The sequence below is a fragment of the Saccostrea echinata genome, unplaced genomic scaffold (genome assembly GCF_033153115.1).
Source record: "Saccostrea echinata isolate AGI-Se365-2 ecotype Australia unplaced genomic scaffold, CSIRO_AGI_Sech_v1 ptg000025l, whole genome shotgun sequence".
Classification (NCBI taxonomy): domain Eukaryota; kingdom Metazoa; phylum Mollusca; class Bivalvia; order Ostreida; family Ostreidae; genus Saccostrea; species Saccostrea echinata.
The window spans coordinates 22,080,614-22,152,702 of NW_026889774.1; the positions used below are offsets into that span (position 1 = coordinate 22,080,614).

Below are 72,089 nucleotides of genomic sequence, written 5' to 3' on the forward strand. Positions count from 1 at the left end.
TATTAAAAATACCTAGCATCTTTGAAATATGTCTCATCACACTTAGGTACAAACAATTTCAAAAACGAGGCGAGCTTTTGACAAATACGTTGATGATATAAGGGTATCAGACAGTCTCATTTAAAGTCAATATTTCGCAAATTCTATGGTCGATACAGTTACGCGTTGGCACATAGAGGGTTTTTCTACAAACATGTCCCGACTTTGAATGTCTATATTTTTGCACAATTAAAAAAATATTTCTAAAACAATAACACTCGTTAACAGTACTTTTCCCCGAAAAAAAAATTATATGGAGACAATGTACTTTAATGTCATACTTCCTTTAAAATATTTTTATCACACAGGAAGTCGAGTTTTCTTCCATATGGATAAAATATGAAGATAAACGAACAGTAGTCAAGCTCAAAAGTCCATTGAAACAATACAAATCGGGAGCAGAGCAAACACGGACTTCTATGGAAAATCCGTATAAAATTCAGTGTGTAAATAATGGCCTAACAATAAAAATAAAAAAAAAAAACGTCAGTCAGCATTCGACTTTATAATAAGCTTAAGAGACTTTTCCTTCGTAGGTTGTATTTTCTGTAAATCATAATTCTATATATACTTCGTTTATTTTAATTTGAATTCACTTTTCGCTACAAAGATTACAATCTATTGTGCTTCGTTTTTTGAAACGTTATTTCAATTTGTACAAAATAATATATTTTGTAAAATACATTTTTGATACAAATTACAGATTTAAATCGGCATGCTTTCAACAACAATATGCCATGGGATTTTATTCAGCATTATTGAATTTCAATTCAATTTTCATAATGGTTTGTATACAATCTTTTAATTAGTGTGCTGCATAAAAGTCATATTTATGAAGAGAAAAAATTATATTTACCGGTACGTATGTTTATAATTAAACAACAATTTTACTACATAAAGTTTTGCACTCATTGTGTTTAATGATAATCAACATTACTGCCATCTTAAATTCATAACTCAACTCTTTTTTATTATAGCTGTACTGTTTTATGTTGTTTATATTGCTATTTTTAGGACTAAATCTTGTTTGGAGCATAACGATAACGAAGCCTGGTAAGATTTGATTTTTTTTAATTAACACGATGCAAGTATTATCTTTATAATTTGTGGAAATCTATAAAAAATATTCATGATCTTTACAGGTTGTACAGTTTAGTTTGTTCGTTTGTTTAATGTCCCTTCGAGATTTTTTCACTCGTATTTAGACACCACCACTTGCTGGTGGAGGGCTGTAAATTTAGACCTGTACTCGGCACTGAATAACCTTTGAGCAGTGAGGGATCTTTTTCGTGCCAGCACCTTTTGCGACACAGGGCCTCATCCGAATGACCGGTCTCCCACTGGATCCGAACCCGCGACGTAAGGATTAATTCCTTACTCAGCGACTCTAGAGCAAACGCTATAATCTCTGCGCCACTCGGGCGACGTTTAGTTTAGTATCCAATTACTTATCATTAAGCATAAACATGAGTATTTGTAGATCTTGCTTTTGATTTTGATTCGTTTGTTTGTTTTCCTTTTGTTTCTTTATTTTTTTTATTTATTTATTTCCTTTTTTTTTAATACTTTTTTAGCTTCTTTACTCAGTAAATGTTTTTGTTCTTTCTTTCCTGTTTTTTTTTTAATTATGTATGTAACATTAATTTTAATCAAACTGATTAAAAACTACTTTTTACATGAGAAAATTTATAAGAATACCTAACCTACACTCATAGTAATAAAAGATTTTATCGCTACACCCTTGAAGGTAACCGAACATGTTGTACAATCTATTCTAGTTTACATGGGTAACCAATATGCAAATGATTTTGTCCTGTTTTCGGAGCGTAAGACATGGCTGGAGGCAAGAGATGTTTGCGTGTCAATGGGAAACATTCTTCAGTTTAACAACTGGAACACTTTACATTGGTATATAAAGACCAAGGCTTTAAGGAACGGCTGGTAAAAAAGGAGAGCAAATTTAAACTTCAATTTTATCAAATTTAACAGTTTTAATCAACACAGTTTTATCACTCAATTACCGAATTTCAGAATTTAACGGGATCTTTAGTTTTTTTCATTCGTAGGCCAATAACCGACGACGTATGGGTGGGTATAATAAAACATGAAAACAGCAAGAAATGGCATGAAGTCAGAAGAACCGATTGCACTGAAAAATCGAAAGAAATTCCCGGACTGAATCAAATCGAAAGACAGTGTGCAGCTTTAAATATGTCAGCAGCCTTTGATGGCGATGAACCAATGATTTATTTTTCTTCTTGTGATGGTCAAAACTTGGGCTTCATATGTCAAATACGCTATGGAAAGCTACCGATAGGTAAATAAAGAATACGATATTAAGTCAAGATATAAATTTATTTCTCAAACAATAATTCTGATAAATGTCATCGAATATAAATGAGGACATATTGTCTCTATTTATACTAATAATTGTTTCACAATGCACCTGTACATGTATCTTACCTCAAATAAATAAATTCTGCATTTGAAAGTAAACACATCTTCCACAATTTTTGAAGAATTCATTTTTCGAAAGCTGTAAATTCTTTTAATAAAATGTCAATAAATGTTCCTTTTTTAAGATTTAAAAACAGTGCTTTTAATTATGGACAGATTCTGAGCAAACATATAATAAATAAAAACTGAACATTTATTTATTTCATTTGTGTAGAACATTGTTTGCAAGATTAAATATATAAATTACATTGAACCTTAATAAAGATTAAAATACAAAGTCATTTTTATTTTAAGGTATCCAGACTTATTCCATGTCAAAAGTGGTTGAAGAAGGCTCTGAAAGAAATTCTTTGGATACTTTATCAGAAATAGAGTGTGCAATCAATTCTTTTTCAAAATTTCACTGTTATGCTGCCACTTTTTTCCCGGAAGAAGAAAATTGTGTGGCTGAATGCGCTGAGATGACTAACATACCGGAAACAGTTTCTCTTGTCAATTCTACCTCCAACTCAACAGTTCTCCTGCGTTCGTACAATAAAGGTAATTATTTGAAACTTGGAATATATCTAGAGTATGTTTGTTGAATGATTTGGCCTCAAGATCGTAAACTGAGAACAGATTCATGCCAAATTTTCAAATTAATATGAGTTTTGAAATAATTTTGATAATTAAACAATATTTGAATGTTGGACAGGTATACAAGTTTTAAAATTCAAAAATGTTTGTAAAATATAAATCAAACTTTTGACTTATGTCGGTTCTATTTTATGGTCGTGAGGTGTGACGTAAGAAAAGTTCTTTCTGTCTATGCAGTCGCACATACTTTTGACAATTTCTGCTAAAACACAAAATTAAATGTTGCAAAATATTAACACAAATACTTTCAAGTTAAATATATATATATATATATATATATATATATATATATATATATATATATATATATATATATATATATATATATATATATATACATGTATATCATGTTTTACATATCAAGCAATATAGCAATTTTTTAAAAAGTAATTTTGTTAAGTTTTTATTCACATGAAAATTAATTTAATCGCCAAATCATAGACTTTGCTTTTCATGATATTTCGAAGCATTGTTGGTGTATCGTATACATTGATAATCTCGAAAAATTTAAATTTATGATTTGAATGCTGACTTGTACATTGAAATTTTATCATAAGAAGGATGAAAATTTTATTAGATAATGTTTATTTTCAATGTTTCTCTAACGATATCAATAAAAAAGCATTCGTTTAAATCCTTTTCAAAAATAATTAAGTTATTGAATAAGTGTTTAATATTTACTCTTCAAATCAGCAACGCATCAAAATTAGTGAATAAACTTACTGATGTTCGATAGTTTCTGGTATCTGCAGTAAAGTTATTTTTTTTTTAGTTTTTATAAATCACACTGTGTCGGCATTACCACCCAGCAATGGTCCGTATCCATGCCTTTGCGGAACCTCAACATCGACTAACGTCTCGGTTACATCTTCTCAAGAACTAAATGCTACATCAACCTTCGCACAATCGCTTGATGAAACCACAACTTCTAGCCAACTAATCGATGGTCTGACAACAATATATCAAACTTCAGAAGATACTACAGTAACCACTGTAAATGGGAGCAGAAGAACAGTTACGCAATTGAAAGCTGATGTTACAACGTTTCAGGATGACGTAACAATAACTCAAAAGGCAGATCACACAACAACACAGGCTCAGTCAGGATGTTTTTGCATTTGTACGAAATATCATTTTGATATCACACAAGAGATATTAAATCAGAAGGTTACTGATATCAAGAAAAATCTTATTGTCAATAAAACGCTTTTATCTTCGACACAAAGAAAGAAAACGTCAGCGTCGGATGATAGACATTCCTGTATCGCCATGGGAACTGTTGGAGTCTGCGTCATTATTGGTGTAATAATGACTTTTGTCGTCTGTGATTTAGTACACCTTGTGTCCTGTGTTAGAATTATACGCTTATGTTTTGTGCACTGAGACAGAAAGGAAACAAACTTCATTAATGATTGACGTTTTGTGCTTTTAGTGGTATTGGTGGACAACACTATATCTAAAAATGAGCGCTCTTAATCTTAATCAATCTTCCATAAATATGAATTGAAAGCATATTACCACGTTTTTAATAAATGTATCTCACAGCTATTCGGATCCAAAATTATTAAGACCTGAATCTAGATTTTCCTTATGAGCTTTAGAGTTTTTTTTTTTTATTAACTTCAACTTCATTTCATTCTTGATATACGAAGCTACTCCCCTCCTCAATTTTGAAATATTTTAAATATGTTTTAATGAATTAACAAAATCAGCTTTGCTGAAACTATATACATGTAGATTAATTTAGTAATGCAATCAATATTCAAAGCAGTTTTGCAACATATTTTGCTTTGGATGCATTTTAAAATATTTCTTTGTTCAGCCCAATCGTTGACTTGAATATCGTCTTTAGTTAAGCTCTTGTAAAAGATTCACTAAACGATCAATGTCTGCTGAAAATATTTCGTCACGGAATACATATAATATAAACCGGTATTTCTGTAAGTTTAAATAGGAAATCTCATTATATCCTTTCGGTTTTCAGTGTTGGTAGTCATTTCCACAGTTTGGCAGTTTCTTTCTTGAACCTACATTGAAGTACCAGTATCTCAGACAACAATGAGATAGTCGTCAGTTACGTTCTCTTAAAAGTTCCCAATGGAGAAAATTACCCATTTAAGAATGAAAAATAAAATAAACTAGAACTTACCAGTAGAAAAGTTTTTAATTCATTTGTAGTTTACATCAGCTTATTATATGAAAAAAGAACAAAACATTGACGTGTACTGTGTTTTCAGCTGAAGTACGAGGATTATACATAAGTACCTGCACAAGTGCAAAAAATCTTTGATAATAGGAATTCATCAACAAAACTTTCTATCCTAATACCTCAGTCTATTTGATTTTGCTTACAAATTTCATTTAAATATATATAATACTTTTTAAAATACAAAGACTATAACAAAGATTAACACAAACTTAGGCTACATCTAAAAACATCAAAACCTTTATCGACGTCTTCATGACGTTTTTTTTTAAAAACTCATTTTCAGTTCATCTGCCATCTATGAAATTTCTCAAATGAGTTTTAATTGCCATGCATTTAAATTAACCTCACTTCAAGTTGTTTTATTACCTGGTAATATTAATTAATTGTGCGGAGATTTTCTCATATAGTGTTGGATTTTAAAGTAAGTGAAGTTAAAGGCTAACTGATCGTCCACGCACTTCTTTTATCTCTGTTGAAATGTTAATAAAAGGTTGATACTTGATTAAATGTCCAGACGTAACTTCAAACACTTTTACTACAAATACGGGTAAAAATGAATTTTATGTAGATAAACACGTCTCTTGAATACCTTTATAAAGTTTTATTCAAAAGATTGACAGATGTAGGGAAGAAAGGTTTGGAGGATCAGACAACATTTAACATTACTTACTCTTGGATCCGACGATGCATGGGAAGATCTACACACAGCGGAATGAGTAAGAACTTTGGGACAGTTCAAATAGGTTTGACAAAACAACTCCCTGCAAGATGCCTTGGTGCAAATTGGCATTGAAGATAACTAAAATGCACAGAAATAAAACGTTCGTTAAACAAATTAAGATTTATGGTGAACTGAAAATAAGTTCAGAAAAGTATCGACATGAAGACGTAGGTAAAGTTACATTCGTGCTGTGATATAAGTAACCTTACTTCTTGTTTATCTTTATATCTTATATAGTGTTATTGATATCTGTTAAAAAAAAATTAGGCTACAGTCCAAACACCAAGTAATAAGAGGGGCTAGTGCATAAAATTTTGTTGGTGCTTTCTTATTATTAATTTTTTTATTAGTACTTGTGACGTTAATTTTGGATCAACCTAGAAATTCACGTTGTATATTGTAATTATTATTGTATAATTTTTCATACTTTGGAATTAAGTTATGGTAAGGGAGATGAATATTGCTATGGTTAGGGAGAGAAGGAAATTTAGGGAGGGAGAGAAATTTAATCTTAAGTTTACTCAGATTTTCTCCTGAGAATTTTTGTTTGTTTGGGTTTTTTTTTTGTTTGTTTTTTGCTTTTTATTGCATTCCATGTTGCTAGTTGTCGCAGGGATGTCTTGTCATGAATATTTGAAACTGATTTATGAAATCGCACACGACAGTGTCAATTTCTTGGACGTGCCTATTTACACAAGGACAAAGTTTTCGGATATCCAAAGATTGCAGCTCATATATCAAACATACAGCGCTTCCAGTACCCATTAATGAAACATACAAACCCCATCAGTCTTCAAAAGCCTTGTTAAAGGAGAATTTACTAAACAACTAAGAAATTCAAGCCATCAAGCTGTACTACGAATCATTTATTAAAATCTGAAAACCCATTTGGAAAAATACGATATAAACAATAAAACATTGAATTGAACCTATTTTACATTACACACAAAAAATTATAAAACAAAACCTGTTAAAAAAAAGAAGAAGAAGAAATGATTTTGAAGTCACAAAGCCTAACCTACATGTATGTATATGTATAAAGAGGTTGAGGAAACGACTTGAAATATTAGAATTACCTACATGTTCATGTAACAGCTTGGTTTTTTAAAAATGCATTCACGCTGGTTCGTATTAAACCATTATATATAATATCGACCAAGAGAGATAACGCTGCTTGGTATACTTTACTTTTCGTAAGTTCTACACAAGTATATCCCCTCAGAGCCCTGTAGATTTGAATGTTTCAGAAAAATCTCAAAATTCCCCAAATGTCAAACGTAAGAAGTGTCATGGAACAGAAGAGATTTTCACAATTACTGGATAATGGCCTTGGTCTCTTTGGGCTTTTCGAAAGACCGGTTGACAGGGGATGCTTACTCCTCCATGGCACCTGATTTCACCTCTGATGCTTTAAGAGGTCCAAGCTTTGAGCTTGATTAATATTCGTTAGCTTCTTATTTCATTAAAAGAATCTCTCTCTCTCTCTCTCTCTGTGTGTGTGTGTGTGTTTGTCTGTGTGTGTTGAATAAAAAGCAACTTGTGATTATATATAGATATTCATGTAGGTTATCAAAATATTACAATACCGATGTGCATATATGAATAATTTTAGGCGTCGAGTCTTTCCAAGTGACAAAATTTTATCAACGGAATGGAATGACTCTTTAGAAACGGAATGTACAATCACCTTATTTTTTTGTCTGTTAATCTGCACTTATTCTCTGGTTGTGGTTGACATTTATATTGTATAAGTGAGTACAAAACGTTTACAAAAATTCAAAAAACAATTATCCTGATAAGTTTGCTAGAAATTGCAGGACAGGTACTAATTTGAAAATAATTATGATCTGACAAGAGTACATATTTTTGCTGGTGATTCTGTCATGGGTTGCAAACAAAGTGCAGTTGAAGCAACAGTGTATCTTAGTAAGTCCCAATAAATGCATTGTCGTTTATACATATGTATCTGGTTTTATCGATTAAGTTTTTTTTCTCGAAAGATCAAACTCAGTTGAATTTTGAACATGACACTTTGAAGGAATGACTATGGCACGCCAAATTCACAAAAATTACATAAACATAGTTTAACAGTTGATAATCTAGGTTTATCGATTGTAAACTTTAGTTTACGAACTGTAAACTATAGTTTACGATTCGTTAACTGTAGTTTGCCTTTGTAAAACTATATTTAACGGTTGTATAGTGTAGTTTACGAATGTTAATCTATGTTTATCTGCCTGAAAATAAACGTTAACAATAGATTTTGCTGATAAATATAGATTCTCATATGTAAACTATAATTTGCATTCGTTAACCATAGTTAAGAGTTGTTAATCAAAGTTTTACAAATTGTGAAACTATATATATCAGATAAAATATGTTTTACATTCGTTAACCATAGATTTTGGTCGTAAACTATAGTTAACTGTCATTTATACTCACAAACTATATTTAACAGACGTAAACTATACTTATCGATCGTAAACTATAGTTTTGAGAGCTAAACTATGATTCACATTTATGGCACGCCAATTTCACAAAAATTAGCGAAACTTAGTTTCACAGTTGATAAACTAGGTTTATCGACGGTAAACTATAGTTTACAAACCGTGAACTATAGTTAACGATTCGTTAACTATAGTTTTCATCTGTAAAACTATATTTAACGGTTGTTAACTATAGTTTACGAATGCTAATCTAAGTTTATCTGTCTGTAATTAAACATTAACAATAGATTTTGTTGATAAACATAGATTCACATCTGTAAACTATAATTTACAATCGTGAACTATAGTTAAGAGTTGTTAATCATAGTTTCACAAATCGTGGAACTATATTTATCAGATAAACTATGTTTTACATTCGTTAACCATAGATTTCGGTTGTAAACTATAGTTAACTGTCATTTATACTCACAAACTATATTTAACAGACGTAAACTATATTTATCGATCGTAAACTATAGTTTTGAGAGCTAAACTATGATTCACATTTGCCAATCATAGTTTATCGTAATAAACTATAATTCACACTCGTAAACTATAGTTAAGAGTTGTTAAATATAGTTTATGAATCTAAACACCTGTTAACTGTTAACGATAGTTTTCAATTCGAAATTTCGCGGCACCAATCGCGAGAAGCAATAATGGGGTATAGGTTTTAATTAAGGACACCTGTTGGGCATTATCTAAAGCAAAGACCGAGTTATATATAATCAATATTACTTTCTCTATTTAAACAGGATTAATTGTATTTGTTTTAAAATGTCGTGTATATATACATTTCCTATGGGGAAATTTTTAGAAATATGATAAAATTTTAATTTTTTAAAAGACAGAATATTACGATATTTTTGCTCAAGCAGAGGAGGTAGAAGCGCGTTTTACAATGTGCCAAGCATTTTCCCGCCACATCTCATCACCAAAACAAAGAAACTGAAAGAGAGGAAATGCAGTGGCGGATATAGATAGGGTCGTGGGGGTTTCAACGTCCTCCTTTGAATTTAAGAGAGAGAGAGAATGAGAGAGAAGTCCCAAATATTTGTTGTGTTTGTTCCGTGAAAGGCCACTTTTATTTAAGTAAGAAGAAAATTCGGTTGTTGAAAAATAAATTCCGCGCCTGCAATGTTACATGTACTGTGTTATGTCTTTATTTACAGATGAATATAAGATATACACGTATTTTATTAATGACAGATCACGCATTTCGGTCTCTATTTTTCTCTTTTAAATTAAAAAAAAATAAAATGTTAATCAATAATTTTCCAGTCATTTTTCTTTTTATTTCCAACCAGATTTGCTTTAAAATAATAGAAAATTTACTTATAACGCCAACAAGAAATATACATGCATATATATTTAACAACAATTGTCGTTACATAGCAAAATCTTATAATGCTGTAACTAGGATTAGCCGATCTATAATTTACAAAAAAAAACTATTGTTAACTATAGTTTTGATCGTAAACTATGGTTTAGAGTCGTGAAATCTAGTTTCACAGAAAATTGTGCATCTCCGATACAAAATAAGAAATTCTGTTCCTAAACTGTGTTTCTCAAGTGTAAAACTATGTTTATCGCATTTTTGTGAATTTGGCGCTTTGTATGTCTGTAAAGTATACTTTACAAAGCCTAAACTATAATTTACATTTGTTAAGTATAGTTTAGAGTTGTAAATCATAGTTTACAAATCGTGAAACTATATTTATCAGATAAACTATATTTTGCAGTAGCAAATGATTGTTTTCCGTGTTAATTATAGTTTACGCTTGTGAAACATAGATTATCGTGTAAACTATAGTTTACATATGTGAAATATAGATTATCATCGTTAACTATAGTTTACGGTCTGTAAACTATAGTTTACAGTCGATAAACCTAGTTTATCAACTGTGAAACTATGATTAGCTCATTTTTGTGAATTTGGCGTGCCATACACATTTACCAATCATAGTTTATCGTCATAAACTATAATTCAAACTCGTAAACTATAGTTAAGAGTTGTTAAATATAGTTTATGAATCTAAACACCTGTTAACGATAGTTTTTCAATTCGAAATTTCGCGGTGCCAATCGCGAGAAGCAATAATGGGGAATAGGTTTTATCAGTGGGGAGAATATTAAGGACACGTGTTCGGCATTATCCAAAGCAAAGACCGAGTTATATTATAATCAATATTACTTTCTCTATTTAAACAGGATTAATTGTATTTGTTTTAAAATGTCGTGTATAAATACATTTCCTATGGGAAATTTTTAAAAATATGATAAAATTTTAATTTCTTAAAAGACAGAATATTACGATATTTTTGCTCAAGCAGAGGAGGGTGAAGCGCGTTTTACAATGTGTCAAGCATTTTCCCGCCACATCTCATCACCAAAACAAAGAAACTGAAAGAGAGGAAATGCAGTGGCGGATATAGATAGGGTTGTGGGGGTTTCAACGTCTTCCTTTGAATTTAAGAGAGAGAGAATGAGAGAGAAGTCCCAAATATTTGTTGTGTTTGTTCCGTAAAAGGCCACTTTTATTTATGTAAGAAGAAAATTCGGTTGTTGAAAAATAAATTCCGCGCCTGCAATGTTACATGCACTGTGTTATGTCTTTATTTACAGATTAATATAAGATATACATGTATTTTATTAATGACAGATCACGCATTCCGGTTTCTATTTTTCTCTTTTAAATTAAAAAAAAATGAAATTTTAATCAATAATTTTCCAGTCATTTTTCTTTTTATTTCCAAATTTGCTTTAAAATAATAGAACATTTACTTTTAATGCCAACAAGAAATATACATGCATATATATTTAACAACAATTGTCGTTACATAGCAAAATCTTATAATGCTGTAACTAGGATTAGCCGATCTATAATTTACAAAAAAAAACTATTGTTAACTATAGTTTTGATTGTAAACTATGGTTTAGAGTCGTGAAATCTAGTTTCACAGAAAATTGTGCATCTCCGATACAAAATAAGAAATTCTGTTCCTAAACTGTGTTTCTCAAGTGTAAAACTATGTTTATCGCATTTTTGTGAATTTGGCGCTTTGTATGTCTGTAAAGTATACTTTACAAAGCCTAAACTATAATTTACATTTGTTAAGTATAGTTTAGAGTTGTAAATCATAGTTTACAAATCGTGAAACTATATTTATCAGATAAACTATATTTTGCAGTAGCAAATGATTGTTTTCCGTGTTAATTATAGTTTACGCTTGTGAAACATAGATTGTCGTGTAAACTATAGTTTACAGGTGTGAAATATAGATTATCATCGTTAACTATAGTTTACGGTCCGTAAACTATAGTTTACAGTCGATAAACCTAGTTTATTAACTGTGAAACTATGATTAGCTCATTTATGTGAATTATGAATGACTGTCACACTCAATAGCTCAAAACAATCGGAATTGAAATTATCCTAGAGGAAGTATTATTATTGCATATCGGTTTAATGTGTTATGCTAAATAAGCCAAACTGGATTGTTGATGGCACTTGTGTCCAATTGCCTGGTTATCAAAAGCAATATGTTTAAACTCTTTTTTCCAATATCTTTAAAATAGTTTAATAATAGAACATAGATCCCTCATGCACCAGAGCATAAAATGGAGAATATTCTCACGAATTATCACCATATATATTTATGCTGAGCAAATTAATGCAATGTTCATTCGCAGAAACAATGACACTTTCAAACTATATCGATGTAATTACAATAAAAGAGAAAATATATTAATCCTACAGGAAGCACAAAAGATATTTGCATTACTTTCTTATACTTTCTTCGTCAATCCGGATGCCAATAATCCGGACGCTTCGCTTTCCGGAGGAAAGTTTTGGGGAACAATGTATAATTATTTATATATACCAAGTCTATTTAAGTAATCCGGACGATTTATTAATCCTGACAATTTGCTCGGGAACACAAGTATCCGGATTAATGACGCTCCACGTATGTTTTATCATGAATGAACCGTGTGACGGAAATAATCTTCTACTTCTGATGAAAAGCTCGCATTTCTAAATAACAGTTCAGAGAGATAATCTGGGAAAAAAGAAAATATCTACACTTTACGAGGGTCTGTTTTGAATGGAATTCTCTTTCACAGGTATACCTTTCATTCCATTATTACTGATACAAAAGTTTTATCAATTTCAGATATAATAGTATTTAAATGATTATTTTCTTTTGGTTTTGTTGTCAATAGTATTATTTTACTGAAGTATTCTTAACTATCTTTCATCGCTTTGATTGTGCACTTTGAATACAATAAAGAAGAAGGTATGGTTTTAGCTTTATTGTGCCCTAAAATTTAATGTTTTCAAAAAGTTTTGAAACTGGCTTAAATATTAGTTGAGTATATGACTGTAATAAATCAGGAAAGAATATAGCATGATGGAGTACCATTCTGGATATATGACGTCATTAATTTGATGCATTTCTCTATTTTAAACAGAAAAAACCTTGAGATGACCCATTTCAAGGGTTATTTTCCTTAAGAAAATAGTGTCCACAGCCGTCGCCCACGTTAATTTTTAGATATGTTGTGTAAAATTCTTTGAAAAATCACATATCTCAAAATCTTTGTGGGCGATGCCTGTGGACAATATTATCTGAAAGAAAATTCCATTGAAAATTGGTGTCTTCTGCAACTTTTTAAGAAAATACGGGAAAATGCACAAGTCTATGACGTCACAATTAGCATTTGGAAGGTCATGTGAGAAAAAAGATTTGTATGATCTTTCTACATGGAATTTCAACAATTCAAAAAGTATGAGTTTTAATTTTTTACATCACTTTTAATTTTAAGAAAAACACAGGGCAAGATTTGTATTGAAACTGTACCTTGTTCTTGTTTGGAACCTGCATCCTTTTTACATCATTAGATATATAAATAGGCCGTTTTGCTTCATTATCTCTGTCAATAAATTAAGATAAGGATTATGGCATCATCACAGTAAGTGCCAGGTATTTGTTGTTTATATCTGGCGTTTCGTCCAACAGTCATTTTCCTATTTTATTCCTTTCCAACCCCACAGTGTAGCATATTATCACGTCATTTCTTTTCAAGAACGAAGATTAGTGAAGAAATATTTTACTGTGTAAATTTTCAAATTAATGCAATTTTGTTGAAGATTTTTGGAGAACAAATCAACTGTTAGTTATATATATATATAGCAGAAAATATTGCTATTTTAAATTAATCCAAAACGAATAAATGAAAAATTAAAAAGGAGGGTATTGCCATTAACAACAATTATTATCTATTACTTAGCCAGAATGAAATACTTTCATAATATTGGTATACATGTACCTGATTATATGATAAGTCTTAATAAGAATCGATTTTAGAAGTATTTCTTGGGAAAATTTTGTAGAATTATCAATTCAGCGTACCATGATATTTACTTTTTAAAAATAACAAAGCAAAACAGAAAACAAAAGACTTACCTAGAAATGGTAAAGACTCTTCCATGTTCCGGATAATAACAACCTTATTCATTGTCCAATCAACTTTTGAAAATAATTCATTGATAAGATCAATGGCATTTTATGGTTTCATCTTGACACCACAAGGGACTTTTCCTATTCAGTAAAAAGTAATTAACATTGTAAAAAACAAACAAACAAACTATATATCTATCAATGTTCTTTTTTCTTTTGCTTATGGTGAAATATTTCAATAAAAATTCAAACGGAACAGGATAAGTATACTTTTTTGAAACGGTAAGTAAAATGGAGAATTTGAACAATTTCCATTCATAAAATAACATTTTTAAATATCATTCTTATTTAATGTTTCAATTAGAAATTTGAAAAATTCTAGTCGATGACCCGCACTTTATTAATAAAGTTCGGGTATATTTTTATTTTCCCGGCCCGGCTGTTCATCATTTCTTCTTCCTTAAACTCCTCTTAAATTTTACATAGAAGCCAATTCATTTTTTGAAATATGATTGATGATGTCCTGTAGATGTGCAATAAGGTTTCGGACTATTAATTTTCAACCTTAAGGCAAATTGAAAATTTTCTACAAAACCCTAGTTTCCAGAACTCTTCTTATACTTCACGCAGAAGCCATTTCATTTTTGGATTATGATTGGTCGTGTCTTGTTGATGTACAAAAAGGTTTCAAAACATTGAAGATCAACCAGTGGTTCGATTGCGGGTCGAAAAACTTTTTTTCTACAAGAAATCTGGTTCACCGAACTCCTCTTTATCTTACACGCGGTAGCCAGATCATTTTTGGAGTATGCTTGTTGGTAGATGAGCAATAAGGCTTTGGAATTTTCATTTTCATCCGAGAGGTCCCCAGGGAGAGGAGACAACATTTACCTACCAAAAACTCTTGTTCTTAGAACTCCTCTTACATTGAATGCACAGGAACTAAGCTATCTTTTGGGAAATAATTTGTGGTTTCCTTTAGATGTGCAATAAGGTTTTTCATTTTAAAAGAGCAAGGGCCACTTAGGGCTTTTTTGGCCCTGTGAATTTCTGAAAAAATAAAACTGCATAGTTTTAGTGGTGATGGCATTCCATATCACTTAAGGAGGAACAGGTCCTTGAGCTGAAAAAAATCTAGTTAATGAATTTTTTTCATATTTTTTGTATTTTTAATTTAGTATGTCCTACATATCTTAAAGCAATTCTGTCATCACTTTTCTTGACTTGTTTAAGAAATATCGCCATACTAATATCGCTCCGTACAGTGTCTGTATTAAATTTTGGTTCTTCGTGTTTACGGGTCCATTATTGAGTCTATAATGGGATTTTTAAACACAAACAAAAAATATGTATAAGGACATGCAGCTCTTCAAATATTCAGAATATAAAGTGTTAAGAATTCTTGCGGCATTTTTTCATATTTCACAATGTATATGGACTGGATAAATTACGCACTTTTCAAGACGGCTTCAACGACAAAAAACTCACTTGGATAAAAATCTGTCAATAAATATTTTAAAATTTACGATTGAACTGAGGTCCTTCTTCGTAGCAATTAATTGTAGCAATATTGTAAGGTGAAGTTTACCTCATTATTACACAGGACATAGTTGAACAAGACATAAGCGTGGTAAAAACGCTCCATGTTTACATTTTCCGAGTACGGGAAAACAACTGTGACGTCACACGAAAACTTACACAAGCGGAATGGAATATTAATTCAGATAATCTCTTCTTACAAACACGTAAAAATTATTATTGTAATTCCTGCTCCAAAAATTTATCACGATGCATTGACTGTAATCTGTTTTAAAACTGACCAGGTAATCAACGTATACTTGATCTCACTGCACTGAGAGATCATATATGACGTCACGGACATATTAGACTGAAGCATAAAGAAACAGAGGGGTGGATCAATCGATTTCACAATTTTTAAATATTTACATGGTCGTTTAAAATTCTTAAGCATTTTACATAAAATGTTTAATCTCATCAAGCTGAACAAAAATTATACAAATACAGGTGATTATTACAACGTTTAACACCAACATTAACGGTGACTATGACGTAGTCAATTGAGTCATGTGACATGTGTCCTGTCCCCCCTTAAACCCTTGGTGACTGAATTTCTACCGATAATGACGTAATTTTCCTGCTTGTCAATGCATTATGACGTCACAAATTGCGTCATTATTCACATATCCTGAATATTTCTCCAAAAACGGCCAAAATATGATGCTATTTTTCAATATTTCGTATACAGCACAACCTCCAATCCAAAGTGTGCAAACATATTAAGGAAAGACTGCTTACGAAGATTATAAAACAAATTTTAATTTTTGGATCGAGAGGTGTGCTCATATTTTAATTCTTTATTGAAGGTTCTCAAATACACATGTATTCTGCAAAATTCAACAACATTGCAATTTCACACCATCTGTTTTTCAGTATCTGGACTATTTAGATGAAACTTTCATATACAAACTAAAAGCGCTAAGTCTCTGCTTTATAATGATGTTGAGAACGGGACATAAAGTGTTCGTGAATAAATTGGTCTATCTACAGGGTCATTTTATGCATAAAGTGAACCTAGCTCTTTTCATGTTCATCCAGAAGGCTAATTGGAGGCCGAAAAAGAATGTTTTTCTACAAAAACCTGGTTCATAGAACTCACCTTAAGATGTTAAAGGGTAGCTTAATCATCTTTTGAAATACAATTGAATAGGTCCTGTAGATGTGCAATATGGTTTCAGTATTTCCTTTTTTTCCGATCCTGGGGACCAATTAGGGGCCAAAACTTTTAAATGCTCTTGTGTTTTAAATAACAACCTTTTTAAAACTCTTTCTAATATACAAAACTTATGTTTCATTAATTCTTTTATTTCAGACTGGTTTTGCATGCATTATAAAATAGTAACATAAAAGGACCATGGATCTCAAGCTGACTTTAGCAATTTTTTACTCAATTTGATATGTGTATATTTATGTAATCTATCTGTTGCTTGTTGCTTGTTGCTTTTTCGTTGGTTACCAAGGAACGAAGGAAAGTACATTTAGACGTAAACATTTATTTGTGCTTTTACTGTCTTGTGACAACATATAGTTTTAGCTGTTTTGATTTGTGTTGTTCAAAAATTCGACATTTTTTTCTATAGGACAGAAATTTTATTTTTTGATAAAAAAAAATGTAACAAGTTTAAATGTATCAGTATTTGGTGAACAAAATCGAAATGATATCAGTAGATTATTGCAGTATTCTGTGAATTTTTTTTAAAATGATAATAAAATAAATCATAGCGCTGTAAAGTAGCAACCCTTGGATATGATTAACGTATTATTTAAATAAATTAAAATATTAATTGTTTGGTATGCTCCAAATTGTTGGATTGCTTTATTGCTAGATGCTAAATTTCAAAGCGCCTTCCTTCCGTTTTATTAATGACTGTACTGTGTAAAAATTGAGTGTCCTTCATTAAAGAAAACATTTATGTCGCATGTTTACGACAATGACTCTATGAAAAATAAAACGTAAATACATTTTTATTGTCTTGAAAATTATGTAAAGTTCTTTGACAGTTTCTTTATCAGTTGTTAAAAATGCTTTCCAAGGAATTTAATTAAAATTATTCTTACAGAGGAATATCTAATTTGACAAAGAGAGAACTTTGTTTTAAGTAACGAGTATTTCTAATTTGACAAAGAGAGTTGTTTTAAGTAACGAGTATATCTGCGTCAAGATAAGGCTAATTTTATTAATGGAATGCCATTTAAAGCCAAGTCTTTTTAAGAACAATAAAAAAACGTGGGGGAAACGAAATATCCTTTCACATGACATCTTAATAATTTGATTTAATCTTACAGATTTCTGCTCTTCATAAAAAATAAGCCATGTTTTCAACAATAACCTCTGGAATTTTATTCAGCATGGTCTTTCTTTTACCTGATCTTCATAATAGTATGTATATGTTGACCGATTTGATTTGTATTAAAATAATAAAAAATATTGTTTATATGTTTGCAGTTAAAAGAAAAAAGAACATAACATTTTTTTTTACCGATTTTTAATGTTTATCTTTAAACCTGATGAGCTTTAACTAGACGCCGTTTACTTATATATCAACGTGTTTATGTTTTTGAAGAAAGCTATATAAATATTAAATGTATAATTGGAACGTTTTTCTTAATCTTCAGGATTTTATCTTGTTTGGGGCATTGAGATAACAAAACCTGGTGAGACTTTACGTTTTAGTTTATAACTGTAGCTATATATATATATATATATATATATATATATATATATATATATATATATATATATATATATATATATATATATATATATATATATATTACAATATACTTATTGAAATTTTAAGTTGTTTATCTTTTGAGGAACATTTCGTCCCATAAAAATATTCCTTTTTAAATACTGTATATTCTAAATACCTTTAGCACACAAAGGATATCTGGGGAAAATGTTTTCTCCATGTTACTGATATTGATAGATGGACTTTTGAGCTTAAATACTGTTCGTTATCTCCATATTCAATATATACGAGGGGTGATCAAAAAGTTCACGAACTAATTGAATTACCTCCTTAAAAGAAATAAAATGAGGTTTCAGGGTTCATTATTTTTTAAAGTAGTCCTCTCCGATTTTAATGTACATCAGCCATTGTTCTGCCCATGCGCGAATCATGTGATCCAGGCGATCACGTGACATGCTCCGTAGCGGTCTGTTCACAGAAGCTAAGAGATTTTTCCGAGTCTTATATTTCTTACCATGCAGGTTATTTTTTATACATGTAACAAGAACAGACCATCTGTCAGAAATGGCCAAATGGCCATCTTTCAAAACAAATTGCTCAACTAAGGACACATCCTTTTACCGGCTTGCTTTCGCTGGGCAACAGAACAAACATCATTGTTAACCATCTCTCTGCCTTCACTAAAACAATAAATCCAATTAATGATTGATCTTCTGGTAGGTCTTTTGTCTTCATAAACCTTGTACGAATTATCATATTCTACTGCAAAGGAATTTCCGAGATATACGTTAACCTTTACAGCCGTTCGTTGCTCTAGTACGACTGAGTTAACCATTTTTTGTCTCAAGTCTCCTATATATTGACCTCATTTTCACATTGTGATGTAACAAACACGGAGCAAAACATATAACATATGCTATTTATAGAACATGCATATGACTATATGTGTGCCAAATTTCATTCTAATCTGAATTGTGGTTTTGTAAATATAGAGATAGTTCGCGAACTTTTTGATCACCCCTGGTATAATTCAAATTGATTCTCTCTCTCTCTCTCTCTCTCTCTCTCTCTCTCTCTCTTCGGTAAAGAAACATTTTTTTTCCTTTTTAGCGTATCTTGGTTCACAATGGTCTTTTGATTATATCGTGTTCTCTGAGCACAAGACATGGTTGGAAGCCCTAGATGCTTGTAAATCATTAGGAGGTGACCTACAATATAAGAAATATTTGTATGCAAACTGGTATATAAAGATAAAGGCAGCGAAGAATGGATGGTAACGTGTTTTTTTTAACAACACGAAACTTTTCTTTCCTCTATCTTTGTTGAGGAGCATCATTTTGTCCATAAAAAAATCCATAATCATGCATTTTATTCAAAATCCTGAGTAGTCAGAATGAGCTACGAATTGCATATGCAAATATTTCTCATTATTCGTTTTATACTTTGATATTTGACTATCTAAACTTTATCCATTCTTTGTTTCAAATTCTTTTAATTTCTTTTCATCTTTTATAACAGGTCTGTCTCTGATGATGTATGGCTTGGAATGATAAAACAACAATACAGCGACACTTGGTACGAAGTCCGAAACAATTGTCCAGAAAGGAAAGGAATCTCTGGGGAGAAATATCATGAGAGACAGTGCGCCGTTTTAAACATGTCAGCAGTCTCAAGCTCTGATAAATCGTTAATCTATGCTTCTTCTTGTGATGAGCGTGACTTCGGATTTGTTTGTCTTCAATCATTTGGACAAACGCCACAAGGTATTCAAACGTTTTGGAATCCCCCTTCTATGATATAAAATGCTAGAAATGTCAGCAAATGATTACCATTCCTTACACAGTTTAATCAATAAAACATACATTTTTGTGACTCCCTATTCGTGTTAGGCCTATATTTTGAAGAACTTATACTTCTAATGAATCTCATGTATCATTGCAAGAAATTATCCAACAAGATAAGCTGAATGGCAGTTGATTGATATTTTTTTTTCATGAAAACAAAATCCAGACAAAAAATAAAGAAACAAAAGACCAGAAATCATATAGCCAGGAAACAAACAGTCATCATACTTAAATCGAACAAGCATGATATGTTGAACAGAAGCCCTTCCACTTTTAAATCCTTATCAATAATTTATATACGTACGTATGTATGAGGCGCCAAAAAATGCTTTCGAATTTTTGATATCAAAAAATCTATTTTTTGATATCAGAAAATATGAGTGAAATAAATAGAACTTACATTAATGAATGCTCCCTTATTCCGTATCAATGGTTAGTTTACTCGTATTAGTGTCATCCTGAATAGTTCAATACCGATCCTTCTGCAACATTGTATTTTCTGTTTACTGTGATTAGTGCTATCACTTCATAGTTGATTGTCTAGCCTAAAGCCTTGTGTTTTTTAAATGAAATTTTTGTATAGAATAATGTAGAGAAATAAATGAATATACATAAATTGATACATGCTGATAAGTTTGAAATGTCCGAATTCCAAATAAGTCTTGAAGCCTCCTTGAGTTGTAATGACAAGAGATTCGTAAGAAATGACAGTAGAAATGAATAGAGTAATTAACACTTTATGTATTCAGTAAGTTCTCTTTACATAATAAACACCGAAACTTGTAACTCTCATTTTGTAACATATACAAGTTCGCCTTTCCACTAATTCCATAGAAAATGGTACAAAACCCAAACACAGGGGAGCCCTACTCCTGTAAAACAATCTTGGGGAGAATAGATTATCTGTATAAGCTTAAACACTAATATATGTTGAATTTCTGATATCAGAAAATTGATTTTTTGATATCAAAAAATCCAGTTGAATTTCTGATATCACAAAATGATTTTTTGATATCAGAAATTCGAATTTTTGATATCAAAAAATGATTTTCTGATATCAGAAATTCGAATTTTCGATATAAAAAAATTCCGCTTATTTTTGATATCAAAAAATATACTTTCTGATATCAGAAAATGATTTTTGATATCAAAACTTCGAAGTTCTGATATCAAAAAATCATTTTTTGATATCAGAAAATACCTTAAGAATATTAAAACGGCGCCTCATACGTATGTATGTGTATTGTTTCCTATGTGATGCTGAAAGGATTAATAAGCACTGCTCATTCTTTTACTGCACATGAACACTTTTTTAATGAAAGAAAAAAAAGAAGATTACAGGCCTGTAATATAATTATGTTTTTACATAAACTCCCAAATATACACTGGATACATTAAAAAAAAAAAGGTAATAAATCTTAAGTGGATAGATGATGATAATTACTCCAAATCTTTTCAGATGTGGAGTCATATCCAAAGACAGAAATGGTAGAAAAGGGATTTACAAGTTTCCAATGGAATATCTCTTCAGAATCAGAATGTGCCAAAAAAGCCTTCAACAATTTTCTATGCTATGCCGCCACTTTTTTTCCAGAGGATAAATACTGCGTAGCTGAATGCACACAGTTGACCAATATTCTAGATACCGTCTCCCTAGTTAATTCTTCAAAAAATTCCACTGTTCTTCTGCGTGCCCATAGCAAAGGTAGCGAGACATACATCTGATATATATATATATATATATATATATATATATATATATATATATATATATATATATATATATATATATATATATATATATATATATATATATACATTGTATATAGCTCCGCGTACTTTTTAAGCTCATGTGGTTTTTCGCACAAATTAAGGCCACATTATATTTACAAATTGATTTAATCAAGCTTTCTTTGATACTGTTTAGTTGACATTTTTTAATTGACTTCTTTAAAATGAGTATTTTTTCTAAGTACTTTGCTTATTTACCATACTCGTCTTGATTTCTTGGAAATGTAACGCCGAAAAGGGACAACACTGCAGATAGAAACAATGTCAAAAGGTAGGATAATGTAGTTTACTGTAGTGCTTATCTTTTAAAATGTTAAATTGTCACTATTTAAAAGAACATCTCTTTACATTGAAACTTTGTAATTTTCAGTGGGACGGATCTCTCATTATGCTAGATTTCAGAAAGTAACTCTGAAAAATGCAAGCTTTTTAATTAACGTAGAAAGCAAAAAATACTGTTATTATCTTACGCTATGAAGTCATGTAAATGTACAGAAAACGAAAGTACAGAAGCTGTACTGTGCTCGTGTCTAGGTGAGGGGAAAAAAGTCGCTCATAGTCAAGAGAGAATCTTCAAGAATTTGGCATTGCAGTAAAGGCGATTTATTGTGAGTGTTGAAGAAAAGGATCGTAAAATGAAGTATGCTATCCTTAATTAAGTGAAACAGCAATTTCATAAAAGTTATTAGAGTGTAAAATATAGGAAATAAGATAACTAATCACTTACAAAATGTATTTTGTTGTCTCGTTACACACTATCACATTGTACCAAAGTGACTTATTTGTGCGAAAATCCATGTGAGTTTTAAAAAGTGCGCGAAGCTATATATATATTATGTAATAACGTATTTTAGCAAGGTATTTTTTTTAAATAAAGAAGCACTTTTTAACACAAGGCGTATATGTGCATTGAACTCTCTCTCTCTCTGAAAAATATAAATGTACGTAAACATTTAAGCATTAGGACTAATTAATACATTTACGTATAGGTTAATAACAGCATTTGTTAAATGTTCAAAAAAAAAAAATATGTGTAGCATTGCATGCCATATAGACATCGCTATTAATTAAGCACTTAACCTGACAATGTGTTCAATTCTTCAATAATTGTGGGGTTATGTAATATCAAATATGTACACAGAAACATGAATAAATACATGTACTTAATATAGCAAATTATTATTTATTAAAATTTTCCACTTTAAATTTCTTATAATTTGATATTTTGTTACACCTGGAAATCTAATTTTATCTTATTCTCTCTACACGTGTACAAAAACGCAGTCGCCAAAAAAATCACTTCCGTGTTTTCAATACCGCGACTTTGACGTCGTTTTCTGCGCATTGTGACGTCAAAAGATAAGGGCCCTTTTCTCATGACGGCAGTCATATATATATATATATATATATATATATATATATATATATATATATATATATATATATATATATATATAATCTTTTACAGCTTCTACAGCATTTGAGATTGTTCATTATTTAATCATTATATTTTAATATTATTCTATTGAAATTTCAATTTGTAGTTTTCATAAATCACACCAAGTCAGCATTAGCGTCCAACACGAGCCAGTATCCTTGTCTTTCCGAAACTTTCGAATTAACCGAACCATCGAAAGTATCGACCGACTCTACACCCGCTACACAAACTTCTGAAGGCTCATCAACTTTGCAATCTTTAGAAAGCACAACAATCTCTATCTCACCTACTTATGAAACGACAACATTTCGTCAAACTCAAGAAGACACAGCAATGGTTACCGTAACTTCAGAAGTTGACACAAGAACGGTTACCGAAATACAGTCTACATCCAATACATATTCACTAACACAAACTGGCACAACCGTTTCGCAAATTTCAAATTCCAAAACAACGGAGGTTTATTCTGAATGTTGTTATATCTGCTCTAGTAATCAAGATAATATCACAACACAAGTTCTGAAGCAGAAAGTGATAAACATTAAAAGAATACTTACTGTAAACATAACTTTCCTGTCGTCAACAGTAAGGAAGAAAACTTCTGCACCCGACGATAGACGGTCCTCGTTAGCTATGGGAACTCTTGGTATATGTGTCATTATTGGTATAATTCTTGCAATAATCAGTGGTGACCTGGTTTATGTCGTGTCGTTTGTTAAATTTATATGTCCATGTCTACTGCATAACAAGAAAAGGATGACAATTGTTCATGATTGATACCCTATCTTGAAATTGCAAGGAAAAATGTATTAATGTTATCATTTGTTTCGATAATTCAAGTTTGTTGTAAAATCCGAATATCAAGTGGTAAGGCTCAACTGGTTTCGTATCAATAGATGTCATAAACAGCTGGTTTATCTGTTTGTTGTTGTGGTTTTATTTACGTTTATACTTGCTTACCTGTATAAATTTTATTAAAGTATATAGTTTTATTAAGCTTTGTTTTGTTCTCATTGTTCATTTGTCTATTGAACTGCATCACTTAATATATATACGTATATAATCATAATTCTCAGTATTTTATCTTAATCTTTCTAGTTGTTAATTTTGTCATTTCAAAGTGATTTTGGCATAATTATTCATTATATATGAAGCAGAATTTGTCCAAAATCTTATACGTGATAAGAAGAAAACACTTGCGTATTGTCAATTAACAATTGTTATTTCCATTCTTATGTCGATACGATATATCCCGGTGAGCTTGAGATAAAAGATACTACAGAGTCTGACACATCTGTTTCATATTTGGATATTTTACTTGAAAAAGACGTTAATGGTAATCTAACAACCAAGCTTTATGATAAACGTGATGACTTTAACTTTTCAATCGTCAACTTCCCTTACTTATGCAGCAATATACCTTCATCACCTGCATACGAGGTTTATAACTCTCAGTTGATTCGATACACAAGAGCATTGCTCTATGTATGTACAATTTCTAAAACGAGGTAAATTATTGACAAACAAGTTATGAAACAAGAACATCAGCAGTCTCGTTTAAAGTCATCATTTCGTAAGTTCTATGGTCGATACAATGACCTTGTCAGCAATTACAATTTATCATTGAGTCAAATGCTGACTGACGTTTTTCATACTAATTGTTAGGCCATTATTTACACACTGAATTGTGGACGGATTTTTCCGTTATTTCCCGATCATGACAAGGAGCACACGGCGGTTGTGACCGGTCGGCAGGGGATGCTCGCTCCTCCATGGCACCTGATCCCACCTCTGATATTTTGGAGGTCCGTGTTTGCTCTGCACCTATTTTGTAATGTTTAATGGACTTTTGAGCTTGAATACTGTTCGTTATCTCCATTTATTTCATGTACACAAGTACTAACGAACATTAGCATAAACTTCGAATAATACTAGTAAACATTGACTACTTCAGTTAGCTGTTATTTAAAAAGAGGGATTTCAGTGACATTTTACCGTAGAACTCCAAACAAAAAGCTTGTAAAACCCTCAATGACCCCCTTAACGCGAGTGTCTACTTACATGCAATTAAAGGATTTGACAAGGTTCTTTTGCTTTATTTTTCACACTGAAATGAAGTTTTGACATGCTTAAGATGAAACGTCCATTAACGAAAATAGAGAAATTCTATATTTTCTTTATCTAGAAATGATCCTCATATTTGCAAGTTTTCTTTTTCACCATGGATTTTTGTTTCAGTGTGTACAAGTATCACAATTTTTTACTGAGAATGCATTGTTCTGTCCATTGAATAGATATTGTGAATGTATTTGCCAGGTTAGAAAAGGGAATTTGAAACAATTTTTATGAATAGGAGAAATAAAATGTATATAAATTCACATGATTATAAATACTTCTTTTATTTCATAATCGATCTTTTTGTTTGTTCATTTAAACTGGACTGCCTTCTTTAAAAATTTACTAACTTATTATGAAGGGGAAAAAATTAATAGCTATGTCTTCATGAAGACTTCATTCATTGATTAAAGCGAGTAGGTAGGATTCTATTATTATAATTCATTTTTAAAAATTATTTTCAGTTACTTATATCCAAAGATTTTCATTAATTCCAATACTTTCTTTTCAGTTTCGATTCTAAATGGATTTTAATTTGATGTTGTTTTTTTTTAAACTATGCTACGTTTTATTGAAAATAAATCAAAACTGCTGTAAGAGTAGGGTTTCAAAGATTTATTCTTTTTTAGTAGCCATCAACAAATCTTAAACTAAAAAGTATTAGCTCTGGTATGATTGTTGAAAGCAGACCAACACTGTACGAGGTGTAGAGTTTTGAAAAAAAATCAATGAATATTCTACTTTAGTAATCATGAAGAAACTGTTCATCAAAGTAAAAAAAGAGATATTGGGAATTGCGAATATTGGTGTAACATACTTCTGTGCCAAGATTTATTGAAAAAAGAACGAATGACCGAAAACCTTACCATCGTGTACGCTCTTCCAGCCTTCTACATGTAAGCAAAAATAAAAGTTATGTATCAATTAAGTTGGGCATAAAGTGTACTCATTTTCAAGAAAATTCCTCGACCAAAATTCTTTTCAATTTTATAGAAATTCCATATCATCGAATTTCGGTGTAAATTAGCCTGCACGAAATTTATTCAAGATGTATAAAATACTGATTGTGATTTTTCCCCTACCGGATATTAACCATTCAATACAATATCGATTCATATCGTTTTCTTATATTTCATACTAGGCTCAGCACCATAATACCTTCATTTTGAGCACATATCATTACATTATAACACTGAATAAATTTAAATAAAAAAACAGCATCATATTGTATCACATCGTGTTTTATTAAATTTAATTATCTGTAAGGATGCATGCTGAAAATGTTATTTTCCATAATCCATGCAGTGACTTAAATAAAATGAAAATATATATCAGTTTCAGACCGTAGTCGAGTTAAAGGCAGAATTCTTTCACTAACAAAAAATCTGAGGTTATTCGACAGACACTGAAGGTATGTTAAATGAGAAATATTTAGAATTTAATTCACTAAAGAAACTAAAAGTAGAATATGATATTTGTGTGCATCTGAAAGACAATGACAATTTGTGATTATGAATTAAATAATCATGATTATTTTTAAAAATTTTATTTGTATTTTTGCTTCCTAAAAGGCGCTGTTAAATGAGTTTTCCATATAATGTTATTGTATTCTTGCTTTCCCTATATTTTATTATTATTATTGTATCATTTTGGCGATCAATTAAGGAAACTACCTGTCTAGAAAGGGAAAAAACTATCAAATTATGATTTAAAACACGTTTTATAAAAACTCAAAATCTCCTGTGTTGAAATTGTTTAAACAAATTCGAGAATTTATTATCAAGCCTAGATCCTATTCAAAGTTTTAATTGGAAAGTGCAAAGAGAAAATTTTACACATCGAATGTCTATTTCATTTAGATGGCGAACAGTTTTACATATAGTCTTTTTAAATATGCACTGAAAAGAAAAAAGGTTGATTCTTTGTTGAAATTAAAATCTGAAAAAGGTAAGAAAGGCCTGAAAATTAACATAACGAACTTGCAAAAATATTTCCATAATAAAAACTTTTTTGTTTGTTGTAGAAACCCAAAACTTACTGATGGGCAGTACGCAATGACTTCGACGATAATCTTTGAAACATATTTTATTCCCATCTTTGTTTTACCCAATCTACATAATGGTCTGTATATATTCGTAAGCTAATTAATACAGAAGGTTATCATATGTAACAAAGTCTATGACAGGCTCTTCTGATGCAAAATAATCTAACTCTTGATATGTTTTTGTCGCTTTAGAATTAAAAACTAAATCAAACATTCCTCCTCGATATTTGGGATTATTATTTCATCCAGACTCAAACATTCATCGCAGAGAGTATTGTTATTTTTTCAGGACTTCAATTTGTTGGGGGCTACAGAATAACCAAACCAGGTAATATTTTATAACCCTTTGATAAATAATTCATTGAAAAATAATTTGGCTTAAAGATTTATTGAATTTAGCGGGTTTCAGAGTATAGCAAATTTTATTTATAAATAAAAAAAAAAAGAATTGAGGATTTGCAGTATATTTATAATTTTTATTATATATCAGATTTCAGATACTATCATATTACCTCATGATATATCAGGAAATCAGAGTATGGTTAATTTTCTTTTTAAATAAAACAATGACGATTTTAAGTATATTTTATAATAATATGTGTACATGTAATATTAATTATAATATATTATATAATATGCCCCTGGGGATTGGTTGGGGAAACAGTAGAGGTTCAATCTTTTATGTAGTAATATAAGAAGAAAAAAATTCAATATTTTCAAGAATAGCTGGACCAAACTTCTCAATGTAAATGACGGAACCCTGTAATGAAGGTTCAAGGTTGTTCAAAGCATGACCTCAGGGACAAGCTTGGGTCACAATTAGAAACAAGTTTTAAATAGAAATAGATATCCTGAAGAATAAGAAGGCTAGATTTTTTATGTTAATATCAAGCCCTGTGATATACTGTAAATCAGAAATTCTGAAATTATAGATTTTAGTTTGGAGACAACTTATTTGTGATTGTTATGTCTTTCTTTCAACACCCACAGAAACAGTATTTCTTTGCTATATTGATATTATTAAGTAAGAATTATTGTTTCATTTTAGTGAGACAAAAGGATCTATCAATTCAAAGTCGCCAAAACTTCATTAAGGTTGAAGGTTTACATTTTTATCAAAGAAACTTTCATTTTAGTTTACTTGAGTGCTCAGTGGACAAATGATTTTGTTGTGTTTTCTGAACGCAAGACGTGGCTGGACGCGAGAGATGTCTGCAAGTCAATAGATAGCGTACCTCAGTACAACAAATGGAACCTTCTGAACTGGTATATAAAGACAAAGGCCATTAGGAATGGATGGTAAAAGCGCATCTTTACTACAGTAAAATAGTCTGTATTCAATTCGCTGGGTAGTGGTTTCTTTATCTAAAAGATAAACTCCTACGCCAATGGGTTTTTTCCCAAAAACATTCGAGAGAAAAATGTTCAAGAATTATTTTTTGAGTTCTTTGATGTATGAAGCACGACTTCGTTCAAAAAATAATGATATCATAAATTGTTTTCTTATCATTATTTACAGCGAAGTTTATGAGATATTACTAATTTTGGAAAAGGTGATATCTCTTCTGCACTTTTTATTAATTATATGATTTTTTTTTAAAAAAAAAAAAGCATACGTCAAACAATAGTACAAAAAGTTGAAAAATCATGTGTACGTGTATAATGTTAACAAAAAATGAAACAAAAGGTCCGTAAGCCTTGACGGTCACTTGAGTATCAAGAGTTTCTCCTGATGCGACGTTCTCAGCATCTTCTTGAACTGAAACTCTGGATAAATGCAACATGAGATTTGCAAATTGGTGAGGACTCTATAATTGTATTTTAAACTAAATTTGACGATTTCATTATTCCGTCTGCCTGTTCAATACATAGGGTTCGTAGTGGTAGTGACCGGTCAAAAGGGGATGCTTACTCCTCCTTTCACGAGGTCATGAATTTTACAATTTAAGAAAAGGGTTAAATGCTCATTGAAAGTATGAAAACGGATTTCCTTTCTCTAAAACTCTTTTAGAAGAGAGAACTTTGGAAGATATGATATATTTTCCATATAAATCCAATTTAGTCCCAACATTAGGGCCTGAATCATGTAAATAGTTTTCCTGCTAGGGGTCTATGAGAAAGGAAGATTTTCAAAGATTTGTAGTTTCAATACGCATCTCACTGTGGGGCTTGAACCTAAGATCAAGATGTTACGACTCTAATCATTTTGGTAGAGGTCTAATATTTCATATTACATGTGTTACATAATCATGTACACGGTTTTCTGCTAAAGTTCCATGTCATCAGAAGATTTTCAAAGATTTCAATGTATGTTCAAATTCGTTCCTTCCTAGGGTCTGAATCTTGGAGCTTGGGGACACGAATCCACAATATCGGTTAAGGGCTATTTGCTTATTGTAATTATGCCATAAATCTGCTTGGAATTCAGCAGTAAAGAAGTTTTTTTTAATATTTCAATGTACCTGTATGGTCAAGTTGACCCCACCCTTGGGTAATACCCTGGGGTAATGAATTTCAAAATTCTGGTAAAAGGTTAAGTACTCGCTCTAACCAGGCAAGCTGTTTTGACTGCCTAATGTCAACCAGTAATTTTTTTTCTTAGTCATAACCATGCAAAAAGTTTGATTGCTTGTTATCTAGAAGTAAAGATTGATTGATTGTATGTTGTTTTACGTCCATTAGAGAATTTTTCACTCATATAGAGAAGTCACCAGATACCGGTGAAGGTCTTCAAATTTAGACCTTTACTCGGCACTCAGGGCCATTGAGCAGTGAGGGTTCTTTATCGTGCCAACGCCCACGGTGACTACCGGGCCTCAGTTTTTAAGGTCTCAACCTGCACCTTTCACTTCTAAGTGCCGAGCGCTTGGCGAAGGAACAGTTGCTACCTATTTTTATCGATTTAGGTCAGTCGCAGCCGTGATTCGAACACACGACTTTCCGATCACGGAGCGAGCGCTCTACCGACTGAGCTACCTTGACGGCTCAAGTAGTAATGAAGAAGATTTTTAAAGACTGAATTTTGATGGTCTTGGCTAAACTAATCAGGAGTCATGAACTTCAAGTATTTTGTTTTCCTTCACCTTTTTATTCTATATTCCAAAATTGATTGAAACCGGTACAGCAGTTTCAGGAAGGAAGCTGAAAATTGCTTCCAGTTCAACGACCGACTGACGACGTACACAATTACGACGTACAACAACGGACTAAAACGCATAGAAATAGATCATCTGAGTCATTCAGATGACCTTATAGAACTACATTATATTTTAACACTTTACTGGTTCTTTTTTACGATATAGAATACCCACATGAAATTAAAATGGATCTCGATAATTTAATGAATAAAATATACACGTATATGTTCTAAAGTCCTTATACATTTTTTATTGTATAGTTATGACGAATGATTCAAGATAATATATGATTCTAAAATAAGAGGCAGTTTCTATCTTTTTTTTTAAAAAAAAAATGTTGCTTTCAAACCAAAAATGTAGCTTTGATATCTTAATTCAAAACAGAAAGATGATATGGGGAATGAATTAATGGGAGTCAGCTTATTACTTCAAATTCTGGTATTTTCTCTCAAAATTATAATTCTGCTAGTTTTTTTTTTCATTTTTGTGCCTATATAGGTTGCTAGAGTTTTATTGTACAGGTCAGGTACTGATGATGTGTGGTTAGGAATGATAAAACATCAGAACAGCGACGTATGGAATGAAGAAAGAAAATATATCTGCCAAGAAGTCACAATGAAAATTTCCGGACAAAATCAGCTTGAAAGACAGTGCGCTGTTTTGAACATGTCGTCTGTTTCCCCAAATGATAATCTTATGATATATGCCTCATCTTGTGATAAAAGTATCTTTGGTTTTGTATGTCTTGTGGCACAGGGAGAACTTCCAAAAGGTATTTGCTTTAATTGGTGTAGAATGATAGATTCAAAGAACATTATCCAGAAAAGCTTATTTACTTGACTGTATAAAGTGATGTTATTTATATTCAATGAAAATAATGAAGATTCAAGTCACCTTTTATGAAATACAATCTATACCCCTCTTTTGGAGAATTAACATTAAATATCTTATAATATGACTGCAATACCAATGATACAATATAAATTTCCATTGCAGGCGTGGAGTATTACCCCTTCTCAGAGGTAGAGGAGAAAGGCGATAGAAGACTTAAGTTGAATACCTCGTCAGATACAGAATGTGCAATCAGTTCTTTTTCCATTATCTACTGTTTTGCTGCCACGTATTTTCCGGAGGATAAATACTGTGTGGCTGAATGCACACCGATGGTCAATATTCCAGAGACAGTAACCCTTGTCAATTCTTCGACCAACTCCACGGTTCTTCTCCGTACTTTCAATAAAGGTAAACTACTTGACACTAAGGAATTGTAAACAAGTATATGTTTGTGTGACGTTTAACGTCCCTCTCGAGAATTTTTCATTCATATGGAGACGCCACCACTTGCTGGTGGAGAGCTGCAAATTTTGACCCATACTCGGCACTCAGGGCCATTGAGCAGTGAGGGATCTTTTTCGTGCCAGCACCTACTGCGACATGGGACCACGGTTTATAGGGTCTCATCCGAAGGACCGATCTCCACGTCCCACAGTGGGATTCGAACCCGCGACGTAAGGATCAACTCCTTACTCCGCAACTCTAGAGCAGACGCTCTAACCACTGCGCCACATGGGCGATGTACACAAGTATAATGTACGGTGTTAAATTATCTTTTCATGAAATATGAAGATAACGAATAATAATCAAGCTTAAAAGTCCAGTGAAACAATACAAATTTAGAGTAGAGCAAACACGAACCTATAAACAAAAGAGGTGGGATCAGGTGCCATGGAGGAGTATGCATCCCCTGCCGACCCGTCACACCCGCCGTGTGCCCCTTGTCATGATCGTGTGCTTCTTGTAATATCTGATGAAAATGTTCTTCAATGATAAGTAATATAGGGATTGCTATGCTAAAATTTCTATCGATCCTTTGTGCCAATCACTGAATATAAATTACTGATGGAACAATACAGTAAAACACGGTTATAGCGAAAACGCTTAATAACGAACTCACGCTTACAGAGAAAAGATTTCCAATCCCCATGGTTTAACAAATCACGTTTATAACGAACCAAAATTTAACGTCCCTGACCTTTCGCTATAAGCGTGTTTTACTGTAACAATATGTCGTTCGAGTTGACGTAATTATATTGCATATATTTTAGTTCTGATAAATTATACCGAGTCGACATTACCGCCCAGCACGGACCAGTTTCCATGTCCTTTAGAATCAACTGCAGAAACGTCTACAGTGGAAATACCCACGGGCGGTTCGACGACATCTTTGCAAAAACTAGACAGTACCTCATCATTGCCAGAACTTCCAGATGACACGACAACCTCCATGGGTCAGACGACAACTTCTGATGACGGTACGAAAACAGTTACACAAATACAAGATGAAACAACATTTACAGATCTCTCCAAGGGCACAATTACACAAATGTCACATTGTTCAACAATGGAAGTTTATTCTGGATGTCTTTGTACAAGTCAAACGGGTAATATTGAAACAAATGAGCTAAATCAGAAGGTCCTTGAGATTAAGAAAATACTTACTGTTAACATATCGTCCCTGTCATCGACAATGAGAAAGAAGATATCGGCACCAGACGACAGACAATCCTCGCTAGCCATGGGAACTCTGGGTATTTGTGTGATTGTTGGTGTTATCTTGGCCTTGGTCGTCGGTGATATGGTTTATATTGTCTCATGTGTAAAATATTTGTTCTGCTGCAAACGAAAGCATATTCATGTTCAGCATTTATAATTTGCAGGCTTTTTTTATTTAAAAAAAAAACTTTCTATAAGAAAATTCTGAAAGTATGATTTTCATGTACTATATTATAAATTAGTTTTCAAAAATATACATGATCTTTATTTTAGCACCAACGTAATAAATTCTTTAAAAAGTTAGAGGATGTTTTGATCCAATTAATAAAAGAGGGCATTAACATTAATGTCTTCTAAAAAAAATCATAATAGATTTGTACTTGAAAAAGTGATTTGTCAAGAAAACGTTCCATCTCAAACTTCAAATCCAAGGAAACCACGGAGGAGGCGTATTCCAGTGGACAATAAATTCTACATTAGCTGAAAAGAAAGTAAAAAGGAACAAAGCAAAACCAAGAAGGAAAAAAGCCAAGTTCCTATACACCTAAATGGAAATATCTCGTTAAGAATACATCAAGTACATAACTTCTGCTGGGGACTTAACTTTACAGTGTCGGTTCTTGGTTCTCATGTGGTTCAATATGCAAACATTCCAATATTTGCATATTTTTGAAAGTATTGCATATTAAGCAATGCAAAATTCTGCCAGTCATTTTGAGGCAAGCATAGTTTTCTACATATAATACGTCATCAAAGTAAATCATATTCTTCTTGCCCGCCCTCAACTAAGGATATTGTTCATCGACTCAATAATATTTAATATATGAATACAATGTAGAAATAGCTTAACACTGCACAATACAGTAACTGTAGTTTCATCAATTTTCGTGGTTTTGGCAATAACACTAACAATTTTGTTAATGTCAATTCGTGGACAGCTATTTCGTCGTATTCTATAATTAGTAAATGTTAGGACACTAGTACTGATCATGTAATTTCATGGTCTGACACACCACGAAAAACAACAAAAGTTGGTATTCATACTAGACATAACAGAAAAATGATAAAACCACCTTATAATGTGCCCCAACCTCGATTCATGTTCGTATCTAAAACACTAGAAATACTGTGGTTACATGGGTTATAGAGAGTAAAGGTTTTTACAGACAAATATCTTCTTTTTACAATGCTTTATACATGTACATGTCCTGTTTTTGCATGACCATGTCCCGAGGTCAAATATCAAAATTTCAGAACTTCGTTGCTGTTGGCCGCGTAAAATAAAAATCAGTTCCACTCACAAAGACTGCCTTGTTAGTTTTTACAGTTTGAAACCGATTCAAGGACAAATATCAAAAGTTATTGTCACAGTAGTTACTAAATTCAAAAACTGTTTGGTTTCTTTATTTCTAATTTATAAACGAACACATCTTGATAGTTCATTCATGTTGATTGCATAAGCCATAACAGGCTTATGGTTATCAAAAACTTACTTCAATGTCATTTCTCACGGATTAAGGTACAACCGAGTTTAATTCTTGCTGGCTTAAATTGTCGAAGTGAATTTCACAAAATGACAGTTCTTTAATAATAAATGGGGTACCTTAAAAGTGCTAAACGAAATCGAAACGAAATGAAACCTAACTTTACAGGTATCCTAATAAATGATACGCTTTTCTCTCTTTCTGTTTTATTGGTTGTAGTAAAGGTGGTGGTATTATCCCTCATTCTTTCAGCAACAAACTTTCTAGTTATAATTTCCTTGTTCTTTTTAGCATTTATTTATGTTTGCATCTACTGTATACAAATATAAATTCGAATAAATTCATTCTTGCATAATTAAATATCATTTTACTTCCTGTCTTATGATTTTTGACACACAAAAATAGTGGAGCTCCTTGTCGAAATCGATACATTTGATTTAGTGTCTTCTATATAAATGATTTGCTTTCATTTACTGAACCCAACTTTAGTACAACTGCAAAAATGGTTTCCAGACCATAAATATGTTCAAAGGACACAAATTCCCATACAAAGTTCAATTATATTAAAACATTTAAAAAAAATGCAAAATTAGGAATAGTAAGGTCAAGGTCATCAGGAAACTGAGCTAAATGCAAAATATGGAATAGTGAGTTCAAGGTCACAAGGAAGGTTGAAGTCAGAAAATTATGTCATAATTGAATAGCTTTCACAAATATGTATCATTGTATGAATTTTAGTTAAATAATATACATGTACTTTGAAACTGAGCTCAACACAAAATGTGAAGAATAAGGACGGAAGACCTAAATGACAAACACTACATGTACATGACCCAACCATATTCATAGCAGGGCATAAAAAGGTCAACTTAAAATCAGTATAACAATTTTTTATTATTACAGAACCAATCAGAAATAGATAACAAAATGCACTATGTCCTGGCGGCATTTTTTTCATAAGGTCATTGATATCTGATAAGAATATGTGGATATAAAACATGTTTATTAACATTTTTCCGCAATTGTTTTCTAAACAAATTACAAACATTGTGAAACACAACTTAAACAAGAATATGAAAACTTTAAACATCCCACTGAAACAATTAAAAGGAAATGTATGTTGTAATGGCAGTTACAATTAAATCCAGTTCTTAAAACAATATATCCATATAGTATACATCAAAAGAGTAGAAAAAGAAAAGAACAGTTGTTCTAAAATTATTAACAATGGAATATTTAACTCACATAGGAATTCGTAACTATTAAATACAAATTAGAAACAATAGTGAAAAATGTGTAGGGGATAAGAAAATGTACTTGAAAGCATGGTTTGAAATTGTTGAACTGACATGCTTTAGATCAATATATTATTGTTGAATACTTTAAGAATCCATCATATTCAACTGTAACAATTTATCCAAGAAGTTTAAACTGAAAAAAATAATCCATGTTGTTCATTATCAGATCTACGCAGGTTTTATCTCAGCTTATCCCTAAAACAATCTTTTTATTCACTGGTCCTGATCCAGACCAAATTTTATGAAGAGATCAACCAATACCTCTAAGTCTTCCTTCATCAGAAAATCATATGACCTAGTGTACACAAAGGCTGGTCTTTTTCCATCACTGTGTGTGTATTTTCCCTCCATTATATTCTGATACTGTGTTTCTGTCATCCTTAGCTCTGTTATTGTTACCTGCAAGTTATTGGAGCACTTACAAAATACAGTCAAACCTCGTTATCTCGAACTCGATGGGACCGAGATAAAACTTTGAGATATCCCAGGGTTCGAGATATCGAGGGTAAAATACTTAAGAAATACGTGGTTAGGACTTCTTAATCACTTCGACATATCAATGGATTCGTCTATTCGAGATATCCGTGTTCGAGATACCGAAGTTCAACTGTAGATGTGGAAATCATAAGCATACATGAATACATCTATTTTCAAATAATATAAGATTTTTAGAGGGACAAATCTGAAGAAAGTTCTACTAACAATTAATAAGTAGCAAAATACTGAAATATATAATATACTAATCTTTAAGTGAAATGGAAAACTTTCAAAATAATGGTAGATAGTTTGACTTTAGATTGAGGACTGGGGGGTGGGGTGGGTGGGGTGGGGGGTTCTCGCACTTTTTCTGAGTATAAAGTCGTAAATTTTCTTTTAGATGCTGGTTGCCCCCCCCCCCCTTTATTTGTTGCTTTAAGGTCGAGCACTGGCAAATTCCAGAAATTGGACAGTTCATTAGTTTTGTTTTTTTGTTTTGTTTGTAAGATTATTTTGGGAAGTCCCCCCCCCCCTTTTGAAACACTTTGCTACAGGCCTGTGAGATACTACTTCTAAGGTTTAGGAATATACTGAAAACTGCAAGGCAAATGCTCTGTGTCCATAAAATGAAGACATGGTACATAATCTGAACAAGTAAATGGAGTTTTGATATCCATTGATGATTTCTTTCAGAAATAGTTTGCTGTTTAAGTGTTCTCTTTCAAAAATAGTTAATTGTCATAAAAATAAAACCTACCGTAAATGTACCGGGTAAGAGAAATTTTATGGAAGGCATGCATTTTAAAAGTTTTTTGTATTCTATGCCTGGCTTTAGCATGCAACATTATATCCCAATCTTACATTCAGAGTAGAAAATTCATACTCAGAAATGATTTCTTCTGGGAGGTATGCATTCTAAAATGATTTTTATTCTATGCCTGACTGAGCATGAAATGTTATATCCTTATCTGACATTCACATCAGAAAATTCATACTCAGATATGATTCATATCATTAAATGTTTGGGTAAAACGCATTGGTTATAAAATGGTTATAAATGTAATACATGTAAGTATAATCTAGGAGTTACTGGGATATCCCTTATACTTACTTGAGTTTGTTGAACAACAATGCCGTTTATGAAATTGTGTCCAAATGACTGAGTATAGCTTAATAAGAGCTTTCCACAATGTTGTCCAATCAGAGCTGGAGATAAGTGAACAGGTCTTCCAGAACTCTGTTCTAAATTATGTGCTGTTGATGATATATCAGACAGGTTTTTCATTTCTGAATCAGCTGAAATTCCTGTTGTTTTGACAGTATCTTGTGATGCAGTATTGCTCACTACCACAGGTTTTTCTTTCATCACCTACAAAAATTTCAGAAATTGATAATCAGATGTAATTCAGGGCAAACCATCTAAAACAATGGATTTTTTGGGGGGAGGGGGGGGGGGTGCATATATTATGTACAGATAATGAGATTCATGAGATGCCAACAAATTAACACAGGCAGCTACTGAACCAATCAGAATAAGAAGTTCAGCATTAATAATTACACAAGTTACCTCACACACTGCCACTATACAAGGTTTTTCCAACTTCCTATCCACGTAGTCAATCTTGTGGTGAGCATAAAGCATGTCTGGTTTACCCTTCACCTCAAAATGCCCAATCTTCAGTGTCTGTTCAGGGAGACCAGGCCCCACACTACAGTAAAGAAGTTAAATATATACCTGTTAGTTGCACTACAGTAGGTTGCATAAAATATCACTTATATCAATTGAATCTGCTAGAATATTCTTCTTTTTTTTTTCAAGATAAAAGCTAGCTTTCACCTTATTCCACTCTGCAATCCAAACATCTTGAGTAATGTGTCAAACAAATGCTGATAATGGCACTGCAAGTTTGGAATACCTTGAATTTTATTTTCTATCATTCTTGACAAAACACATATGAAATTTTTCCCATACACATCAAACCTACAATAAAAAGAAAACAAATGTTATTTCTTTATCATGAATGCATTTTAAGATGTTTAAACTCAAAGAGAAGATACATATTTATAAATCAAAGTGACTTTATTTACACCATTAATTATGGTTTGTGTCAAATTCTTATAACATGCTTTGCACTAATCGGGTTACCCTCTTTAAATAAAGTATTATCATTATTATTATTATTATTATTTATGCTTGATGTGTATATTACATGTATATGTAAGAACATTCTTGGAACATTGTTGTCCTTAGGTAAGTAACATTTTTGCAAAGGTAATACTCTTCCTGAAGTTTTTTTCATAGAGAGCAGCCTGTGACATGAAGTGCTGCTCACTTAGTTACATATATGTAGCTACTCTACGTCTATATCAGAGGAAATTTGAGTAGAAATCTCTTGTCACACTGTTTAAGAAAATTTTTACAAGTCCACTTGAAAAAATGTCTAACATTGTGTAAAACTCCCAACCTTTTCTAAATCTTTTCTCAATATGGTGGCCAAATTAATCATCGATTTGATGCATATTCCTCCTAGCCTGTTTCCCCTGGACTACCCATAATGCTCCGCAAACATCTGAGGTTTGTATGGAGCTTAGCGGAGTCAGCCAAGGATTGCCGATTGACAAAATAGTGAGACTGTTGTCTTAGCATAATGGAAGTGCAAATGGCAGATCTAATAAATGAGAGATGTAGATTGTATTATTGAGAAATCTACCTACACTCTTCCTACCTGTATAAGATTTCACCTGTTCAGCATCCAACACATTACTTACCTTTGAAACCATGCATCAGAATCTTCAGGTAGGCCTTTCGGAATAAAACAATGTTCATTAAAAGATTTCAGTTTCATGAGGGAATCGATATTCAATTCCTTAAAAGATGAATAGTTCAAGTTCTGGATCATATCAATGAATGCACTTCTTTTTACATAATCTGCCAATAGTGTAATCTTTCTTATCTGTGCCTTCCGACGATTATTAATTTTTTCGACATCATATGCACTGATACGAAAGCACAACCCTTCCATCTGCAAAGGACTAGTTATTAAATGCAATGGCTTAAACAGAGGTTGAAACAACACATCAATATGAAGACCATTTATATGATCTCTTGTCCAGTCAGACACTGTTTCTGGCAAAGAAAACTGCGACAGTTTGCTCTGACAGGTAATAGATAACTGTTCGTTTGAATCCAAACTCTCTGAATTAGATAAGTTTTGTTGCATATCGTTCGAACGATCTTCAAACTTTTGTCTATCAGCATCTGAAAAATCAGTCTTTGCTCGTTTTGGTGCTCCAGCCATACTGCTATTTTGTAAACAATAACATCTCGCGCGAAAACGAGATTTGTCATGTGTAATTGCAAAATACTTCACGGTTAGACTAATATTTTCCCGGATAGATCACAGGCACCCCCCCCCCCCCTTCCTGAGAATTTTTTTTAGACAGGATAACTTAGCAAATATGCACGAATTCCTAGCCTATCATACAAATATTTCGATATTTGATAATATATCATTTTCCGTTTTTGTCAAGTTTTAGAGATTGCCATTTTACGGTATATAAAATTGAATATTTGAAAGATGAAAATTTGCTAAAAGCTGATCTTAGAATAAAGATTGCATGAAATGTGAACATTTTTAATTTTTACATCAATGTAAGCCCTTTCCGGATTTTAATTTCGGTATGAGAAAGAAAAGGAAGAAGAGCTTTCCTTTTGCATGCACCAAAATAATCATCACTATGATCACATCTCAGAAAAAGAAAACGGGATATGACCTTTTCTCATTTTTTAAGAGATGGAGATTCATTCAACACAGTTCACAGAAATGTTCAATTTATAGTTTCACTGCCAAGCATTGATGCTTTAGAACCACTAGGGTATCATTTCAGCTTTAAGTTTTGGCGATATGTGTACACGAAACTGGAATTTTTTCTTGACACTTTAATGAGTATTATTCAAAACTTTTGGTTTTGAACGAGAGAAATTACTGACTTCAGAGTACGCAGTACTTAAAATAAGTTTAAAATTGGCTGGAAAAAAAATATTGGTTAAACAGTGAATTTATCTGTAGTTTCTAAGAAGATCGACCATTATGGCGTGTAAAACGTTGCATTATTATACTTTTTCTATTCTTATTCTAAACATTCCATTCCTATTTGATAAAATGTGATTCCTATTATAGATAAATTGTTATTCTTATGCGAAAAACTGTAATTTCTACTCGATAATTTATCATTCCTATTCAAGAAGTCGTTATTCATATTCGAAAACATGTGATTCCTTTTCGATAATTTGTTACCCTATTCAAAAACATGTGATTCCTATTCAATAATTTTGTCATTCCTATTCAATAATTTTGTCATATTCGATGATTAAAAGATTTATATTCGATAAAGATATTATTCCTATTGAAAAACATGTTATTCCTATTCGAAAACATACAATTCCTATGATCAATTTATCGAATAAGAATAACAAGATTATTGAATGGGAATGATGTCTAGATGTTTATTTTCAATGCATACTAAGTCTCTCTATACCTTTAGAATTTTAAAGTCTACACAACTTAACTTGCAGACGTTTGATTTATTCATTGTTAAAAATTATCCAAGTGAACATGGCGAAAAATAGATGATAAACATTTTTTTATGCTAATATGCAAGGACTGGCTCATTTATAACAAAATTTAATATGAAAAAAATTCATACACATGTAATTATCCAAACTGTTCACCAATTATTGTTTAGATTTTTATGTTGTAACTTTTTTTTTCTTTTGAAATCACCGCTCTATATATCCAGGAACAGGCCCGTTGGAAGAAAATTCACGGGGAGAGGGGAGGGGGGCATAAAAAATTCTTAGTTAAGGTGGGCACTATGAAGGGAAAATTAATCATCAAGCAAAAAAGTTATCAGACATTATAATTTACATGATTTATGGGACACAAGCATAAAGCAGCTATGTTTTGTATAGTACATGTATATTCATATATCGTCAATTTCAATTAAAGGGAGGGGGGGGCAGAGTCTCCCTCCTCTCCCCGGTTCCTACGGCCATGAAAAAAATACAAGTAAAACAGTGTAAGTTCCTGTCCGAGTCTTTTTTTATTTTGATGCAACTGGATTGAACTTTTATAAATAAATTATTTCTGGACTCAAAGTTATGTTGATTATGCTGTCCAGCGTCAACTTTTCTTAATTCTTCACATAATAATAAATTTGCTCACGTCACGCAAGCTTTTTGAGAAAGCTAATACTTGTATGTTTTCGAATAGGAATAGGAAATAGGAAGTTTTCCATTTTCCAGTATACAATACAAATGGAAACTTATAGAATACAAATGGAAAATTATACAGAACAAATGAAAAATTATACAATACAAATGAAAAATTTTAGAACAAATGGAAAATTAAAGAATACAAATAAAAATTATACAATACAAATGAAAAATTATAGTTCTAATACAAATGAAAAATTATAGAATACAAATAAAAATTATACAATATAAATGAAATATTATACAATGCAAATGGAAAATTATACAATGCAAATTATAGAAAATTATAAAATATGAATGAAAAATTATACAATACAAATGGAAAAGATCTAATATTGCAACGTTTGACATGCCATATTACACGCCATAGACCATCTACTTACGACTTCTTTTTTTTTCAGATGATGAAAATAAAATTCAATCGGATCTAGTTAAGCAATACGGATAAATTTTTGACAAAAATTTTTCAAACGTAAATAATTTTTTAGTTACTCCCCTTAGCAGAGAGCCATTCCCCATTAATACTGGAGCATCGAAATAACGTATTTCATTGATCTCCAGAGCCATGGATAATTAAACACAATGAAAAGATCACCTCGTTAGGTATACATCAATTTAGAAACAATAACAACGATGCTTTTCTTTGAGCCTTTTTGATTTGACATAACCTCTACTTTTAACAATCGATTGACTAATACCGAACATACACAATCATAAAGGACTTCAATGATAAATCCATACCAGTTAGCATCATTCATCACCGGAGCGTCAGTATTTTGAAATTTACATCCGAATTCAGATTTATTTCTCTTTTTTCACGACAAGTTTGACCCGAACATTCGCTGCAGATTCTACATGAACCGTATGAATCTTAAAGGAAATAAAACTGACGGAGGCTTGTCATTCGGAAGGAGGATGCTTTGGTCCCCTCGGACTATCATTCGACTTTTTATTATGATGATTGGTATGTCTAACATATAAATATTTTCAAGGAGTGAAAAAAGTTGCATTTATATTGTTTGTGAATTTGCGCATAATTTTGACGAGATTGTATAAATGGTTGGCGCAATACGTAGTTAAAATTAGCTCTCTCAAGAATTTTCCATTAAATTTAACACACAGATCTCTCTCTCTCTCTCTCTCTCTCTCTCTGATTATTTAAGATATGTCGAAGTAGCCACGCTGCATTCTAATTAAATTAATTTCAATTTTTGGTCATGGGACCCCGTATTTTTATTTTTTTTTTTAATTTCAGATGCACTATAACTTCAAAAGACGAAGTTTAAAAATTCGCGGATGCGAAGAATTTTTGGTTCTCAAAAACGGAGGCAAAATTAGGGACCTTAATCAAATTAATCTCTCTCTCTCTCACTCTCTTTCATTTATTTACGAATTTCCCATTATCGTTTTAGGACTGAATAGCAATTCCTGTAGCAATGTCCGGGAAATCAAGCCTGGTATGCATGTGTCCTTTAATTTACAAACAATTTTCTTATGAAAAACAGCTAGGCTTGGAATAATCTGTGTAAATTGTAATGAACATGCTTTTTTCATTGTAATTCAAGTTTATTTTGGAGAACTATGGTTAAAAGACATTTTCTTGTTTCCTGGTCGGCGCACTTGGTTGGAAGCGAGGGATGTCTGTTGGAGTTTAGGAGGAATCGTGTTAGCCCCATCATGGAAGAAATATATCTGGTACATGAGAACAAAAGCCGTGAGAAGAAATTGGTAAGAACTCTGAGGTGTGCCTGGTTGCTATTTAGATCCAAAAGATTTTTGTAATATATATTCGAAACTGCGTTGTTATTATTCTGTAGTGAATTGTACATATAATGTACATGAGAAATTAAACATATTTTTTTGCATTAGTTAGCGATGGAAATCTCTATAATGTGGTGTAGCTGTAGGGCCTGTAATCTAGATGAGAGAGATAGAAAGAATATGATTTTATTTCATTTTCATTTCCAGGTGTTGATAGCAGATACGGTTCGTGAAAATTAAAAAAAAACTAAATATGTCGTTAACACCACGAATGCCCCCGTAAGCAGCCAAAATCTCAAATACAATATTTAGTTTTAAATTTGTATATTCAAACTTGACCCGTACTTTCTGGTTAAATACTTGCATATGCAATTTCAACCTTTTACATACATAACTACAGAAGATAGGGAGCAGAAACTAAAAATTTCTTATTTTTTCAAAGTTCAAGAGGAATAACTCTGTCATAAATCATCGGACTATGACCAAATTTGAACTTGACCTGTATTTTCTAGTAAAATACCCGCACATGCAATTTCAACCTTATACATACATCCCTACAAAAGTTAGAAAGCGGAAACCGAAAATTTCTTATTTTTTTCTAAGTTCAAGAGGGATATCTCTGTCAAAAATCATCGGACCATGACCAAATTCGAATTTGACCTGTATTTTCTGATAAAATACCTGCATATGCGATTTCAATCTTTTACATACATCCGTATAAAAGTTAAAGAACGGAAACTGAAAATTTCTTATTTTTTTCAAAGTTCAAGAGGGATAACTCTGTCAAAAATCATTGGACTATGACCAAATTCAAACTTAACATGTTTTTTTCTGGAAAAATACCTGCATATGGAATTTCAACCTTATACACACATCCCTACAAAAGTTAGAGAGCAGAAACTGAAAATTTTTTTCAAAGTTCAAGAGGGATAACTCAAAAATCATCGGACCATGACCAAATTCGAACTTGACCTGTATTTTCTGGTAAAATACCTGCATATGCAATTTCAACCTTATAATACATCCCTACAAAGGTTAGAGAGCGGAAACTGAAAATTTCCCGGTGCCTACAGCCATGTGCTAGACAAGGTTTGTGAAAATTGATGTTGATTGAGAAAATCAATGAAGAAGAGAAAAAAATCAAACTCAAAATCGATCCCCATTATATTCAGCAATAAGAAAATAAACATAAGTATAAAAAAAATAGGTAGGGGTGGGTTTGGGTCAAAAACTATTTTTCAACCTAAATAGTTTAGTACGTTAATTATGCCCCCCTTCGAAAAACGAAGGGCATATTGCTTTGCTGCTGTCTGTTGGTCGGTCGGCCGGTCTGCCTGTCTGTTGGTCCACCAACAGTTTTCCTTCATTTTCTTCGCAGAGGTTGCACATACTGATATGAAATTTGGTATACAGATTTATCGTAACAATATCTAGGTCAGGTTTTGTTTTGGGTATGATCGAGCAATTTTTGACAGAGTTATGCCCCTTGGACTTAGAAAAATTCCAATTTGCAGTTTCCGTTCATTTTCTTCGCAGAGGAGGGCATAAGTGTTTCACAAACATCTCTTGTTTATTTACATTTAAAATCCTTTGAGATCCAGACCACCCCTCCTCCCAATCTTCAGTCTAACTGGATCTGGACATGCCATCAATTTAGTCCAAAATATCTGACTTTTAGCAGGTTATATTACGATTTTGATTTTTCACATGCCAGACAAAAAGCCAGAAAATCGTCAGATACTAAGTATTTCGGATCGTGATACTTTTTTTTACGAATATACAAAATATAATTTGTTCGTGAGTTTATCAAAAAAGAAATACAATTTATATATGAGATTATGACCAAATTCACTGATAAACGAAACCCACCATGGGACCACCGTTTTTACAATGTCCTTTCATTGTCATTCAGACAAAATAAATATACATATGGATTTTGTATCTGATAGCTATTATAATCAGGAAAATAATTATTCTAAATTCTATAGGACTTTTAAAAAAAATCTATATAGCATTCAATATACAATCAACCTATGTCCAATATCAATGTAATGTTGCTTTTTTTTAAATTTGCATTGTTAAACAACCAAGTTTTTTTTCTACCTTCAGAGTACATTAAATACGATTCTAGAATGTATTCAATTTGTTATTTGTGTGTGTGTATGTGTGTGAATAACATGTAGATGACAGTATCGTTGAATTTTAATCTGTCCAAAATACATTCGTTCATGAACTGTCATTTTTTTGTCAGAAATTTTAGAAGAAAAAGTGCTGAAAATTGGGCCTCTAGTGTCTTTTTAACAATTTCCAATTAAAAGAGTATTTAAAAAAATTATCCAAGATGCTTTTTCAGTGCAATGAATAGTATTATAGTATTTCAATCTACAATTCCTTAGTTATGAGATAAGTGTGATATATCAGTAGCTTCAATTTGTATTGTGGCCCTTTTTTACAGGAATAGAAACATTTTATTTCTTAATAAATACTATTTGTAAGAAAGAAATGTGAAGATAACGAACAGTAAACATGATCAAAAGGCAAATTAAACAAGTTATGAGTAAAGCAAACACGGACCTCTGAAAACAGAGGAGGGATCAGGTGTCATGGTGGAGTGAGCATCCCCTGTCGACCGGACACACCCGCCGTGTGCTATTTGTTGATCGGATAAACTGAAAAACTGCCAGTGCTTTAAGACACCAATCTTCTTTTGTATGGTAACCTTCTCTTTTGACGAATTTAACATTCATGAAATTTACTAATTTCTGCTTTAGAAATGTATAAATATTGAATAAATCAACAATAAATTTTATTCAGTCAATACAACCTTAGGCAAAACAGCACATCAATATCGAATATTAATATATACATATATTATGAAAATGAAAACTCTAAATGAGTCTAAAATTAGGGGGGGGGGGGTGAAAACCCCCGATCAAGTGCTCTACAGTTCCAACTAAAGTGTGGATGTTCGGTCACTGAAAACTAAATGTTAGTCCATCTTATATGTGTTGATTGATTGTTTCTCAAGAAATTTCCACTCACTAATGTTATAAAAGAACGTTTGATATATTTCTAATAAACTTTTTTTCTTCTAAGGCCTGCATCTGAGCATCTCTGGTTGGGGCAAGTCAAGACCAGCAATTCCTTAACTTGGTTCATGGACAAACAAAATTGTACAAAATATTCCGGCAATAACATATTTCCAGGAAACTCCTTCAGCGATCAGCAGTGTGCTGTTATCAATATGTCGATGACAACTCACAGAGATCCTTTTATGACGTATGCAACTTCCTGCAATTTAAGCTATGCCTTTGCCTGTTCTTTATACCTTGGCAAAAATATTCCCGAAGGTCGAGATATTTTTTTACTTCTGCATATACATAAATTAATTTTTTTTTTCAGTGTTTATATGAGTGTACTATGAAACAAGTTTGTAACGAACATGATAAAATGGAATACTTGCTTTGTTACGAAATTTATTTACCATGAAGTGTGTAATGAATTGATGGGATATTAAATGGATGTAAGAAAATATTGATACAGCAAATTAATTGTTACAAACAGCAGTAGTTAATTATTACTTTGTGCAATGATACTTATAATTTTTTTATGAACAACACAGGCGTTGGTGTATACTGGAATACAGAGATGGTAGAATCGGGGGCTTATAAAGTTAAATACAACTCTGTCTACGACGAAACAGAATGTGCCGCTTTATCCTTTAATAAAAGCAGTTCCTTTGAGTGTTATGCTTCAACGTTTGATTCAGCAAATGGAACATGTCAAGCGGAATGTGCTTCTCTTACAAACATTCCAGAGACTGTTACCCTTGTTGAATCGTCTTTCAACAAAACTGTGCTGCTGCGACCATCGCATCGAGGTGATTTATCTAAGTTATAAACATTATGAATTAACAACTCTTTGAAGATTAGTAAATTCTACATACTGGAGTTCTAATATTCAATAGTATTTTTATAAAGTTAGAGTCATAGCAATTTTTAGATCACCTGAGTCACTCAGTGGACCTACTGCAATCTGTTATCGTCCGTCGTCGTTCGTCGTGCGTTAACATTTGAACATTTTCAGTTTCTTCTCTGGAAAACTGCTGAACAATTTCAACCAATTTGGTATAAAGCATCTTTAAGTGAAGGGGAACAGAAATTGTGAATTTCATAGTCCCTGCCCCCTGGAGCCTGAGGGGTTGGGCTACTCTTACAAAAATACTATAGTTAACTATAGATTACTATGGTTAACTATATAGTGATAACTTTGACACTTTGATTTACTGTAGTGATAACTATGGAAGTTTTGATTTACTATAGTGATCACTATGAAAACTTTGATTTACTAAAGTGATCACTATGACACTGTAGTGATAACTATGAAAACGTTGAAATACTTTATTGATCACCATGAAAACTTTGATTTACTATGGTTATCAATCTATTATACCTTATATCGTATATAAGATGACAACTCTGTACATCTTGTTTAATTGATGTACTTAATACTATGAATATAATGTGATTTAATAATATAAAAAAGACCAAGTAAAATGAAAGACAAACAACATTAATTTTAGAGATGTTTAGCCAATAGCACTCATTGAAAAACATGAGGTTTTAAAAAGAATCACTAAAAATAAAATTTAAAATTGATCGCAATGTGCATGGAATAATTTGAAATTAAAGACATCAACAAACAACTTTGGTAAATTGAGAAAATCTTAAAAAATTGGAGAACATTATATACAGTTGTGATAAATCTTAAACTTTGATTTACCATAGTGATCACTTTGACACTTTGATTTATTATAGGGATGATTTTGAAAGCTATGATTAGCTATAGTGATAACTGTAGTTTACTATAGTATTTTTGTTCGGGTATAAATTAAAACCATCAAAATTAATGCTTTAAAAATTTTCCTCTTTACTCCTTACTTACTAAAGCATGAATGTAATAAGCACTGAGCCCTCTACCAAAATTATGACTCCAGGGTCAGGAGTTCTGGTGGGAGAGTGGGGCTCTATTGGTCATATTGTGAAAATGCATATATAAAATGCATAAATTCTTCAAAAATCTTCTTCTCTCCCCCATCTAACAGACAAACTAAAGTGAATAAATATGTTGAGCAAGAGTGCCTCTTCTAAAATTCTGAAATTCATAGCCTATGGGCGAGGACTTCTGGTGTTAGAGCTCGGCTCTATGTTCATGTGAAAATGCTTTAAGTATTTAGAAACTAAGTGGATTGTCACAATAACCAATGGTGTCTCTTTCGAAACAATGAATTCATAGCCCCTGGGTCAGGAATTCTAAAGTTAGGGCGGGGCTTTATTCATTATAAAGTGAAAATGCATTAATTCTTCTTAATGGGCCTCTTGTTAGACTAATTAAACCTCTTGGATAAGAACGGTTCTTTTTAAATATATAGGAAATTGCATTATAGCTTATGTTTTTTTAAAATATTATTTAATAGGTATCCCTTTCACACTTTTAATGGTTCAAAGTAGAAATACTACAATCATTTCCACTTAATATATTTTGATAATTTAATAATCAGAGAAAATATATAGGTTACCATCTTTTTGTCAGGATGAAAATTTGGTATTCAGTATTGATGTAAAAATATGTATAAAATGTTGATATCAGGGAAACCATAACATAATTGATCTATATATACTAGTAATAGAGAAAAAACTAATAAGGAAACGTAAGCAATGGTTATTGTCCTTTGCATGTTTCAGAGAATAAAAAAATATTTTATATTCAGAAAATATTTTTTTGAATTTCTTGTACTAAGCCACAATTTTTATAATTGTAACCATTTCATAGCATTCCTACAAAAGATATATTTTACCGTAAACGAAATTTCATTAATGGAAAATTTTGCATAAGCTTAAGACGTCTGGTATATCTGATGGGAATTTGTTGACCACCCAACATTGTTAAAATAAATATTTCCAGTTAATTACATAATTTATAATCGATTGATTAAAGTATTCTTATCGTTATATTTGAATTATATAAAGTAATTGAATACATAATTTGCATGCATTTCTCCTTGTAAGTTAACAACAGCAGTTTCTGTTTAACTTCGTTGTTATTATATATTATTTCCTAGGGAGATATTGCAGGTATCCTTGTTAATACTCAATATGTACAACATTATATGATGTAATTTGCTCAAGGTCTGGAAATTAGTGTTAAGAACCTCTTTAGCTGCTTTTTAGCAGCTAAACTAATGATATAAAATGACAAGCTAATTCAAGGAATTTGTGTCCCCCGCTTAAGGAAAAAAGAGGGTAGAAGACCTGAAAAAAATTCAGATGGGAAAAGAAGAAAAAGATCGATCTTGATCTTCCAACTTTTGGCCTTATAGTCATTAGGAATCTTTTTAAAGTTGAAGAAATTCATGACTATTGCAAAATTTACAGAGAACTAAAGACTATGTATGCAAAATATCAATTTGTGTCCTTTGCCATTGACATTTTGAGGGAAAGGTATAAGTTTTATTGCAAGACCCCAAAGAGAATATTAGTTATTATCAGGTAACCATTTTATGCAAGATATGAATTTTTGACCTTGACCTTTCTGACCTCAAAATCAATAAGGGTCTTTTTTAAAGCCATCGGGAGTTGTGATATAAAATTTCGATGAACAGCTTAACAAAAAAACCCAAACAAACAAATAAAAACAAATAATAATAATAATAAAGTTATCATCTGGAAATCATTTTTGCAATATATTAATTTCTGACCTTGACCTTTGACCTTTTGACCTCAAAATTAAAAGGGATCTTTTATAAGTCACTGGAAGATTTGGTAAAAACTTTCATTGAAAAATCTCAAGAAACCTAAATTTATCATCTGGAAATTATTTTTGCAATGTATGACTTTTAACCGATTGACCTCAAAATCATTAGTGGTCTTCTTTAAGTCACTGGGAGTTATGTTATAAATTTTCATTAAAGAAGCTAGAAGAAAACTAATTAAAAGGCTTTCATTTGGAAATCATTTTTTGCAATGTATGAAGTTTTTCCCAAGTTACTGGGTGTTATAATATAAAGAAGATGGGCGAACAAGGCGACCGAAATGCCTATAGTGCAACAAACATGGTGAAGAATTAAATCTCAATTATAACAAATTTTTTTGATATTTCATATAACATTAAAGTATACTTGATGTAAAATATCCATAATTTGCAAAAATCTCACAAAGCTTGAAATTATTTGCCTATGAAATAGCATATACACACTAAAAAGGGCAAAAAATGATCATTTTCTCATATGCATACTCTAACACAATTTTTCTCCATTATTTTTAAAATTAAAATTAAAGTCTCAAAATTTGCGTAAAAATATACATTTTTGGTAAACAAAAACATGGAACAAAGACCCACTACAACTAAAAAATACACTATTTTGACACCAACATTCGCATCTTTCCGAGAAATACTTAAGTCCATTTAGTCAAGAGGCATATCACAAAGTAACACGATTTAAACGCCACAAGTCATCAGGAGTTTAGTAGCGTATTGGTTAACGTGTTAGTCTCAATAGTCTCAAAGGAAAATGATACTAGTACTCATGATTTTTTTTATTGTTAGGGTTTGAACCCCACGAATACCATATTGATTTTTAATAACAGAATAATTTTTGCCGAGAAAATTTGCGTCAGAAAAGTTTAGTTTATCATAATTGCATAAATTTCAATAATGAGAACTTCACTCGAAATACTTAATTCACAAATTGAATATGCTTTTTATATATCTTAAGGGACAGGCATTCTGCACGCCTTCTTCACCCATCCTCTTTTCATTGAAAACTCTTAAAGAGTTATCTGGAAACCATATTTTGCAATGTATGAATTTCTGACCCTGATCTTTGACCTTAAAATCAATAGGGCTCTTTTTTAGACCATAAGAAGCCGTGGTATAAAATTTCATGGACTTTAAAGATATCTTTCACTTTCAGTGAAAGTTAAGGACAAAAAAGGGTACATATCATTAATGTCTCACCTCTACATCCATTTCTGATGTAATAAAGCAACCACAGGTTCTTGAGGACAGGACCCCCCCCCTCCCCCTCCTTGCACAAATCTAAAAGTGTATACTAGTATTAGTATGTATAGAGTGGGTAGAATTTTTAATGAGATGTTTGTTCTAGGTAATTTTTCTAACTGATGGTATGGCTTATATCACAGATATGACACTGAAAGATAATTTATGAGGAAAAAAGTCGAAACGGCCCGGGGGTCTATATCGAGGGTTGGGGAGGGGGGTTCCTGTCCTCAAGCACCTGTGTAAGCAACTATATTTCAATGACTTTAATTTGATACAACGTTTACAATGAAACATATTATATCAGCTATGCAGAGAGTTGTTAGAAAATTTGCATATGTAATTAAAAAATCGTCCAGTAAGTCAATGATACAAAGGTTTCACTAATGGATGCAAAAACATCCACTAATGCTAGGTTTTTAATCATTATTTCGTGTACGTTATTTCGGTAAATTGGATTTTGTATCATGAATGTTTACCACAGTGCTTTTAAATCGGATTTTAAAAGTTTAAAGCAAATGGAGAAGAACATGTTGCAATTATGTATCTTTTTGTTTTTGGTATTTTCAGTGTTTGTAAACTCGACTACTCCAACTGGATCGGGTAATTTTGAATTTTACCCCTCATGCATGTACCCAACAGCAGAGGAGACAACAACAACGAACAATTTCTCTTTTACAACTGCTAGTGACGTCACGACAGAGATGAACCAATCATCTGTAATGTGTTCTTGTTTCTGTGCTACATCTGTGAATATGACGGAGGATATGATAGTTGAAGTAGTGAACGATATTAAGCGCAAACTTGCGGTCAACGTCACGTCTTTATCCGCATTTGTGAGACGTAAGACATCGGCTCCGGATGCTAGAACATCGTCTATGGCGATGGGAGCTCTTGGTATTGGTATAATTACTTCGATTTTACTAGCAATGATTCTAAGTGACCTAGGTCACTTTGTCCATTTTTTCAAGAGTGTGCTTTCGAAATTACACTGAATAAAACAGGAAATGTAATAATATACATAATATAATAATCTAAGTCACTTAGGTGACCTTTTACTGATTTCGTCTTTTGTCTGTTAATTTTGGAATATTTTCAGCTTCTCTATAAGAGCTGAACCAATATCTAGCAATTTTGGCATAAAGCAACCGTGGACAAGTTTGTGAATTTCATGGTCTCTTCTACCTTGTAAAGGGGGGGGGGGGGCTTTCCAAACAAGTACAATTTTCAAAAATCTTCTATCTGCACTAGAAATCAAGAAGTCAAATGAAATTGATGCCTCATGAGTCCAGCGTTGAGGACCCAAGATTGGACTAATTTTGACATCGAAAACATTGAAAATTTATCTCATCTTTGAAAATCTTTTTTTCTAAAGGATGTCTAGTAGGCAAACCGATTTTAAGATTACAATGAGTGCATAAAACTTTACCAAAAATTTAAAATTCATGTGACCATGATCCAGTTTTCAGGTCCCGTGTTGGGGCTAATTTTGTTATATCATGTACCTACCGATAGTCGCATTAAGGCTTTTAATTGTGCGAAAAAGGGAGCAACTAAATACTACAAAGTAATTTATCAATCATAAACAAAACAACTATAAATAAATAGCAAAATTTGTTAAGTAGCCATACATTTCTTTCTAAAATGTGCATTTAATTTGTTCAGAAATGCATAAAATGTTCTAGTTTTTGAGCTTTAAAAACCGTATTTACTCATGGGTATCAGGCAAACATTTTCATGAATATGATTGATTCTAAGGCTCTACCTAAATTGTAAAACTCCTTGTCCCTGGTCCATGGTTCAGTGATGGTGTTAGTTTAGACATATGTTTGAAAGTAAACTGAATCGCTTAGGATCTTCATTAACTCACTGACATACAGCAGATAGATCACTACGAGTATCTATCCCTTTATAACAAATAAAAAAATGTGTCCTGGATCATGCCTGAGGGAGGGGCTTAGTTGGTCATAAATTGAAATTCATATGATGTTTAATATTGTATACCAAAATACAATACAATAATTTTGCAGTATTATGCAGTGTTTCTCAATATCTTCTTTACTGCTGACTTTCATTGAGTCAAGCCTGCTTGAATGTGATAATTATTACAGAGTTGTCTCTCCAAAATGTAAAATTTTTGTCACAAAAGTCCAGATCTGTTCCAGGTGGGTTCAAAGTGGTCAGGTGACTTTCAAGGCCCATATGGACCTATTGTTCTAATTAACTCAAGACAACGTTTTAAATTTTCTGCATTATAATGACATACTTCTGAGTTCCAATCAGAATTGTTTCCCGACCGCATTAGTCTAGAAGAAACTCTCTTGTGCTCATCAGGGGTTATTACCATATGTGTTTGTTTATTAGTAATATTTCCCAGAAATTGATTTGTATGTATTATTTAGCAGCATGCTATAACTCAAAACTACAAGTAAGTTCCCAGACGAAACGTACTTTCTTCACTTCCATTGCCCTAGAAAGTCCTGATTCAAACCAAAATAAAAACATTTGGGGTCAAATAAGGAAGACCGGACCTTACTCAAAATATGCAAACAACTTATCAATAAAAAGATTTGTGTAAAGTGCCCTAGCGAGAACGGTGCTCAATTCCAAAAAGAAGTTCTGTGAAAAACTTTATTCATAACATGTCTAATTGCATTAAGATTTGTGACGGTACATATTGTCGTTCTGTGCACATTATCGCCGGCGACAATATGTACCCGAGACAAGCCTTTTTTCCTCCTGCATAATGGACGACCAAATGTCACTTATCGGCACATTTTGTCGCAACAATATGTACTGTAACATTTGCACATTTTTCTCCGATTTTTTGTGTTAAAGAATATTTACAAAGGTCAGAAGAGAGATAGATTGACAGATGCATTCACGGAGAGAGACAGACAGACATCTAGACAGAGAGACAGACAGACAGAAGGATAGACAAAATGTATGGTAGATAAATAATACACAAGTTTTGGTAAAAAAAACTGTCCAAGATTGGTGTACATCACTATGATATGCCAAGAAGCCATAATTGTTGACACATCTGATAAATCAGCCTATTCTTTTTTTTCTCGCTATATATACTAGAAGATTGAATGTTAATTTTTTGGTTCAGTAGTAATAATTATCTAGAAAATACTTTTGAGATATTCTTATGCATGTGCCGATATAATTGGGGTTGGGGCCGACATTTTTAGTTCACCTGCGCTGAAAGCTCAAATGAGCTTTTCTGATCACATTTTATCTGTCGTCCGTCTGACCGCTCGTCTGTAAACTTCTCACATTTCAGCTTTTTCTCATGAACTACCGGCCAATTTCAACTTGCCACTAAGCATCCGTGGATAAAGGGGATTCAAGTTTGTTAAAATAAAAATGAGCCATTCCATTTTTCAAGAGAAGAAGAAAATTTAATTGCATCTATTAAAAATCTTCTTCTCAAGACCACCGTGCCAGAAAACTTATGAGAGAGCTTCATTATAAAATATTTACATTTGCAAATGTTTTCTTTTATATAACACTATTAAAAGCAACGCGTATCTATATCTGTATAAACACGGGTTCCTCGCGTCATAAACGTTCGACGTAATTTCTCAGTGACGTCATAAAGGGTCGACGCGCAATCAATAGATCAAACTTGTGCCGTTGAGTTTGAAAAAATCAAACATTTCACGTTAAAGGTTATAAGCAGGATAATATATAATATGAAAAAGTCACAAATGTAAATATAAGTAATAAGGTATCATTTTAAAACATCTATCGGGATATAAATACGGGTTGGTACGAGATCAAATTTACCATAAAGCCCTTCGGGCTTTATGGAATTTGATCTCGTGACCAACCCGTATTTATATCCCGATAGATGTTTAAAAATGATACCTTATTTCTTAAGTGTAGAATCAATTTTATTCAGACCATGAATCACAAGGGAAGAGTGGGGCTACAGTATGTGATCAAAGTTTTAAAAAGGAATATTAAGGAAAAAAATCTTTCAAAATCTTCTTCTCAAGAACTACTGGGCCAGAAGATTTTATACTTATATGGAAGCTTCATTACATAATGTACATTCAAATTTATTCAAATCATGCATCATCCTCAGGTAGAGCAGATTCAGGTTTCTTCTAATCATGACCCCGGGACTAGGGTGGGGCCACAATGGGCGATCAAAGTTTCACATAGGAATGTATAACAAAATTCATTAAAAACATTCTCAAGAACAGCAAAGCAATGATTAGTCATATTTATATATATTTACATTTGCAAATGTTTTCTTTTATATAACACTATTAAAAGCAACGCGTATCTATATTCGTATAAACACAGGTTCCTCGCGTCATAAACGTTCGACGTAATTTCTCAGTGACGTCATAAAGGGTCGACGCGCAATCAATAGATCATACTCTTGCCGTTGAGTTTGAAAAAATAAAACATTTCACGCGTTAAAGGTTATAACCAGGCTTATATATAATATGAATAAGTCACAAATGTAAATATAAGTAATAAGGTATCATTTTAAAACATCTATCGGGATATAAATACGGGTTGGTACGAGATCAAATTTACCATAGAGCCCTTCGGGCTTTATGGAATTTGATCTCGTGACCAACCCGTATTTATATCCCGATAGATGTTTAAAAATGATACTTTATTTCTTAAATATTATCCCGCATCGCATCATGTACCGATGGACGACAATATGTGCAGTGAGGGTAGGTACTCATTGTCGCTGGCGACAATATGAACAGGACGACAATATTTACCGTCTAAATCGCGCTGCATGAAATAGCATTCGAGACATGTCTGTGTGATATACACACATGTCTGTGTGATATACACACCAATTACAGCCATGTAAAGGCCATAATAAAATTGCAAAATTCGCTTTTATGCTTTTATTTAGTAGCAATATATTTATTTGCAAAATGTGCAATAAGTTGGTTCAATTAAGCATATTATGTTAAAATGTTTTTCAGGTATAGATGCTGAAAATGAATATATACATGAATATCAGCAAAACTATTCCACATCTTGAACATCTAAGTAGAAAAAAATTGTTGGTATGATTATCATGAACACTGAGCTAATTACAAAAATTGTGCTTTTTATATTCCGTGGGTCATGGATTCAGGCAAAAGGGTAAGGTTAAATTGATTTTATTTTCAAAATATACAATACATGTACAGTGTATCAGTATGTTTAAAACTTTTATGCAAACACTCCTTCAATCTTACAGTCAAAATATATACATATAATCGTATTTATTATCATTGAATGCTTGTTATGTTGTTCAAATCCGAAGGCGGGGTTTACTTGATGATATTTTTGAAAATCATTAAATTGCATCACAGTCCTCTAGAATAGACCGATCCTCTTTTTTATGCCTCCGTATCGAAGATTCGGGGGTATATAGTTTTTGCCCTGTCCGTCCGTCTGTCTGTTTGTCTATTTGTCCGCAAAAACTTTAACATTGCTCATAACTTTTCATTGGTTAGAGCTATGGCTTTCATATTTCCCATGTGTATTCCTTGTGACAAAACCTTTCTTTAAATACCATCATATTTGACCTTTTGACCTTGACATTGGAGTTTGACCCAGGTTTACAAAATTTTTCCCAACTTTAACCTTGGCCATAACTTTTGAACGGTTGGTGCTTGGGCTTTCATACTTCACATGTGTAATTCTTGAGACAAGACCTTCCCTTGGATACCAACAACTTTGACCCTTTGACATTGACCTACGAGTTTAACCTACTTTTGAAAAACTTTAACATTGGCCATATCTTTTAAAAGGATGGTGCTAGGGCTTTCATTCTTCAAAAATGTAATCCTTGTGACAAGACATTTCTTTGATACCAACAACTTTGAGCTGCTAGAGCTTTCATATTTCACAGGTATGTTCCTCGGTACAAGACCTTACTTTGGCTACCAGCATATTTGATTTGCATTTGAGAAAGTTTAACCATCGCTATAAGTTGCCATAGGGGGGCATCAGTGTTTCACAAACACGTCTTGTTACGACATGTTATCACATCTTATACTGAGTAGTATGACGTTATACATGTATCAGGAATAATCGATGGTATATAAATGGATAATATACCAACGATATCATATACCTGTCGAAATACATTTTATTCACCGAAACTGTTTTTCTATGAATTCGAAATTCCGCTCCTGGTGACTCGTTTTGATTTTTTAATATTGTTTTAATTTTGTCGGTAAACACGTTTAAAATCAAATTGTTGCTATATATGATCATTGCTTTTGTTTGAAAGAATGTTTTGCTGTTGTGAAGTGATGTTTTTATTGTTTTATTGTCAAAAAGCACATTAATTTTATTTTTTCCGAATTTTTCCTGATTCGAAATTAGGTGAGTGCATGCTTGAGAAGAAAATGAGGAAATTAACTCGTATTATATCGTTTTCTAATTTTTTTTACACGTTAGTTAAATATAACTCTTAAAATTCTATGGTACAATAAATTCGACCAACTGAATAGAATATGAGCTAAAAGAGAAATATTGCCTTAGATATCTTCCAAAAGAAAGAGAAATATTATTACTGACAAAAAATAAACTCAGTTTTTTTTTTCATCTGTAAATCAAGTGGCTAACTTGCATATCTAATCAATCGACTCCGGAAATTAGTTACATAACCTAGTCGTATTACATATGTAATTTTTAAACTCGTTTGATTAATATTCCATGAGCAAGGAAAGATTGCTGATAATGGCTCAATATTTGAATAATTATTAAGAAGAAATAAAGGTGTCATATTTTCCCAGTAGACCATGAATTTGATACAAAAAGACCCAATGATGCAACATTTTCTTTCATATATTTAATGTTTTCATTCCAGGGCACATATGGCGCATAGAATGAATTGTCAGTTTGTGAATTCAAATATGTTGATTATCAAAAGTACATGACCATGAATTTTTTTTTCATGAAGTCAAGCGGCTATTTAAACAATATTAAAGCAATTTGAGTTGGTCGTATTGTTGATCATTTTTGATAGGAATCAATCAATAACAATTAACTATCTTTATTAGGTCATCTGAGTCACTTGGGTGATCTATTGCATTTTGTTGTCGTCCATTAACATTTGAACATTTACAGCTTCTTATCTGGACCAATCTTAACCGATTTCCCATATAGCATCTATGGGTTAAAGAAGAACAAAATTTATGAATATCATGGCCCCTTTCCCACACTGACCTCAGAGGTGGGGCTAAACCCGTAAAAATTAATTCAATCTTTAAAATTTTTCTTCTTTAATCCTGGACATCAAGCACTCAAACCGTTAGTATGATTATTATAAGCATTGAGCCCTCTACCAAGAAATGTGAAATTTATGGCCCCTGGGTCAAGGATTCTGGAGCTGAGTGGGGCTTTATTGATCATACAGTGACAATGCATAAATTCTTCTCTCCCCTTGTATACTCAGCAGACAAATTAAGTGCATGATTAAAATGACCAAGAGTGCCTCCTCCAAATCTCTGTTCCTGGATATAGAGAAAATTAAGTGCATGTTTATGATGAGTAAGGGCGCCTCTTCCAAAATTGTGAATTTCATGTCCCCTGGATTAGGAGTTCTGGTGTTAGGGCGGGGCTGTAATGACCATAAACTGAAAATGTTGAAATTCTTTAAAAATTTTCTCTCCCTATGTATATTATATTTAGTAGACAAACTAATATCATGGTTAGGATGAGCAAAAATACTGTAAACGTCTTTTATTTTACGTGTTTAATATTTCACGATTTCGTATGTTGTACATTTCATGATGGTTTTAATTTAACGGTCACTGAATTGCTCTTTACTATACACACACACACCCCCTCTCTCTCTCACACACACACACCCTCCCTCACACACACACACACACACACACACACACACACACACACATATATATATATATATATATATATATATATATATATATATATATATATATATATATATATATATATATATATATATATATATATATATTCAAATTCTGTAAATTATTCTTTAAAAAAAATTACTGTACATTATTTAAAATAAACAGATCCAGTAGCGAACTTTGACCCGCCATTGTTATTAAACTCAGATTTCCTAGAGTATTTCAATTACTAATTTTACTTTTTTACGTAAAAACGTGGAACTAAAAATAAATTCTCAAAATTTATTTAGTATTATTATACAGGTAAATCCAAACATTAGAACAAGAATCATAAGAGACTTCTAGTTATTCAATACAACTGTCAATAAAACAAAACAAAAATTGGAATGAAGAACAAGAGATTTTGAGATGTTAGTGTCACAGGGGATTGCTACCGGCTTATTTTTTTCTGGAATAATATGACGTGCGCTTTCAAGAGTAAATGTTCGTTTCTGGCATACATTTTAAATGAAAAAAAATATTGACAATGTTTTCCCAGATCAAATTTTATATTAGCGAATTATTAGTTCTAAAAAATATGATTCCATTCTCAATGACCGTGTAGTGTAGGACAGCGCCGCAAGAATTCTATCGGCATCGAAAGCAAGTTTTTTGACTTGCCTAGATGGCCAAGCGGTCTAGCGCGGTGTTCCTGTACTGCTAGGAGACAGATTTCGTAGGTCAAGAGTTCAACCCCGAGTTTGGGCGGAAGTTGGTATCCTTATAAAAAAAAAATTGAAATTCTTTGTGCTTTCTACGCATATATTAATATTTCTTCACTTAGAGCATCTATTTTAGTTTAAGAGTTGTAAAATATGCTTATATATATATATATATATATATATATATATATATATATATATATATATATATATATATATATATATATATATATATATATATATATTTAACCACTTAAATTGAATCCATTAATTATCAAAGGTAATAGGAGAAGCAGCTTTTCGTTGTTTTCAAATAGAATATTTTGTAACATAATTATGTTTCAAAGGTTTTGTTTCGGGTCATTTGCTTATTTTTATGCTTCGATGCATAAATAGTTTATCAGTTTTTGATGAATTGTATCATAAAAAAAAACTCTCGGCAAACCATACCGCCATGTGGAACACCACGTGTTAAATTATTAGCATCATTAATTCTTTACACGATTATAATTATGGATTACATGAGCGTTTCTTTTTTTTCTTTTTTTTTTTTATTTTGTAAAAAAGAAATAATTTTATCCTTTTTTAATGCGGAACAAGCCTATAGATTGAGAATGCCGAAGCGCAAAGCAGGAAACTAACCACATTTTTTTTTTTAATATCTGAATTTATAATTTATTGATATTCAAACATCCAGTCCGGGCCGCGGAAAAGCCCAAGGAGAGGACCGGGTTCACACTCGGCGAATGCTAGTGCTACAAGATTGCCTGTCCCTTTGTTGCCGTTGGATCCTCCAGTACCCTAGGACCATTCTCACTACCTGTTAAGCCTTGCCTCGCAGCATCACCCAAACCAACAATTCTGACAACAGAGCAACTGAGAAAAGTCAGCGAAACTGCAGCTGTTATAATTAATGTTCAAATCATTTGTATATTATTTATACAATAAAATATGTTCGAATCATAATTAAAGACTTGCAAGGAGTCGCAAAAGGACCAGCCGCCTCCCCCACTTTGGCTGAAACGTCAGGTGATACAATTATTTCAAGTACGTTAAGGGTAGCTTTACCCAGCTATGACAAAGAGCTGGGGTACAATGTCCCAAACATTGTCAAAACTGACGAGCACATTAACTTAGGTGTATTGCTTAGTAATGCGAAGCTGAATTTGAATTTCCATTCTCAATATCGCTTAAAATATGCTCACAACAACGTTTATTGTATTCGGTATTTTTATAAACAATGTTATAGATAATATTTTTCATAAAATTACGATTGATTTTTAAGAGCATGCGATAAGTCCTTTAAAAGGTAATCTTCCAGTATCAGCTAAGTCTAAAGCCAAACCCATTACAGACGTACAAGAGACAGACCCTTTCCTTATTTTTGCAACGATATATGCATTAGCTCACCCTCATGCAACAGTATCTTTGTTCAAATATATGCACACAATCCGGTTAGGAGCTAATCGTATTTAAAAGGGTTTAGGTTGTCGAGACTACGATACACAGTCCGACTTCAGAAGAAACATAATCCTGCAGTATCATTTGCAGTAGTTGACCAAGAGTTGTGGTTGCTCTATATGTACTAGTATAACAGTCCTCTCACTGTGCAGGGTTCAGTGCCCAATCCCCAACCACTCCAATGCATAAGCTAATGGTACTAGTGTACAAGACATCTCGCGCACGGGTAGATGGAAGTCTCGTAGTATGTTTAGATACATTAGGAAGTAGACGAGTTGTATGCAGAGAAATGAGTACATTTTTTAAAGTATCATATGTTTTGATGCCAGTGTAGAGAAATGAGTACATTTTTAAGTATCATATGTTTTGGTGCCAGTGCATACTTGGGTATTTTGCTTTTGTCGCATGTTTTAAAAACTTTTCGCATTTATCTTTTCCTTTATTTTTTATGTCGCCTGCAGAGCAGGGTGGCACTAAGGGATCACTTTACCCGGCGTCTGTCTGTCTGTCCGTCTGTCACACCCTATATCTCTAGAACTGTATGAGGTATGGATTTGATATTTTGCACTTATTATGATTGGCACTATGGCTTTGGTAAATAACCATAGTTACCGACCTCGTGACCTTTGATCTTGACGTTTGACCTACTTTTCAAAATATTTCATAGTGCCGATATAAGCATATTTTTGACATTTTAAAGGTAAGTCTATGCTATTTAGCATGTCCACTGTTTGTCGTAAGACAATATGAAATATATCAGCATTACAATCCACTTGACCTTGACCTTTGACCTACTTTGCAAAAAGTATCTCGAGCAGTTTCATTAAACTTTTGACTTTTGAGAGACAGGGTTTAGATAATTAGCATTTATACATGTTTATGAGCTCATGATAGTGTAGTTTGAAATCGTATGATATTCAGCTATCAGACAAACTTATATTTGAATACTACAGACATACATCGGGATCGGTATTCCACAATGGATCATGTAGACTGACAATTGCAGTAACGAAAGACTGAAATCTTTTTTAGAGGGTTGTTGGAAATATGACAAATAGTTATTTTTAATAATTTCAATTAATTATTCATTTGAGGGTTATGGTACCATATTTTCTTTGATTGTCAGATTCTATCGCAGTCTTATACTAATCCATGGATGCCATTTTTTCTTCAAGTTGTAGGCAAGTGCATAAACCATCAGTCTATCATGTTTATAGTAAATAAAAAGCTGACCATTCTTAGATTTATTTACACTTTTGATGAAGCTACAAAGCAGGCGACACACGGAGAACGCTCTTAGTTTATACAAAGCGTAGATATTGGTTGTTGGCTCATCTATAATAAAGAGGGCTTCTTGTCATGCAAGGAAATCTTGTTTTCATGCTAATCTATGAGTTAGATAGACAGCATGCATCCATTTTCTAGCAGGGAAAGGGGGATGAAGGGAAGTCTGCCCAAAAATCAGGACCTTGCTCAGGATTGTCGACCCTCCTCACATTTTAGTTATTCATTGTGCGGGTAACAACATACCTGTTACTGAAGGGGATAAGCTCAGTAGAGTTAAGATTTGAGACATGTGACCATTAACAGCTACTAAGCTGAGAAGGCATTAACCAGCAAGCCACGGAGAAGATAAGAAAGCGCCCCAATAGCAATGTTGCAACATCTTTAATAAAGGCGGGAGAAAGACATATTGGGCACCCTGGGATTCGCGCTGATAGTCCATATATGTTTTGAAGTGACAAGGTTCACCTTTCAGATTTGGGCAACAACTTCTTTTTGTATAGGTTACAACAAGGGTTGCAGGCTTTCCTTTCAAACCCTGACTTAAAGGTCTCACTAGCACAGGAAGAGTTTCGGCCATGGCTGCACTTTGGCTAGTTATGGGGTTATAGTTTCAGCCATTCATTTAGCATGGCTGCATTTTTGTATACTCTTTTCTTTTTCTTTTTTTTTTTTTTTTTGTTTTTTTGTTTTTTTTTTTTTTTGTTTTTTTGGTTTTGGTTTTTGTTTTTTTTGTTTTGTTTTGTTTTTTTTTTTTGTTTGTTTTTTTTTTTTTTTTGGGGGGGGGGGTGTTTTGTTTTGTTTTGTTCCTGACTGTTATTTGCGATGCTTTTCGCTTATTTGGACAATGTTTTTTGCCCCATCGCCATTTTGGTGATGATTTGCTTATTTGGGCAATCCCCTCCTCCCCCCCGAAAGATTTTTGCATATTGCTAACTATGCTTTACTTTTGAGCATATGTTATTTTTCATTGCACTTACGTGTAGCAATATTGCTAACAGGTCAGCGTTTATATGTGTCTTCAGTTTTAGATATACATGTCACAGTATCAAGTAAATATAATGAGATTGATAATTTTCTTTTTGTTCGCTAAATTTTCTCTTTCAATTTACAACTAAACGTTAACCAGTATCAATAATGCTTTTACTTTCGCCTTATAGCAGATCATAGTAAATTTAAGTTGTCACACATGCCCTTCTGGTGGCGCAGACCATGTGTCACACGGTCTCGAGGCGGCAGTTAGTCTTAACAGAAGCTTTTCTGAACTTTTTGTCCTTAACTGAAAATTTTATGTATATATGGACTGGTCAAAAAAGGTCTGTTCTCAGGGTTTCTTTGCATTTTTTATGGATACCATTGTAAGGCAGTATTTTGATGCCTCGACTCCCTCATTAAAGTGGCAGTGGCCCATTCGGCCCAATAAAATTTAAATCGGTTTTTAAATGCGTTTATGTCATTGAATAAAATAAAGCTATATATATATATATATATATATATATATATATATATATATATATATATATATATATATATATATATATATATATATATATATATATATATATATATATATATATATATCATGAGGCGTTATCTTGAAACACATACATTTTTAAAGCAAAACGAGCTTTTATTTTGGGATAAATTAATTTATGCGCTAAGTGAGCTGGGTGGAAATAAAGAGATAGTGTAATAAATAATTTCAAACAGAAACGCTATGCACGGGGTTATTGTTAAACACAATGGCGAACAAAAATCATGATTTGTGTGATGACAAGGATTAATATAAAATTATTAAGTTTTTATCGACTTCTTGACACGTGAACAATTTTTGCTTTTATTAAAAATCACTCAGTTCAGTTAACGCCAAAAAACTGACGCTATAAATTCTCATTATGTCAGAATTATCTTACAAGTTAGCATAATTTCTATTTTTGTAATTTTTTTTAAAAATGTATTCTATAGATTATGATATGTAAATTGTTCACCGAACATTATTCAAATTGTTATTAGTTTCATGTTTAAGGAGTGATCAATATTACATACATATATGTAGATGTATGTAGATATATGTATATGTTTCCTTTGAATTTGAAATTTCCAGATAAATTAGATTGTAGTTTAAGAGTTATTGTAAAATATGCTTATATATATATATATATATATATATATATATATATATATATATATATATATATATATATATATATATATATATATATATATATATAACCACTTAAGTTTGAATCCATTAATTATCAAAGGTAATCGGAGAATCAGTTTTTCGTTGTTTTCAAATAGAATCAATTTCAAATAGAATATCTTGCAACATAATTATTTCATTTCAGTTTCAAAGGTCTGGTTTAGGGTCATTTGCTTATTTTTATGCTTCGATGCATAAAAAGTTTATCAGTTTTTGATGAATTGTATAAAAAAAAAAAAAAAAAACTCTTGGCAAATCATGCCGCCATGTGGAACACCACGTGTTAAAGAATTAGCATCATTAATTCTTAACAAGATTATAATGACGGATTACTTGAACGTTTCTTTTTTTCTTTTTTTTTTTGTAAAAAAGAAAAAAATTTATCCTTTTTTAATGCGGAACAAGCCTATAGATTAAGAATGCCGAAGCGTAAAGCAGGAAACTAATCACATATTTTTTTTTAATATCTGAATTTATAATTTATTGATATTCAAACATCCAGTCCGGGCCGCGGAAAAGCCCAAGGAGAGGACCGGGTTCACACTCGGCGAATGCTAGTGCTACAAGATTGCCTGTCCCTTTGTTGCCGTTGGATCCTCCAGTACCCTAGGACCATTCTCACTACCTGTTAAGCCTTGCCTCGCAGCATCACCCAAACCAACAATTCTGACAACAGAGCAACTGAGAAAAGTCAGCGAAACTGCAGCTGTTATAATTAATGTTCAAATCATTTGTATATTATTTATTCAATAAAATACGTTCAGATCATAATTAAAGACTTGCAAAGGGACGCAAAAGGACCAGCGGCCTTCCCCACTTTGGGTGAAACGTCAGGTGATACAATTATTTCAAGTACGTTAAGGGTAACTTTACCCAGCTATGACAAAGAGCTGGGGTAAAATGTCCCAAACATTGTCAAAATTGACGAGTACATTAACTTAGGTGTATTGCTTAGTAACGTCCGAGAAATTGAATTTGAATTTCCATTCTCAATATCGCTTAAAATATGCTCACAACAACGTTTATTGTATTCGGTATTCTTATAAACAATATTATAAATAATATTTTTCATAAAATTACGATTGATTTTTAAGAGCATGCAATAAGTCCTTTAAAAGGTAATCTTCCAGTATCAGCTAAGTCTAAAGCCAAACCCATTACAGACGTACAAGGGACAGGCCCTTTCCTTATTTTTGCAACGATATATGCATTAGCTCACCCTCATGCAACAGTATCTTTGTTCAAATATATGCACACAATCCGGTTAGGAGCTAATCGTATTTAAAAGGGTTTAGGTTGTCGAGACTACGATACACAGTCCGACTTCAGAAGAAACATAATCCTGCAGTATCATTTGCAGTAGTTGACCATGATTAGTGGTTGCTCTATATGTATAACAATCTTCTCACTGTGCAGGGTTCAGTGCCCAATCCCCAACCACTCCAATGCATAAGCTAATGGTACTAGTGTACAAGACATCTCGCGCACGGGAGATGGAAGTCTCTTTGTATGTTTAGATACATTAGGAAGTAGACGAGTTGTATGCAGAGAAATGAGTACATTTTTAAGCATCATATGTTTTGGTACCAGTGCATACTTGGGTATTTTGCTTTTGTCGCATGTTTTAAAAACTTTTCGCATTTATCTTTTCCTTTATTTTTTATGTCGCCTGCACTTGGCACTATATATATATATATGCTTGGCACTATGGCTTTGGTAAATAACCATAGTTACCGACCTCGTGACCTTTGATCTTGACGTTTGACCTACTTTTCAAAATATTTCATAGTGCCGATATAAGCATATTTTTGACATTTAAAAGGTAAGTCCATGCTATTTAGCATGTCCACTGTTTGTCATAAGACAATATGAAATATATCAGCATTACAATCCACTTGACGTTGACCTTTGCCCTTCTTTGCAAAAAAAATATCGCGGGCAGTTTCATTAAACTTTTGAATTTTGAGAGACAGGGTTTAGATAATTAGCATTTATACATGTTTATGAGCTCATGATAGTGTAGTTTGAAATCGTATGATATTCAGTTATCAGACAAACTTATATTTAAATACTATAGACATACATCGGGATCGGTATTCCACAATAGATCATGTAGTGCATAAACTATCAGTCTATCATGTTTATAGTAAATAAAAATCTGACCATTCTTAGATTTATTTACACCTTTAATGAAGCTACAAAGCAGGCGACACATGGAGAACACTCTAGTTTATACAGAGCGTAGATATTGGTTGTTGGCTCATCTATAATAAAGAGGGCTTCTTGTCATGCAAGGAAATCTTCTTTTCATGCTAATATAGAGTTAGATAGACAGCATGCATCCATTTTCTGGCAGGGAAAGGGGGGATGAAATGGAGGGAAGTCTGCCCAAAAATCAGGGCCTTGCTCAGGATTGTCGACCCTCCTCACATTTTAGTTTTTCATTGTGGGGGTAACAACATACCTGTTACTGAAGGGGATAAGTCAGTAGAGTTAAGATTTGAGACATGTGACCATTAACAGCTACTAAGCTGAGAGGGCATTAACCAGCAAGCCACGGAGAAGATAAGAAAGCGCCCCAATAGCAATGTTGCAACATCTTTAATAAAGGCGGGGGAAAGACATATTGGGCACCCTGGGATTCGCGCTGATAGTCCATATATGTTTTGAAGTGACAAGGTTCACCTTTCAGATTTGGGCAACAACTTCTTTTTGTATAGGTTACAACAAGGGTTGCAGGCTTTCCTTTCAAACCCTGACTAAAAGGTTTCACTAGCACAGGAAGAGTTTCGCCATGGGTGCACTTTGGCTAGTTATGGGGTTATAGTTTCAGCCATTCATTTAGCATGGCTGCATTTTTGTATACTCGATTTTTTTTGTTTTGGTTTGTTTTTTTGTTTTTTGTTTTTTGTTTGTTTGTTTGGTTTTTTTTTTTGGTTTGTTTTGTTCCTGACTGTTATTTGCGATGCTTTTCGCTTATTTGGGCAATGTTTTTGCCCCAGCGCCATTTTGATGATGATTTGCTTATTTGGGCAATCCCCCCAAAGGTTTTTGCATATTGCTAACTATGCTTTACTTTTGAGCATATGTTATTTTTCATTGCATTTACGTGTAGCAATATTGCTAACAGGTCCGCGTTCTTCAGTTTTAGATATACATGTCACAGTATGAAGTAAATATAATGAGATTGATAATTTTCTTTTTGTTCGCTAAATTTTCTCTTTCAATTTGCAACTAAACGTTAACCAGTATCAGTGATGCTTTTACTTTCGCCTTATAGCAGATCATAGTAAATATTAATTCTGTCACACATGTTCTTCTGGTGGCACAGACCATGTGTCATACGGTTTCGAGGCGGCAGTTAGTCGTACCAGAAACTTTACTGAACTCTTTGTCCTTAACTGAACATTTTATGTACATATGGACTAATCAAAAAAGGTGAACATCTGTTCCCAGGGTTTCTTTGCATTTTTATGGATACCATTATAAGGCAGTATATTGATGCCTCGACTCCCTCATGGCAGTAGCCCATTCGGCCCAATAAAATTTAAATCGGTTTTTAAATGCGTTTTTGTCATTGAATAAAATAAGGCTATATATATATATATATATATATATATATATATATATATATATATATATATATATATATATATATATATATCATGAGGCGTTATCTTGAAACACATACATTTTTAAAGCAAAACGAGCTTTTATTTTGGAATAAATTAATTTATGCGCTAAGTGAGTTGGGTGGAAATAAAGAGATAGTGTAATAAATAATTTCAAACAGAAACGCTATGCACGGGGTTATTGTTAAACACAATGGCGAACAAAAATCATGATTTGTGTGATGACAAGGATTAATATAAAATTATTAAGTTTTTATCGACTTCTTGACACGTGAACAATTTTTGCTTTTATTAAAAATCACTCGGTTCAGTTAACGCCAAAAAACTGACGCTATAAATTCTCATTATGTCAGAATTATCGTCCAAGTTAGCATAATTTCTGTTTTTGTAATTTTATGCGAGTATCGATTAGTAAAACTACTTCTCGGTAGAAGACATTTTATATGGTAAATCAGTAGAAAAAAAATGTAAATTGTTTATAAATGTCTCCCATTTTATTTACCGTTAGATCTATTTAAAGTAAGACCTAGCCTTTTTACCAATACGATACATTTGTTTTGATTAGTTTTTCACACTTTATATAATTGATGGCTTTAATTGTCAAGGGGTATATATACACGTTTTTGAAGATTTGAGTTAATCACAATTACCTCAAATAAAACTGTGTGAGTTAGTCCGCAGTACATCATAGAAGACAATACCGCCATATATATCAAAGCATGGAAATATTTTAAAAGAATGGCTGATTTCAAATCCGTGAGCTGTTATTTATGTAAATGGAATTAATATATATAGGTGGGGCAACAAATATGTTAAACCACCGCAGACTGAAATTTTACTCTGAAACCAGCGATATATAAAGGACATCCCGCAAAACAGCCAACTATTTCGGGATGTTTGAGAACAAATACGTTTGTGTTTGTATTTATAAATAAAATTCACATGCAGTGCATGTCTGTTTTTGAAATGATAAGATGAATATAGAAATTTAAATGACTATGATGATGTTACATATAGTGTATATTACAGTTACTAATCAGTGTATAAATCGCAATCAAGGATGTTAAGAGGTCTAAAGAAAAACATCCGAGTAATCGGTTACTCGATAGGAAAAGTAAGCGAGTAACCGGTTACTAAAATCGTCCGATTTGACAACACTACTATATATATATATATATATATATATATATATATATATATATATATATATATATATATATATATATATATATATAAAGGATAAGTGCATTATAAGTGCAAAGGATAAGTGCATGTATTATACGGAATATACGGGAATGGAAAATCACTTCGCTGTAGTTTAATTTGACTAAGTTTTTTCTTTCAAACTTTACAACACGCCAAAGTACCACTGAATGGAGAGTTACTTCATGTCCAAAGCATTAGTATTAAACTTGTTCATGAACTAAGCACAATTTGAGAAATTGTTTTTCGATCTTGAAAAGAATGAAATGACTGATTTGGTTTTGGGAGGAATGGTTTTTGTCTTATTTCCATTGTCTTTATAGGCTGTAAGTCTTCTTACAAACAGTATAATGCTTTCTGATTTAATGGTAAGGAAGCTTTTTGTGCCATAGCACTGCAATTAGGAAACCTTTATATTACAAAAGATAAACTGAAAACTGTCAAAATGAACAGTGTAAAATTTTTTGTAATTATTGAATTTTATTTCAAAACATACAAACAAATATTGGTACAATATCCGCAGATATCCCGGTGAATCGATATCCGCACTTTTGATTGTTTATAAGATATAAATTTGGAATATATGTACATGTATTAAAAATGGTTTATCAGCATATGCTAGATAAAATGCTTTAAGGAACAATTTACATGAATGTTTCTTACAATGTATAAATATATTGAGACATCATATGTAAAATTCACAATGTGAATATTTTTTTACTCGATAGCAATTTTTTTTCTACATATATATATGTAATATTGATCACTCCTTAAACATGAAACTAATAACAATTTGAATAATGTACGGTGAACAATTTACATATCATAATATATAGAATACATTTTTTAAAAAAAAAAAATACAAAAACAGAAATTATACTAACTTGGACGATAATTCTGACATAATGAGAATTTATAGCGTCAGTTTTTTGGCGTTAACTGAACCGAGTGATTTTTAATAAAAGCAAAAATTGTTCACGTGTCAAGAAGTCGATAAAAACTTAATAATTTTACATCAATCCTTGTCATCACACAAATCATGATTTTTGATCGCCATTGTGTATAACAATAACTTCGTGCATAGCATGTCTGTTTGAAATTATTTATTACACTATCTCTTTATTTCCACCCAGCTCACTTAGCGCATAAATTAATTTATCCCAAAATAAAAGCTCGTTTTGCTTTAAAAATGTATGTGTTTCAAGATAACGCCTCATGTCATTATCAAGTTTGTTCAAATCTGTGCCATCCATCAACACTGCGATCAGGTGCCTATTTTTCTCCATTAAATTCTGATGAAAGGCTGTCTTGAATTCCAGTCCACACCATTTACTGGCAAGAAAGGCTTCCGATATGATCATAATCGTATGCCTGCTATTGTCGATGCTTTCAATTATGTTATCGGATATAAAACCTCCAAGTTTGAAGTCTCGTTCGTGAAGACAGAGCTTAAGTTTAGCTGGAGATTCTGTAAGTTTTGGAATTAATACCCGATTCACCCATTCCGCGTCTTGATGACTATAAGACAAAAAAGCGTCGTACTCCTTCATCAAAGAACTCTCCGATACATGTATAACTGGTTTGCAGATTTTCATGCGCAGTCTGGTATACGAAAGGATATGCAATTCTTTTCGATATTTAGAAATTACGACAATGAGGAAAAATACGAATAAAGCCACCGACAACATTATTATCAAATTTAAATACAGGGCACTGTATGATTTTAGAGTCTCAGTCACGTAACATAGCTTGGAGACATTCAAATTACTTATTTTCTTGCCTCTTAATTCGACAGGATGATAACAAGTAGCATTTGCTAGGTAACGATAATACTTTTTGAATTTTAGGTTAAAAGTTTTCGTTGCTGTTATCATTTCATCAACAAATTTAGAACAGTGGCAATCAAATTTATTGTTAGTTAGGTCAATCTCTAGTGGATACACTCTCAGGAGTTCTTTGTCAGAAAAGAAAGATATGGCATTGTCTCTCAAGTTCACCGATATGGTCTCTGATGAAAAGCTCTCCACGATGAAGGGAATTCGTTCAAATCGGTTGTAAGAAAAGTCAATGTGAATGAGAGATGGAAACTTGGCCCACCACCAGTTTCCCTTTCTAATTGCTTCAGGGAGATGCTGTAGCCCCAGGCCAGAAAAATTCATCACTTGC

The 72,089-nt window shown here is 32.2% G+C and overlaps 3 protein-coding genes across 3 annotated transcripts in view; 1 reads left to right on the forward strand and 2 right to left on the reverse strand.

Moving 5' to 3' along the window:
• The first annotated feature begins 28,262 nt into the window (after positions 1-28,262).
• Positions 28,263-33,360, forward strand: LOC133192961 (uncharacterized). Its single transcript, XM_061328962.1, has 5 exons — positions 28,263-28,275; positions 28,650-28,812; positions 31,172-31,422; positions 31,647-31,892; positions 32,756-33,360. The coding sequence occupies exons 1-5, from the start codon at positions 28,263-28,265 to the stop codon at positions 33,358-33,360; spliced, it is 1,278 nt and encodes a 425-aa protein (XP_061184946.1).
• A 2,429-nt stretch (positions 33,361-35,789) lies between these two features.
• LOC133192713 (uncharacterized) lies at positions 35,790-39,785 on the reverse strand. The gene is made up of 5 exons (XM_061328715.1): positions 39,232-39,785; positions 38,300-38,443; positions 38,030-38,171; positions 37,574-37,831; positions 35,790-36,384 (listed from the first exon to the last, which is right to left on the reverse strand). Exons 1-5 carry the CDS (start codon positions 39,759-39,761, stop codon positions 36,199-36,201), a joined length of 1,260 nt encoding a protein of 419 aa, XP_061184699.1. The 5' UTR covers positions 39,762-39,785; the 3' UTR covers positions 35,790-36,198.
• Positions 39,786-70,584: 30,799 nt separating this feature from the next.
• Positions 70,585-72,089, reverse strand: part of LOC133192714 (toll-like receptor 2 type-2) — a 2,228-nt gene continuing 723 nt past the window's right edge. The window contains exon 1 of the mRNA XM_061328716.1: positions 70,585-72,089. This exon is cut by the window's right edge and continues 723 nt beyond it. Within this exon, the coding sequence (XP_061184700.1) occupies positions 71,030-72,089 (1,060 nt within the window). The 3' untranslated portion in view covers positions 70,585-71,029.

Bases quoted from the DNA above. Each gene is read 5' to 3' on its own strand.
- LOC133192713 (XM_061328715.1), bottom strand. From the start codon at position 39,761: ATGGCTGGAGCACCAAAACGAGCAAAGACTGATTTTTCAGATGCTGAT. The intron at 38,172-38,299 runs GTGAAAGCTAGC...TCTTTACTGTAG, and splicing joins GGATTGCAGAGTGGAATAAG to TGTGGGGCCTGGTCTCCCTG. The intron at 37,832-38,029 runs GTAACTTGTGTA...AAATTTTTGTAG, and splicing joins GTATAGTGGCAGTGTGTGAG to GTGATGAAAGAAAAACCTGT.
- LOC133192961 (XM_061328962.1), top strand. The intron at 28,813-31,171 runs GTAAAAGCGCAT...TTTATTGTACAG, and splicing joins AAGGCCATTAGGAATGGATG to GTCAGGTACTGATGATGTGT. The intron at 31,893-32,755 runs GTAAACTACTTG...CATATATTTTAG, and splicing joins TCTCCGTACTTTCAATAAAG to TTCTGATAAATTATACCGAG.